The sequence below is a fragment of the Nicotiana tomentosiformis genome, chromosome 7 (genome assembly GCF_000390325.3).
Source record: "Nicotiana tomentosiformis chromosome 7, ASM39032v3, whole genome shotgun sequence".
Taxonomy (NCBI): domain Eukaryota; kingdom Viridiplantae; phylum Streptophyta; class Magnoliopsida; order Solanales; family Solanaceae; genus Nicotiana; species Nicotiana tomentosiformis.
Window position 1 is genome coordinate 83,230,797 of NC_090818.1, and position 72,089 is coordinate 83,302,885.

The following is a 72,089-nucleotide window of genomic DNA, read 5'->3' on the forward strand; positions in this document are numbered from 1 at the left end:
CGCTACCATATTCGCCTTACCCGGATATATGAGATAGTGATATCATAATCCTTCAACAACTCCAACCACCTCCGTTGCCTCAAATTCAAATCATTTTAATTGAACAAATGTTGAAGACTCTAATGATCAGTGTAAACCTCACATAACACGCCATATACATAATGCCTCCAAATCTTAAGCGCGTAGCTAAGTCCAAATCATGTATCGGATAGTACTTCTCATGGGGCTTTAACTGGCACAATGCATAGGCAATCACCCTACCTTCCTGCATCAACACACATCCAAGGCCAACACGTGAAGCATCCCAATAGAGAATATACATCCTCGACCATGAGGGAAATACCAAAATGGGATCTATAACCAAAGTAGCCTTAAGCTTCTGAAAGCTCTCCTTGCACTCGCCAGACCATCTGAATGGAGTTCCCTTATGAGTCAACTTGGTCAATGGAGTTGCAATAGATGAAAACCTTCTACAAAGCGACGATACTCTCCAACAAAACCCAAGAAACTCCTGATATCTATAGCAATAGAAGGTCTAGTCCAACCTTGAACTGCCTCATTATTTCTTCAGATCCACCTTGATCATATCACTCCCGTGACATAAGCATGCCACTTATTCCAACTAAAACTTGCACATGGAGAACTTATAAATCTTCTTCTCCTTTAGTATCCGAAGCAAAATCCTCAAATATTGTTCGTGCTCCTCAGCCCTGCAGGAATACACCAAGATATCATCAATGAACACAATAATAAAAGAATCAAAATAAGACTGGCATGAAAGCCATTATGGCATTAGTCAAACCCAAAGATATCATCAAAAGCTCATAATTCCATAACGAGTCTTGAAAGTTGTCTTAGGGATGTCAGAAGCCCTAATCTTCAACTGGTGATAACCCGATCTCAAGTCATATTTGAGAACACCCTGGCACCCTGAAGCTTATCAAACAAATCATCAATACAAGGAAATGGATACTTATTCTTGATAGCAACCTTGTTTAACTGCTTATAATCAATGCATATCCTAATGGAACCATCCTTCTTCTTCATAAACAACACTGGTGTACCCCAAAGAGACACACTCTGCTTGATGAATCCCTTATCCCACAACTCCTGCAACTGCTCCTTTAACTCTTCAACTCAGCTAGATCCATGCGATATGGTGGAATAGATATGGGCTGAATGCCCAGCTCCAAATCAATACCAAGATTAATGTCCTTATCGGGTGGCATGCCTGGTAGGTTGCTTGGTTTCACGTAAAGTCTCTCGCTCCTCTCCCTCTTTTTCTTGGTAGGTCTGTAGGAAACACATCTAAAACTCACTCACTATAGGGACGGAATCAACCGTAGGATTATCATCTCTAGCATCTCTAACAAAATCGACATATTCCAATCATCCTTGCTCAACAATTCGTTAAACCTTTAGAAATGAAATCACCTTACTTGAAGTATGACCAAGAGAATCCCTCCATTCCAACCTTGGTAAACCCAGCATAGCCAACGTCACAGTCTTAGCATGATAATGAAGAATAGAATGGTACGGAAATAACCAATCCATACCCGAACTCACCTCAAAATCGACCATATTAAGCAACAGAAGATTAACTCTAGTCTCATAACCCCCAATGGCAACCACATCAGACCAATATACACGATCCACCCTAATAGAATCACCAATAGGTGTAGACATAAGAACAAAAATATCAACAGAACCATAGGCATATCCAAAGAAGAAGAAAAATATGATGACACATATGAATAGGTAGACCCCAGATCCAGCAATACTGAAGCATATCTAACATAGACAGAAACCATCACGTGATCACTGCATCTAAGGCCACTGCCTTGGGTCTACCCAGAAAAGAATAGCAACGGGCCTTATTATCACTAGTCGAGCCTCCACCAACCTGACCTCATTCTATAGGGTGACCTCTAACTGCATGCCCTTCCCCTCTAGCTGACTGGATAGGGGTGACGCAATTGGTGTGGGAATACTGACTTGGGAACTTTTATGAGTTGTGCATCTTCGAAGTTTAGGGCAATACTTCATCATATGGCCGAACTCTCCACACTCATAACAACCCCTAGTTGAACGAGGCTGTGAAACCTGAAACTGCCCCTGATTCCCAGACTGATCATGGTACGAGCTCGCTGGGAGAGTGTTAAAAGATAATGGAATTGGAATGCTGAAAAATGGTCGAGCCATTGCACCACGGGCTCCATTCTGTGTAGAATAAGGTGGCCTGCCATGATGGTCTCTATCAAACTGACCTTTACCTCCGGATGAGATACCACTGAATCTACCAAAACGACAAGGCCTCTTTCCTCACCATGTCCTCTCTCCCTGACTATGAATATACTCGATCCTTTGAGCTATATCTACGGCCTAATGGAAAGTAGTCCCGATCTCTGACTCTCGGGCGATAGCAACTCTGGTATGATAAGTCAAGCCCTCAATAAACTGCCTTACCTTCTCTGCCTTGGTGGGGATCAAAAAAGCTTCATGACGAGACAATTCTATAAATCTTGTCTCATACTTAGTCAATAACATATGATCCTTCTATAGATGCTTGAACTGGCCTCTCAACTCATCCCTCCTGGTGGGAGAATATACCTTTCAAGAAACAAATGTGAAAATTGAGTCTATGTAAGAGGAGATGAACCAGCTGGCATGCCCAACTCATAAGTCTGCCACCATCTCCGAGAAGGTCCTCCCAACTAAAATGTAGTAAAGTCCACCCCGTGAGACTCTACCAAACCCAAATTGAGAAGCACGTGATGACGTCGATCTAGAAAATCCTGAGCATCTTCTAAAGAGTCACCATCAAAGTGAAGAGGTTGTTCTCTATCCTTTTCTGCTCCTCAGCAGACATGGCAGATATATATCAAGCCTAGTTGCTACAGTAGGATGCTCGTCACCAATAAGCAATACCCATGCGGCTGAAACCTCATCGTTGCTTGCTCTAAAGTACAAGTGATAGGGTTTTGAGATCCTCTTCCAGACTGAGATATGGTTGGGGCCACTGGAACCACTCTAGCCTAGGTCAATGCATCAATAAAGCTGACCAACTTGGCAATAACCTCCTAAAATACTAGTGCGGCAACAAAGACCTCTAGATGTTGGGCAAGCACCGGAGCCTCAACATTCTCATCCATGATCTGATCCTCTACCTAATCTGAAGGTAGGTCTGTTGCAACTGCCTTAACATGGCCATGGGCTCCAATGGATGCTCGACCTCTAGATATGGTTGTGCGGCTCCTGGCAGGAGCCTTGGCCCTACCCCAACCCCTACCTCTCTCGGCTATAGCCGGTAGTGCTGCCTCTCTGTCAACTGCTTTTTCTACTGAAGCACGCATTCTCACCATCTATGAGAGAGTAGAAGAGAAGATTTAGACTCAGATAATAATCAGCGCACTATGAGAAGTCAAGAAAGGAAATGTTTTCTAAAGCCCTATAGCCTCTCATAGATAGATAGTGACGTCTCTATATAGATGTACAAGACTCTACTAGGCCTCCCCGTGACTTGTAAGACCCTTAGAACCTAGAGCTCTGAGACCAACTTATCACGACCCAAAATCCCGCATAAGGACATGATGGCACCTAACGCGCTTTCTAGGAAATCCAACACTCGATCAACAATAAAAAAAGTATATTATTAAGCCTTTAACAAATTTATTATAATAATATGAAAGAAAAAATAGTCTCAAAACCAATATCTTTAACACAAATGTCTAACACTCTGTCTGGATCATTGTTACCTATCATTTTATAATGTATTGTACTGTATTGTATTGTACTGTATTGTATTGTACTGTATTATATCATTTTGATGGATACAACATTTGGATAGATTGTATCATTTACTATTGTTAAATAACATCTTTATTGTTTGGTTTGACTATATTGTATTGTATTATACTGGTAAGTTTACTAAAATACCTTCAATTATTTTAAATAGTAAACTTTTAAAGACTTACTCATAAAAATGATTTATTTTATCCATGTCTTCCTCACAAGGAATCACCATTCTACCATAATAGCGAAAGCACCAAACTCGTTTCATAGAAAAAAACAAATAATAATTCACATCCGCATAAAAAATTAGATATAGTTGCAGCACAATAAGGAGAATTAAAATATGTGGTCATTGGGGAAAAAAGTACCTGTAGTTTCGAATGGCAGAAACCTAAGCAAATTATATATGTTAATAAAATCAGCAAAAAGTTTGCAAAGATCATCGATGAGATAAAAATACAGAAAATATGATAGGGAAAACTAACCAAAATAATGCATGGCAGAAGGATGGAGACAAAGTATATAGTTGGATGAAGTACAATGTAAATAATAGGGTAAAGGGTAAAATTAAAATATAGAATAATAATAAGTGGAGTCGTAATTGGAAAGAAAAATACGGAACAATCCCATCACACCGATTTGGTTGTTTCATAAAATGGGGTTTTTCATTGTTCCGGAATAATGGATTTAACAATATAATACAATCAATTTTATATTAACAATCAAAACAAACATTGTACCTGGGTAACAATACAATACAATACGACGGGTAACAACCATCCAAACAATACGTAAGACATGGTCTAAACATGACTACCATTGTTTAACAATGCCCAAAACTCGGTGCCACATTATCATAAGCATCTAACAAGAGTAAATAGTACCATCTGAACAACAACATCTATCTAAAAAAGGGGAAAAGCTAGATAGAAATAGACAGGTAGGGAGGAGGACGTCATGTGCTACGGATCAGATCAAGTAAGATAGCTCACCACAAAGTCTCCAAAATAGAACTCCTACTTTGTTGGATGAATTCCACTAACACCAGCCTCAGAACATGCATAAAAATGAGCAGAAGTGTAGTATGAGTACACGGTACTTAGTAAGTACCAAGTCTAGCATCAAAGAAGTAGTGGCGACTGGTCGACAACGACACTTACTAACAATCCAATAATCAGGTGAAAGTATAAATAAGATACGAAATAAAGCATGGCATCATCAAATGAGTACAAAAGCTCAACACACAGTTCAAACAGAATTTAGGCATACTTTACAGATTAAGGAGATCAAATAAGATATCAACACCTCAATCCTCATATAAAGACATGATACATGTCAAAAACATTTATATAAAATTGTTGCACCAGTCAAAGTATATATATATATGCATGCTCGTGATCCTTTCTCAATACCTCACAACACAAATCCATGTGCCTGACACAAGCCACGTGTTCAAACCAAGCACAAAAAATTCAGGAGCCTATGCTCACAAGGCCCAAAGCAATATGAGTAATCACCTGAGTGCAGAGGCACAGATCCATATCCAGGCGTTGATCATTATCCAATAATCCATATCCACTCATAGTGTTCGTAGTGCGAATATCCTCAACTTTGCACAATAACCGACTCTCTATGCATATGCATATGAAATAATAATTAAGAAGTATTGGGCTTAACAATAAAGATGAGGATAAAAGCTCATATGGCTAAAAGATAGTTATGGCTGGTCATGTAAGTCAATTTATCAGAACGGTTTAATAAGCTATTTCAACATACATAAGCTTAATCATATTATTCATGAGTAAATTAAGCCATATAACCACGAAATCATGAATCAAATAAGGCAAGTTTATGACTACTGATTAATAATAAAGCGCAACACGGGAAAAATAATCCTTTATGCCCAATTCAACAAGTCATAACCTTAAAGATGCTTCTAAATCATAATTATGAATCACCACGTAGCCATGGAATCAATTGAAACATGGATAATAACTTCGCATAATCCAAACAAGGCATAACTCAAGTCGAAACCATAGGATACGGCCATAACCTCGTCACCTCGCATACACGTGGCTCTTAAATCAAGAAACAAGCAGCAAATAGATCACATATGGAGAAAAGTTCCTCTTACAAGGAAAGACAAGAGACTTACCTCCACCCGGTAAGCTTTAATCAATCAACCACTGCCTTTCCTTTCAAATCCAACACCAACCAACTCGAATCTAGTCAAATATAACCCAATAACGTCAAAAATGTTATAGGAATCAATTCTAAATGATAAAGCTTTAACCTTTAATCAAATTCTGAAAAGTCAAAAAAAGTCAACCCGGGCCCACATGGTCAAAACCCGAGTCAAGGGGTTGATCCCGACTGCCCATAACCTTACTAGTCCAAATATATGATTAGATTCCAAATTAGGGTCAAATTTCATAATCAAAAACCCCCCAAAATTACTCCTTAAGTTCATACCAAACCCCCAATTTCTACACTTAAATTTTTTGTTTTAGGGATTACAAATCCATGTAGATTCTTGAAATGTATTCACAAATGATTAGAAATTACTTACCCTCTTTCCTTGTATGAAAGTCTCCTTGCAAAAACTGCCTCTCTCCAAGTCTAGAGTTCAAAATATGAAAGAATGGGTAAAATCTCGAAATAACAACTTAAAATAGTCCTCCCTGGTATACCCTTCGCGATCGCGGTCCAAAGCTTCTTGATCGCGAAGCACACAATGCTGATGCCCAAAAATTACCGTACACATTAACATCTGAAGCCCCGTGATCGCAAAAGCCAAACAGTTCAGCCCCCCATGAATGTGAGCTCCACTTTACGAATGCGATGGCCAACATCCTCCAGCCAGACTCCGCCTCTACGCAAACGATGAACCACCCACGCGAATGCGAAGACAAACCTCTCGTCTAACTCAACACTCTATGATTGATTACCACCTAACGCAAACACAATGAGCAAAATCATACCTACCAGACCCACTTCTCCGGGATCGCGAGACTAAGTTCCGCGATAGCAAAGCACTACCCTGCACCAGCAAATCAGCAGCTACTACACATAGGAAATGGTCCAAAACTACCTTGAATCACACTTGACCCCCTGGGACCTCGTCCAGTCACTTAAAAATTCTAAATACTTCCTAAAAACTTGTCCTAATGCCCAAAACATAAAAAACAATAATAAAACCAAGGATCATATATCAAAATTCTTCTCTTAACTTTCAAATATTCCAACTTCGTCGAACCCGTCCGAATCACACTTAGACATTCTGGCTCACCACCAAAATTTGCACACAAGTTTCAATCAACTAAGTGAACCTATCCAAAGTTTTATAACACCAATCGAAACCCGCTAAAATCAATGTCAACTATCAGTCAAACCTAAGAACTCTTCAATTCTACAAATTGCCAGCTTTCATCAAACATAGCCAAAACCTTCTAGAACCTCTTAATCTAAATTTGAATATATGCCTAATTCCAAAATTACCATACAAAATCTTGAAACCATACAGTTTTGGATTTCGAGGTCGTTTACTCAAAAGTCAAACCTTGGTCAACTCTTACTACTTAACCTTCCAAAATGAGACTAAGTATTCCAAATCACTCCCAAACCTTTCCAAATCGAACCAATCATCTCTGCAAGTCACAAAACAAGAAACAAATGTATAAAAATTACTAAAGAGGGGAACATGGCTCAAATACACAAAACGATCAGTTGGGTCATTACAAAAGGGGGTTGTTACGATGGGTGTAAAGGAAGAGGTAGAGAAAACCAAAGAGGAGGGTTTCTGCTGGTTACAGATCATTTTAAATTAAACAAATCTATAAAAATGCCCTACCGCGCCACAGGGTGCGATGCCTCACGGTAGATTAGAGAGTCACCAAATAATTAGAAATTTTGCTTAGAGTGGCATATGGTTCGACACCCACGAGGCGTGCTAGGACATTCTTTTCATATTTCTACTCTTTTGCTTGCTAGGTTGCTCCCCGACTTTATTTTGCACATTTTACTGTCCAATTGATGCCAATACATGTTCCTACAAACACAAAAAACTCCTATAGTACAGTTAGTCATATTCTATAATCATTTAAGCTACTTTACGAATGCAAGATAAAATGTAAAAAGTTAATCTGAGTTATAGTCATTAGCTTGACTCTGCCACTTAGGCTCATTTGATTACAATAATTGAGAATTTCTTGTCAAATGCTCCGACAAAGTACGCTTTTAACTTGTATTTATTCACTTTAAAACTCTTCATTCTTTCCTTATTATGGATTTCAATCACACCATATGGGGAGACATGTTTCACCACATACGGTCCAGTCCACCTTGACATGAATTTTCCTGCTGACAATCTAAGTCTACTATTATATGAAAGAACTTAGTTCCCTTTATGAAACTCCTTTGGCTTAATCAGACGATCATGCCACCTTTTTGTCTTCTCTTAGAATGGCTGTGCATTTTCATACGCGTCCAATATAAATTACTTCAACTCATTCATCTGCGATGATCTTTTCTCACCTACAAGACTAAGATCAAGGCTAAATAACTTAATTGCCCAATATGGTTTATGTTCAATCCCAATAGGTAGATGACATGATTTCCCATATACTAGCTTGAACGGTAAAGTCTCTATGGTTGTTTTGAATGTAGTTCTGAATGCCTATAATATAATGACCCAGCCAATGTTTAATGTATTTGAGCCTCGTTCCCTAATTGATGTTTCCTATATGTGTGTTTGTTATTTTGTGACTTGCGGTGTTGGTTATCTTGGCTTCGGGAAGATTTGAGAGTGATTGGATACACTTAGTCTCATTTTGGAAACTTAAGTTGTCAAGAGATGACAAAAGTTTGACTTTTGAGTAGACGGTCTAAGAATGGCAATTTGATGGTTCCAATATTTTTGTATTGTAATTTTGGACTTATGCGTATGTCCGGGTTTGGATTTGGAGGGTCATAGTATGTTTTGGCTCTATTTCCTAAGTTGGCAATTTGAACGTTTGGAGAGTTCATAGGTTTGACCAGGAGTTGACTTTAGATTTAAGGGTTTCGATTTTATTCCAGGACTTTGGATAGGTTTTCTTGGTTGATTGGAGTTTGCGTGTGAAGTTTGGTTGGAATCCGGAATATTTATGCATGATTCGGACGTGTTTGTGGAAGTTAGAAAGTTTGGAACTTAAAAGATTGATCTTGATCGTCGATTCTTAGTTTTGATATTATTCGTGGTGCTTTGACCATTTCGATACGTTTGGATTAGGCACTCTGACTTGTTGGTATTATTGAACGGGGTCATGGGAGTCTCGGGTATGTTTCGGATAGGTTCTGGATCATTTTTGGTGTTGAAGGTAGGTTTGGTGCTGGTGTGTCGCACCTACGAGTTTTGGGTGTGTATGTGCGATGTTGCACCTAGAGATAGATAGGCACATATGCGAGCAGTAGCGGGGAGCTGAAGGACTGCCTCTGTGAAGGTTGTTGCGCATAAGCGAAGTGTGGGGCGCACCTGCGAGATTGCAAAAGCAGAGTTTATCTCCATAGATGCGAGGAGTCGGCTGATTGGTGAACCTCGAAGATGCGAAGATTATGTCACAAAAGCGACTAAGTAGGCCGCAAGTGCGAGATGCGTGATAAGAGGTTTTTAAGTTGAGTTTTAGGTCATTTTTCATTATTTGTAGTTTTGGAGCTCGACTACAGTTGATTTTTAGGGAGATTTTCATCACTACTTTATGGGTAAGTATTTATCACTTGGATTTGACTATTTATCTTGAATTCCCATGGATTTATGCACTTTAATCATGAGAGTTTGGAGAGAAAATTGGGGTTTTTAGCATACAACTTAAGAGAACACATTTTGGGGATTTGAGGGTCGATTTGGACTTGGTTTCGGAATTTAATCACATATTTGGACTCGTAGGGTATGGGAAGTTGGGATTTACCCCTTGACTCGGGTTTTGAACGTGTGGGTCCAGGTTGAATTTTATTGACTTTTTGAGAATTGAATAAAGATTGAAGCATTATTGTTAGGAATTGATTCATATGGCTTTATTTGACGTTATTGAGTTATTCTGGCTAGATCCGAGCAGGTTGGAGGTGATTTTCAAGGGGAAGGCGTTCTTGGTGTATTGATTTGGCTCGTTTAAGGTAAATATCTTGGCTAATCTTGTGGAAGAGAATAACCTTAGTATATGACTTTACTTGGCTAATTGAAGTGTGTGAATAAAAATGTATATGCGAGACGACGAGTGTATATACAGGTGCTATGTATGTCTTTGACTGGATTGGACCTTAGGCTTATAGTTTGCTTTGTTTGGACTTTGTATTTCCTGTGGTAGGTATTTGATCATTTGTATGGTTACATGAACTAGTTGAGTCATGTTAAAGAACATGCATAAACTTGATTTCCTGTTTGAGTATGAATCTTGTTATTGTATGGTGTACCCGCCTAATTTGAGTTGTAGTTGTACGCTTTGTACATGAATACACCTTAGCATTTTAGTTTCCTCTTTCCTTTAGTATTTGACTTGATATCTATTGTTCGTATACATGTATTCTAGTTTATGGTTTTCTATGATATGGACTGGTTTAGAGCACGTGAGTTACCCGTGCGGATGTTGTGATTATTGCACATGAGTTGTCAGTGCAATGTATGGATAAGGATCCATCCCCTTAGGGTCTTCCTCTCATGTTTCTCCTTGATAAAGTACACGCAGATTATGGAAACTGATCAGCGTTTGAACTTTGTGTATATTCTCTATATGTAAACTCCTTGGATGTATACATGTTTTTACTGCGTCTCTTTTCTATATGCAGCCTCGGAATGTATATATGCCTTTTATGCATATCTTTCGTATATGTTGATTTAGTTGATGTAATGACTCACGTTACATATTTCTCTATATGTGGACTCTGTGCAACGTGATTTGATATTCTTGCATATCTTCTCTAAATGTCGAGCTCTAAGATCCTTAGGACTCTTTTCTAAGGAGGTGACAATTGGCGATAATGGTGTATTGAGACTCTAGGGTCGAATTTGTGTTCCTAATGTGGATGGCTTGAGGGAGTTGATCTTTAAGAAGTCTCACAGTTTGTGGTATTCTATTCATCTATGTTCTACAAAGATGTACAGTGATTTGAAGCAGCATTACTGGTAGAGAAGGATGAAGGAAATTGTCAGGCATGTTGCACGGTGTTTGAAATATCAGTAGGCCAAGTATGATCATCAGACACTGGGTGGTTCGCTCTAGAAGATTGATATACCGGAATAGAAGTGGAAGCGCATTACAATTGGGTTTGTGGTAAGGTCTCCACAGACTTTGAAGAGTTTCATGCCATTTAGTTCATTGTGGATCGGTTGACCAAGTTGGCGCATTTCATTTCGATTATGACTTCATACATATCAGAGTAGTTGGCTAAGGTCTATATTAGAGGGAGTTTTCTCTTGCATGGTGTACCTTCTATCATCTCAATTCAGGGCACTCAATTTACTTTGCACTTTTGGAGAGCTATTTAATGTGAGTTGGGCACGCGGGTGGAGTTGAGTACTGCATTTCACCCCCGGGCGGATGGGAAGTCTAGGAGGACCATTCAGACCTTGGAGAATATGCTGAGGGCCAGTTTTAATGATTTTGAAGACCAGTGGGATCAGTTTCTACCTTTAACGGAGTTTTACTACAACAACAACTACCAATCTAGTATTCAGATGGCTATGTATGAGGCATTATATGGAGGCGATGTTGTTCTCCAGTTGGTTGGTTTAAGCCTGGTGAAGCTAGGTTATTAGGCAAAGATTTGGTTATTGATGTTTTAGAGAAGGTGGAGTTGATTTAGGAGAGGATTCGCACAGCTCAGTCCAGGCAGAAGAGTTATGTTGATAGGAAGGTTCACAATGTGGCATTTATGGAAGGTGAGAAGGTTTATCTTAGAGTTTTGCCTATGAAGGGCGTGACGAGATTCGGGAGGAAGGGTAAGTTGATTCCTCGGTAAATTGGTCTATTAGAGGTTTTGGAGAGAGTAGGTGAGGTGGCTTACAGGCTAGCTTTGCTACCCATATTATTGGGAGTTCATCCGATGTTTCATGTTTCCATACTTCGAAAGTATCATGAAGATCAATCACATGTGTTGGATTTTAGCTGGGTGCAGTTGGATGAGAATTTGGCTGATGAAGAAGAGCTAGTGTCCATAGGCAGATCCGAAAGATGAGGTCAAAGGATATTGCATTAGTGAAGGTTTAGTGGAGAGGTCAACCGATCGAGAAGGATACTTGGTAGACCGAGTCAAATATGTGGAGCAGATATCCTCATCTTTTTAGCACTTCAGGTGTGATTCTAAACCCGTTCGAGGACGATCATTTGTTTAAGAGGCAGAGAATGTAATGACTAGGCTGGTCATTTTTTTGTATTTGAGCCACATTCCCCTAATTGATGTTTTTGGTATGTGTATTCGTTATTTTGTGACTTGCGTGGTTGGTTATCTTTTCGGGAAGGTTTGAGAGTGATTGGAGACACGCAGTCTCATTTTGGAAACTTAAGTTGTTAAGAGTTGACCAAATTTTGAATTTTGGGTAGACGATCTCGGATTGGTGATTTGAAGGTTCCAATAGGTTTGTAGTTGATTTTGGACTTAGTCGTATGCCCAAATATAGATTTGGAGGTTCCTAGGATGTTCTGGATCTATTTGCCGAAAGTTGGCACTTTGAAGGTTTGGAGAGTTTATAGGTTTGACCGGAAGCTAACTTTGGTATTAAGGGTTTTGATTGGTATTTGGGGACTGTGGATAGGTTTATTTGGTTGATTGGAACTTATGTGCAGAGTTTGGTTTGAATTTGGAATGTTTAGGCATGATTTGGACGTGTTTGTGGAATTCGGGAAGTTCGGAACTTAAGAGATTGATCTTGATAATTGATTATTGGTTTTCATGTTATTCCTGGTATTTTGAGCATTTGGATAGGTTTGGAATAGGCATTCAGACTTGTTGGTGTGATTGGACGGGGTCCCGGTGGCTCCAGTGTGTTTCGGATGGGTTCCGGAACATTTTTGGTATTGAGGGCAGTTCTGGTACTGGTGTGTCGCACCTACGAGGTTTGGGTGCATAGGTACAACATCCCACCTGCAAATGGATAGGCATTGATGGGGGCAGGAGCTGGGATCTGAAGCACCGCTTCTACAAAGGTTATTGCGTAGAAGCATATGCACAGAAATGGAGTGTAGGTTGCACCTGCGAGATCGCAGAAGTGGAGTTTAGCTTTAAAGGTACGAAGGGTTGGCTGATTGGTTAGCCTTGCAGATACGAAGATTATGCCGCAGATGCGACATCACTGAAGCGGGTTACTAGGCCGCAGGTGCGAGATGCCTGACAGGAGGGTTTTAAGTCGAGTTTTATGTCATTTTTCATTATCTGAAGTTTTGGAGCTCGGCTAGTGGCGATATTTGTGGAGATTTACTTCACTACATTATGGGTAATAATTCTCATTTGGATTTGACTATTTATCTTGGAGGAAAATTGAGGTTTTAGCCTACAACTTAAGAGAATTGATTTTGGGGATTTGAGGGTCGATTTGGACTCGATTTTGGAAATCACATATTTGGACACGTAGGGTAATGGATAGTCGAGATCACCCCTTTACTCGGGTTTTGGCCATGTGGGCTCGGGTTGACTTTTGTTGACTTATTGGGAATGGAATAAAGTTTGAAACGTTATTGTTAGGAATTGATTCCTATGTCTTTGTTTGACAATATTGGGTTGTTTTTTGCTAGATCCGAGCCAGTTGGTGTCACGACCCAATTTTCCCTCCGTTTGGGTATCGTGATGGCACCTAGTCTTAGGGACTAGGTAAGCCTAACAATAATTTAAACAACAATATTATTTAAATAGAATCTCTTACAATTCCCAAAATCAACAGTACAAGTCATAAGCTCTACAAAGTGTTCTCTAGAAAACTTCTAAATACAACTGTCCAGAAATAAGAATAAACAGTGCAAAACGAAAACTTGAAGGTGACTCTTAAGCCTGCGAACGTAGCAGCAGGTTTACCTTGAGTCTCCACAGCAATAGTCCACACAGCTAGCTAACGAATAAGTACCTGGATCTGCACAAAAATGTGCAGAAGAGTAGCATGAGCACACCACAGCGGTGCCCAGTAAGTATCAAGACTAACCTCGGTAGAGTAGTGACGAGGAACAGTCAAGACACTCACTGGTCTAATAAACTGAACTGATATAAGTACATGAATAACAGAAGTATAATGTCTACATAAGCACTATGCAATATGACTAACAATACAATAAGGGTATTAAAGCAAGAAACAACAAGTATCAACGGAATATCATGAAAATGACGCAGACAAAGTGAATGGAACACAACTTAAATTCGGAATCACGAATACAGCAAGGACAAGTAATAACTCAGTAACTACAACCACTTTTACATCAGGTTTTAGCCAACAACTCCACGAGGTTCCGAACCTCGGACAAATTCACAACTCACGGGTCTCAATACCTAAACCCTAACACTTGGCATCCTGTGCCCTCATAACACCTCATAACCACACTGACGACTCACGTGCCAATAGAGCCATTCTCCCATAGAAGGCAAGTAAACAAGGGTGAGCATCTATGCTTAACAATATCAAGAACACCTCTTATCCGATAAGAGTGTTTAACTACGTGTATGCTTGTGCAAGTGTCTTAACATAGTCCATACTAGCAAATAAGCATAAGGAAGAAGAAGAACGGACAACACGTAGAATATTTTCTCACGGCTTTCACAAGATAAAGCTCACACAGGTACGTATACCACTACACAAATATCAACAACAAGAATGCCCCTAAGCCATAAATCATCACAAATCAATCCCTGACACAGCCCACCTTGTCTCGCCATGTGTGCAATAGTAACATAAATACCCGCCTTGTCTCGCCGCCACACGTGCATAATAATGTTCCCCCTTGTCTCGCCACATACGCAACCCACATATATATATATCCATATCCCGCCTTGTCATGCCGCATGTGCAAATATAAATGGTAACAATAGCATGGCAGAAACCTCGTGCAACCCCATAATAACAACCGCACGGCAGAAACCTCATGCATCATAATAATAACAACCGCACGGTAGAAACCTCATGCATCACCACAACAAGTACAACAGCAACACTGACAAAAATACAAAGTACGACAAGTAAATCAACTCAAGAATTTTAATTTACAAAGAAACGGTAGAACCAATTCACAAGGAATAACCAAAGTAAAGAATGCTAAACGTAAAGAGAACAGCTCAACAAAGGGAGAACTAATGTGCAGCAACGATCCCACAATATACACTTCAACAACAGGGAAGCTAACACGAATCAAATAATGCCAAATAAAACAAGTCGACTAAGATATAGGATATCTAAACTTCTTTTAAGGTTGAGGAAATTAAAAAGGATATTCAACAATTCAATTAAGGATAAGCAGCAAAAAAATAATCATAACCTCAATTAAGACTGAACAATTATAGGATGAAATAATATAAATTCCAAATAAAGATAAGCAGTTATGAAAAGATAGCATGGCTATAAAAGAGATAACAATTTCAGTTAAGGCACATATGAATTAAGTAACAATAATAGTGGGTCATGAAGCAATTGATTCTAATTAAGCAGGTAGATGTGAATCTAGTAATTAAGATATATAATCATAACAAGAACAACTGCATATTCAATGAATACAAGGACCTAAGAACCCTAAAAGGCCAACTCCCCACAAATAAGTCCGTGCACGCACTCGTCACCTCGTGTACACGGACTACAATCAACATAGAAGACTCAAATCCTAAGGGGAAGTCCCTCACACAAGGTTAGGCAAGATACTTACCTCGAACCAAGCTCAAACAGTCCGTAAGAATGCCCTTTGCTCAATTATCCGACTCCGAATGGTCCAAATCTAACCAAACACAATTGCATATCATGAATACAACGATAATAGACTCATTTAATTAATGAAATCAATATTTTAACAAAAATTACAAAATTTGCCCAAAGAAGCCGACCCGGGCCCACGTCTCGGAATCAGGTAAAAATCATAAAATATCAACACCCATTCACTCACGAGTCCAACCATATAAGAATTACACAAATTCGACCACAAATCCCCTTCCAAAACTCGAAATCTTTATTGAAGAAGTTCTTCCAATTTTTCTCAATTTCAACCCCAAAAATCCGAAACTAAATGGAGAAAACAACTATAGATTAATGGAACACAACCAAAAATGAGTTAGGAATCATTACCCCAAAGCTTTCTCTGAAAATCCCTCGAAAAATCGCCAAATTTGGAGCTCTCAAGTCCAAAAACGAAGAAAGAAACCAAACCCTCGAATTTCTCTTTTCTGCCTAGGCGTGACTGCACCTGCGACATAATTAGCCGCATCTGCGCGACCTCTCGCTTCTGCGTGCCAAAATCCGCTTCGCGGAGCCGCTGATGCGCACAAATTCTCTGCACCTGCGGAGACTGTCAAGTCCATCTTTTCTCGCACCTGCGCCTCAACCTTCGCATCTGCTCCTCGACCTTCGCATCTGCGGGCAACGCAGATGCGGAATTTTCCTCGCACCTGCAACCCCTGGCACTCCTCCACTTTTCCGCTTATGTGCTTGCCTCTCCGTACGTGCGCTCCCGCACCTGTGGTCTCTTCACCGCAGGTGCGAAAATACCAGAAGCCTGAAGACTTAGCAGTAACACAAATCAAACTTTTAATCCATTAAGCACCTGAAACTCACCCGAGACCCCCGGGACCTCAACCAAATATACCAACCAATCCTAAAACACCATACGAACTTAGTCAAGCCCTCAAATTACATCAACTAACGTTAAAACTACGCATCGCACCATGAATCAAACTTATAAATTTTTAAATCTTTCAACTTATAAAACTCGTGCTGAAACCTATCAAATCAACCCAGAATGATGTCAAATTTTACAGGCAAGTCCCAAATAATATAACGGAACTGTTCCAACTCTCAGAATTGCATTCTGACCCCGATATCAAAAAGTCCACTTCCGGTCCAAATCTCCAAAAATTCGACTTTCACCATTTCAAGCATAAATTAGCTACAAACCTCGGATTTACAGTCCGGACACGCTCTTAAGTCCAAAATCACCCAACAGAGCTAATAGAACCGACAGTACTCCATTCCGGAGTCATCTTCATATTGTTTTGACTACAGCCAAAATCCTAAGACTTAAGCTTAAGTGTCCCAAATCACTCCGAATCACTCAGTAATTGAATTCAACTACGCACACAAGTCGAGTCACATAATACGAAGTTGCTCGGGGCCTTATGCCACTAGACGGGATTTAAATTCTCAAAATGACCGGCCGGGTCGTTACAGTTGGAGGTTATTTCCAAGGGGAAGGCATTCTTGGAGTATTGATTTGGCTCGTTTGAGGTAAGTATCTTTCCTAATATTGTGTGATGGAATACCCTTTGGGATGTGACTTTATTTGCTAATTGGAGTGTGTGAAAAGTGACATATATGCGAGGTAACGAGTGTATATGCAGATGTTATGTTTGACATTGACTGGATCGGACCTTAGGATTCTAGCATGCTTTGTTTGGATTGTATACTTCCTGCGCTACCTACTTGATCATTTTTATAGTTACGTGAACAATTTGAGTCATGTTAAAGTCCATGTATAAGCTTGATATCGTGTTTGAGTATGAATCTTGATTTTTTATGGCGTACCCGCCTAATATGAGTTGTAGTTTTACACTTCGCACATACATACACCTTAGCATGTCATTTTCCTCAGTCCTTGATTATGTGACTTGATATTTGTTGTTCGTATACATGTATTCTTGTATATGTTTTTCTGTGATATGGACTGGTAGAAAGCACGTGAGTTGTTTGTGCGGATGTTGTGATTATTGTACGTGAGTTGTCTGTGCAGCGTATGGATAAGGATTCATCCCCTTAGGGACTTCATCTCATGTTCTCCTTGATGAAGTGTTTTGACTTTGTGTATCTTCTCTATATGCAAACTCCTTGGATGTATACATGTTTTTACTGTTTATCTTCTCTATATGCTAGCCTCGAAATATATACATGTCTTTTATGCATATTTTCTCTATATGCTGATTTAGTTAATGTAATGACTCACGTTACATATATTTTCTATATGTCGACTCTATGCAACTTGATTTGCTATTCTTATATATCTTCTCTATATGCTGAATTGTTAGACTGATTACCATGCTTAGATTCGGGTACTGTTGTTGTGTACATATATATCCATGAACTGTACAGGTTGATTAATGAGTATCATTGACCATTCTCGCCACTAACTTATCGAGGTTAGTCACGATACTTACTCAGTACATAGGGTCGATTGTGCTTATACCGCACTCTACACTTAATTATGTATATCCCAGAGTTAGACCCAGCTGAGCATTGGAATTTGTGGCTATTTTTGTGGAGACTTGAGGTAGAGTTGCACCCTAATTGTTGTCCTTGGAGTCTCCTTCTGTAAGGCCCCGTGAAAATTTTCCTAAAAATCGGGGTTCTATGATGCCGGGGCAGGCGTAGAGGTTAATAATAGTGAGCTGGGGAGTTGAAAAATATGTTGGGCAGAAGTAGGCATTTCCGCGGCCTATTCTGCGACCGTAGAACCATTCTGCGGACCGCAAAATGGTCGCAGAATGGGTCAATTTTCTGGATCATTTTGATGTCAATTGCGCGGCCATTATGCGACCGCATAATCACTTCGCGGGCCGCACTCTTGTCGCATATCCCGCTTTGGGATTTTTCGGAGGGAGGTTCTATGGTGCACTATAAGACCGCAGAACAGGTCTGTGGGCCGCATAGTGACCGTAGACCTGGTCAGTTCCTTTCTAGTTTTGGCACCCAAATTTCGCGGTCATTTCACGGACCGCATATTCATTATACGGTCGCATATGCGACCGTAGAACTTGTTCTGGAGCTTCATTTTTGGGGTTTTTAAAACCCGACCCTACTTCGTTAAAATAGATATAAGGGGCCATTTTTTTAGCAAAACCTGATACTTTAGAGTGAGAAAGAGTTCTTAGAGTGGGGGAGTAACTTTCAACCTATTATCCATCAATTCTTTCTCAATCATTGAGGATTAACAAAGGAAGTCTTCATCCCAGTATTTTGAGGTATAGCCGGGGCCTTGTTGTCAGCATTTCCATATTACTCTTCTATTGTACTTAGAGGCTCCGTAGACAGGTTGTGGGTTGTGGTTGATGTTGGATATTGAACTAGAAATATTGATATTTGGAAATCATGTTTTTCATTAATTCTATAAACTCGTAATATTTTAGAAATTATGAATGAAGCTGCTAATGGGAATGAATTGGAAGTTGTTAATAAAATCTTTTCAGCATTTGATTAATGGAGTACATCTCCTATTTATTCATGGATGAGTTTGGGTAGAAAAAAATCTAACAGGCTTTCTCGGTCGGGTTCTCTCGGTTAAGCGCCGATCGCGCTCCCCGAGTTTGGGGCGTGACACCTTCTCTCAGTTTACTATTGTATTCGATTCAGATAGTGTATTATATTATCAAGCTTGTATTAATATGTTAAAGTTCATGACTCAGTGTTACTAGTTTCTGAGGGATTATTGTATTTGTTTAATATTATTTATGCTATTAGACCTTTAGTCTCTTTTATTTCTATATTGTTATTGTTCTTCTGCTACTGTTTTATGGTTGTTTTGCCTTGCAAGTGGTTTAGGCACCATCACCACCGGTGGGGGTTTGGGGTCGTGACATATAAAGCTTCATCTAACTTTACAAACCAATTCTTACGAGAAGAACTAATCATTTTCTTAAGAATTCATTTAAGCACCTAGTTAAACACTTCAACTTGTCTTCTAGTTTGTACATGGTACGAGGTTCCTATTTTATAAGTCACCCTATACTTAGATAAAAGTGCAGCAAACTGCTTATTCACAAAATGCGGCCCATTACCACTACTGATCACTCGAGGTGTCCCAAAGCAACTAAAGATATTCTTTTATAAAAATTCACATATCACGTGAGCATCATTAATCCAAGTAGGGGTTGTCTCGACCCATTTAGAGGCGTAGTCAATGGCTACTAGGATATACTCATATGAATGGGGCGATGGGAACGACCCCATAAAGTCAATATCGCAAACATAAAAAATTTCACATACCAAAATCGATTTCAAAGGCATCTTGTCCCTTTTGCTAATATTACATGCCCTTTGACATTTATCACATGTAGCCACATATGCCTGTGCGCCTATACAGATGGACAATAGAAATCGGCATTCATGACCTTTACCATAGTACGATTTTCATCATAGTGCCCTTCAGCTGCTCTATCATGGGAATGAGACAGAATACTTGCCATCTCTTTTTCTGGTGCATATTTACGAATCATGCCATCTACACGTAATTTAAACAAGAAAGGGTCATTCCAAAAGTAACGTTTTACCTCACCTTGCAATTTTCTCTTTTGACCGTAGGAGAGATCTCGAGCAACCATCCGCTAGCTAAATATTTGGTTATATCAACATACCATGGTGTTCTTTCAGAGACAGCAGCAATGGAGAAAATCTGCTTTTCAGGGGACTCTTCCATTATTTCCACAGTCTCTACAGGTGGTGTTTCAAGTCGAGATAGATGATTCATGAATTGATTTTCAATACCCTTCCTATCCTTGATCTCAAGATCAAAATCTTGCAACAACAATACCTACCACATCAGACACGGTTTGGACTCCTTCTTACTCAGCAAGTATTTCAAGGTTGAGCAGTCTATATGCACTATTACTTTACTCCCCACAAGATATGATCTGAACTTGTCAAAAGAAATGACCACTACATAGAAATCTCTCTATGTAGTAGCATAATTCAACTGGGCATCATTCAGAGTTCAACTTATATAGTAAATGGGCCTGAATATTTTATCTTTTCTCTACCCTAAAATTGTTCCCACAGCTACATCGCTTACATCACACATTATCTCGAAAGTAAAGCTCCAATTTGATGTCACTAGAATAGGAGCACTAATGAATTTCTCCTTGACCAATTCAAATGCCCGTAGGCACTCCACAGTAAACACAAACGTCACCTCCTTAGCTAGCAATGTTGTCAATGGCTTGGTAATGCTTGAAATATTTTTGACGAACCTTCAATAAAATCTATCATGTCCTAAGAAGCTCTTAATTCTCTTCACTAAAGTCGGTGATGGAAGTCTAGAAATAATATCAACATTTTCTCCATCAACATCAATACCATTTGTAGTCACCTTTTGGCCCAGAACAATTCTCTCTTTAACCACGAAGTAACACTTTTCCCATTTGAGTAACAGGTGAGTGGTTTCACAATGTTTAAGCACAAGTTCCAAGTTTTTCAGACAATCATCAAATACATCACCAAACAAAGAGAAATCATATATAAATACCTCTAAACACTTCCTATTCAGATCTGAGAAGATAAACATCATGCACCTCTTAAAAGTGGATAATATGTTACACAACCAAAATGGCATCCTACGGTAAGCAAAATTCTAGCCGAACAAGTGAAAATGGTCTTCTTAATATCTTCATGGGCAATGGGTATCTTATTGTAGCTTGAATGTCCATCTAAAAAGCAGTATTATCTATGACCGGCCACATTTTCATGTATTTGATCAATGAATTGAAGTGAAAAGTGATCTTCCTTGTTGCATTATTCAACCTCCTATAATACAATACACATTGTACCTCACGACTATTCTTGTAGGAATCAACTCATTGCCCTTGTTCTTTACCACTTTCTTGCTCTCTTTCTCTGGTACAACTGCATAGGGATAAACTATATGCTATTAGAGATGGCAAAAATCACTCCCTCATCAATCAATTTGACTATCTCTTTTTGAACCACCTCCTTCAAACTTTTATTCAGCTTGCATTAGGGTTGCACTACTAGATTGTTATTTTCTTCCAGTAAAATTTTATGTATGCAAATGGCTGGGTTGATTCCCTGATTATCAGCTATGTTCCAACCAATTGCCTTTTTGTACTTCTTCAGTAGCTCACCTAGCTTCTATTCCTTTTCACTGTCAAGTAAGCAGAAATAATCATAGAAAAATTGTTAGTTTCAAGAAAATCATATTTCAAGTGATTAGGGAGCACTTTTAATTCCACACTAGGCTTAGACGCCTCCTTTTTTACTTCCTCCTTGTCTACTACTTGATTTTTAAACTCAAGAGCTTCTGCCTCTTTCTTGATTTCAGGATCTTCATCCTTCACTGTGCTAGATTGAGTGATACATCTTTCTAGAGAATCATCTACAAGCTTGTCAAACTTATACTTCTCAGCCAACTCACCAACAACATCCACCTTGAAGCAAGAATAGGTAGTCGACCCATCAATAGGGTACTTCATCATCCTTTTCATATGGAAAACTATATTTTTATTCCCCATGATCATGAGCTTCCCCTCATTTATTCTCCATGACATTTTTAAAGGTTAAGAATTGCCTTGTTGTGTAGAGGAATGGTCTCCCAAGATCAGAGGGACCTCCTTGTTCACCTCAATATCTGCCACAAAAAAATCTATAGGAACACAAACTTATCAACCCGCACCACAATATCTTCAATTATCCCTTCCAGTATGATGGTGATATGGTTAGACAGTTGCAAGGACACTGTATTGATTTGATCGCTCCAAGCTCGCCTTCTATTTTTCTGAAAATAGACAAATCCATTAGATTTATAGATGCTCTTGAGTCACACAAGGCCTTTTGAAACTCTCACTCCCAAAAGAGCATGGTATGGTGAATCTTCCAAGATTCTCATATTTCTAAGGGATCTTATTTTTCAAGATAGCACTGCAGTGGGTATTAAGTTTGACCACTATTGTCTTTTCCAACTATCATTTATTGGACAAGATATCCTTCAAAAGTTAGCATAGGCAGTTATCTGAGTGAGTACCTCTATAAACGAAATATTCACATATAATTACTTGAGCATCTCCTAGAATCTCCCAAAACACTTGTCTAGTTTTTCTCTCTTTATCTTTTGCGGAAACTATAATGCATGCATGTGTTTTCTTTCCTCAACTTCATGATTCTTTTTGTGCTTACCCTCCTCCTTTTTAGTAGCATTGTTCTCACCATATAGTTTACCATTTTTTAGCTCTCTACTATTTCAGTCTTCTTACTCACAACCTTAACTTTTGTTTTCATAACAGGGCCTGCTAATGTTTTGGCATTCCTCAGATACACAAATTTTATTGTCTCTTTTAGATTCTTCTCTGTATCAGCAGGAAGGGTTCCAGGAGCTCTCTCAGATAATATATTGGCAATTTGTCGTATCTGTCTCTCTAAGTTCTGGATAGCAGTACCGTGGGTGTCAAATCTCCCATCTGACTTGTTGATAAAAGCCTTCATTGAATCTTTCATACTAGACTGATTGGATTGTTGAAGCTGATATTGCTGCCACTGTTGGTTTTGAAACCTAGATGTCCTTGACCCTTGGGTCTAGGATTATTCTGCTGCCACTAGTTTAGACTACTATTTGGAGAGCTCCATGAAAAACTCGGATGTATATGACCTATAGTATTAAAATTGTTGCCTCATTGGTAGTTCCCTCTATTGAAATTCTCCACAACATTTACTTCTTCATCTGCGGTTATGGCCTGATATTCATATGTTGGGTGCCCCGTTTCACAAAAATCACAAGCCATTTGTGGCTCACTCTGACTTAGCTATGGTCAACTTCCGGATTTCTTTTGCCATAGAGTCAATTTGAGATTACATAGTAGTGTTGCAATCCCTTTGATGTATTCCAACTGCCTTTCTCCTCTCGTTTGCCTCTGCAGACCACTAATTTGCATCTTTAGATGACCTTCGACTACATTACTTAGAGTTGGCCTGGAGTTAGGTATCAGTCCATCCAAAAAAATCTTAAATTTGCATCCACAATTCAATTCCATTATGCTGATATTTTCTAACTATCTCCTTGAACCTTTCACATGCCTCAAAAACTATTTTCGTGTCCCTCTGGCAGAAGTTATGGATTTCCTTTCTAAATTTCTTGTTTTTGCAGAAGAGAAATATTTATCAAGAAATTTGTTAATCATATCTTCCCATGTCCTAATTTATTTCGTTGGCGAACTCTGCAACCAGTGCTTGGCATTATATTCCAGTTAAAAGGGAAATGCTCTTAAATAGACAGCATCCTTCGATACCCCGTTGTACTGGAACATATCCATGATTTCATCAAAATCCATTACGCGAGTATTTGAATCGTCATTGAATTTGTCTCGGAAAATACAATTATTCTAAATCGGTCTGGAGCATCCCCTGCTTCAATTCAAAGTTATTTGCTGTAATAGGTAATGTAACGACCCGATAGGTCATTTTGAGTATTAGCTTCCTTTTCATTATTTCAAAACTTTTCTTGGCTCAATTTGATAATTTATGACTTGCGTGAGTGGTCCGTGTCGATTTCTGGAAAGTTTATATGTGAAATTATAAAGAAAATGTGATTTTTGACTTTAATATGGCTAGAGTTGACCACGACCAACATTTTTGGTAAATGACCTCGGATCGGTATTTTGACAATTCTGGTAGGTTCGTATGATGATTTTGAACTTGTACACATATTTAGTTAGGGTCCTAGGGTGATCGAGGCTATTTCGGAGCATCATGTGAAAGGTTGGATAAAATGAATTTTGAACTTGAAAATATTGAGATTTAATGACTGATTCTTGAATTTTGATGTTATTTAGATGATTTAAGCTAGCGAGCGAGTTTGTATGATATTATTATACTTGTGTGGATGTTCGTATTGGATTCTGAGGGGCTCGGATATGTTTTGGATAGTTTTGGATAACTGATGCAGCAGCTAGTGTGATGTCAGGCTCGCAATTGTGAAGTGGGACTGGGAGTTGGGGTTTCGCTTTTGCGAAGAACAAGTCACATTTGCGACCATGAGGGACCTCGCATTTGCAACACTCATAGACTAGGCACAGGTTCGCTTTTTTACGAAGCATGGTCCGCATTTGCAATGAAGGGGGCCTTCGCAAATGCGAAGGGAGAGTCGCATTTGCGCCAAGTGTGGAGCTGAGACGTTGATCGCATTTGCGATTAGTGGTTTGCATTTGCGAACATCGCAATTGCGAACAAGGTTTTGTAATTGCGATATCTGCAGCTGGGTAAAATATGAAAATTTCAAGACTTAGCTCATTTTACACCATTTTAAAATAGTAGACTCCATAGAGGTGACTTTAACTTATTTTTCAATCAATTTCAATTACTTTTTAATGAATTTCATCATCAAATCCAAGAATTTCAAAGTAAAAATTGGGGATTTTGGGTAGAATTTAGGGATTGTGAAATTGAGATTTAGACCTCGAATTGAGGTCGGATTTCGAAACAAATGATATATCTGTGATCGGGGGTGAATGGGTAATCGAGATTTGGTCTTAATTTTGGATTTCGACCAAGTGGGTCCGGTTGACATTTTGGTTGACTTGTTCAATTATGTTAAAGATTGAACCTTTTTCATTCGAGGTAGTTTCTAATGATTTTTTTGAATGGTTTGATTGGTTTGGAGGCTTGGTCTTAAAGGAAAAGTCATGTTGGATTGCTGATTGTGTTTCGAAAAGAGGTAAGTGTCTTGGTTAACCTTGATTTGAGGGAAATAGGGTAGAATTGAGTCTATTTGCTATGTGAACTATGTGTTGGGGGCGGCATATATGCAGGGTTATGGGTGTATATGCGTTGGCCATGGGATAAGCATAATTAGCCTTAATTGTGCCATGTTATTTGTGTATTATGTCTTCCATGCTTTAGGTAGATTGCTTAAATCTTTAATTTCTCGTATTCATGTTATTTTCTATGATTGAGGATATTGAGATATTGGTGTTGAGATCATTTAATTGCTGATCGGTTGTTGGTGCCATTTTGTTGGAATATTCTCATATAAAGAGTTGTGTTAAAATACTATTGTTGATGTTGAATTTTCTTCTCACCTTGCTGGTAATGTGCGGTATGTGATTGCTTGGTGAGGAAGAGTGAAATGCACGAAGGGTGATGTCATGCCTTATTTAAGTATTAATATTATGGCTTGAGTGAACATGAGGATATGCATGAAGTGTGTTTCCGTGCTTGTTATTATTTTATAATGTGAGAAAGTGAAAGCACGAAGGGTGATGTCATGCCATTATTTTACATTATCAAGTGAGGATGAGAGTAAAAGCACGAACGGTGATGTCATCCAATTGTTTTTACATTATCATGTGAGGATCAAAGTAAAAGCACGAAGGATGATGTCATGCAACGTTGTTAATTTCATGCTCCTACTTTGATATTTGGAATGTGGGCTTGGATTTGTGGCTTCACTATTTACTTTTGAAAGAGGCTTACTCGGTAACACTTTAATTTATGTTTCCATTTTATGCTCCCTTACCTGTGTACTTGTTATCTCATTCACCTATCATTATTCCGCTATTATATTTGATACTCTATCTGTTATTTTGTTTCTTCTGATATATAACTACACATGTTTTATGTAGGTGTCTTGTCTTAACCTAGTCACTACCTCGTCGAGGTTAGGGTAGATACTTACTAAGTACATTAGGTCGGTTGTACTCATACTACACATCTACACATCTTGTGCAAATCCGGATATTGGTACCGGCGGAGTTCTGAGAGGTGCTTAGCAGAAACCGGGCACGTGATTCGAGGTAGATCTACATCTCATTCGTAGGCCTTGAGTCATCTTCTTATCTTTTCTCCATTTAGTTTCGGACAGTGCTGTATTTCTTTCAGAACAGTGTATGTAGAAAACTCTAGAAGCTCATGTACTTGTGACTCCACATCTTTGGAAAGGTTGAACGTTAGTATGGATTTTAGACTTATCTGGTTCACTTGCGAGTTGCTTTTACTTTTTCTTGTTATCTTGTTGATTAGTCATTTATTGCAATTCTTTCATAATTTTTTATTGTGTGCTAGCTTGCCGAGCAAGCGGTATTGGGCTCCATCACGAACCCGATTGGTTGGGATTTCAGGTCGTGAAAAGTTGGTAATAGAGAACTAGGTTGCATAGGTCTCACGAGTTAGTAGAGTCTTTAGAATCGGTACGGAGACGTCTGTACTTATCTTCTAGAGGCTATAAGGCTTTAGGAAACTTCACTTTCTTTCTTTCATTCTCTATCGTGCAACTTTGTTTTATCATTAAGTTTGAATCATTCTTCCCTTATTCTCTCACATATGGTGAGGAGGCTTACGTCATCTGCAGCTGATCAGGAGCCGGAGCCCTAGATAGTAGCCACTACTAGGGGTAGGGGCCGGGGCCGAGGCAGATTTAGAGGTATAAGCATAGCTCAGCGTAGATCGCACACAGCGCCACCCATTGTCAAGCCTGAGATAGAGTAGGATGAGGAGATCCTAGCCAGTAGCACCTGCTTATGTCCGAGATGGGTTCATTGCTACCCTAGTGCTTTAGGATGCCTTAATTCGCATGGTTGGTCTTATGGAGAGTATGGCTGATGCCGGTGTGTTTCTTGTAGCACCAGTTGTTTCTCAGGCCAGGGGAGGAGCCCAGACAACTGCTACTCACACTCCAGAACAAATGGCTTATGGTTATCAGACCCCAATAGTTCTACCAGTTGAGGCGGTTCAGCCTATTATTTCTACACAACCCAAGGACATACCCGCAATGTCGGCTGATGAGCTAAAGATTTTGGACAAGTTCACCAAGTTGTGTTCCCCTCACTTTAGTAGTACAGCTTATGAGGACCTTTGCCAAAAGATCTTGCGCAACGTGGGTATAGTGGAGTCCAATGGATTATATTTCACAATATTCCAGATGCATGGTTCTGCCAAGAGGTGGTGGCAGGTGCATCTGCATGACAGGCCTGCGGGATCACCTCCTCTCACATGCGCTCAGTTCTCACATTTGTTCTTAGAGAAGTTCATTCCCTTCACTTAGAGAGAGGAGTTGCGTAGTCTGTTAGAGCGCCTTCTGTAGGGTAGCATGACCATTTCTCAGTATGAGACTAGATTTGTGGATTTGTCGCGCCATGCAGCTATCCTGATCCTACTGAGAGGTAGAAGGTGCGGAGATTCATAGATGGTCTTACCTAGGGAATTAGACTTTAGATGGCCAGAGAGACAGAGTCTGATATTTCTTTCACTCGGGTAGTGGAGATTGCTAGGAGGATCGAGTGCATCAGAGGCCAGGATAGGGAGACGACCTAAAATAAAAGGCCCGTCATTTTTGAGGATTTAGTGGTGCCTCGTCTGGATGCAGGGCATACTTTGGTAGAGGCCACCTATCAGGTCGGTTCAGTTAGCTCTACAGGCCACCCATGGTGCTTAAGGCAGCCACAATGCTAATAGACATTGTCCTGAGCAGCAAGCATATAGTGCACCTCCAGCTCCGGTTAGTGCACCTCCAATACAGATTTACCAGGGTGGTTATTCAGGTTGACAGGGAGAGTTTCAGGGTCAGTAGTCACGTCAGCCGAGGGCTTATTATACATGTGGAGATCTGAGGAACATCATAAAGTTTTGCCTTAGGTCACAAAGAAGTATGCCACGGCAGGTTACTCGTGCCATGGTTCCGGCATTGATGGCTCCACCACCCGCACAATTAGCTAGAGGCGGAGTTGTGGCAGCCCGAGGTTGAGGCTAGTTTAGATAGAAGTGGAGGTCAGTCAGTTAGAGGTCATCCCAGAGGTGGAGAACAGGTTGGTAGGGCTCAGCCCCGTTGTTATGCATTTCCAATTAGACCTGAGGCGGAGTCGTCTGATGCAGTTATTACAGGTATTATCTCAGTCTATCATAGAGATGCTTTCGTGTTGTTTAATTCGAGTTCTACATATTCTTATGTGTTGGCATATTTTGCTTTGCATTTGAGTATGCCTCGTGATTCTCTTGCTGTTCTTATTTCTGTGTCTATACCGGTTGGAGATTCCGTTGTGGTTGATCAGGTATATAGGTCTTGTATGAATACTATTAATGGATTTGATACGGTAGTTGATCTTTTGTTGTTGAATATGGTGGATTTTGAGGTCATTCTTGGTATGGATTGATTGTCTCCGTGTCATACTATCTTGGATTGTCATGTCAAAACTCTGACTTTAGCCATGTCAGGGTTGCCTAGATTAGAGCGGAGAGGGACCCTTAATCACTCCACTAGCAGGGTGGTTTCATATTTGAAGGCTCAGCATATGGTTGAGATGTATTGTTTGGCGTACTTGGACTATATCCGATATTCTAGTACGGAGCTTCCTTCTATGGATTTGGTACTGGTTGTGAGGGAGTTTCCTGAGGTGTTTCCTACATATTTGTCGGGTATTCCACCCGACAGGGATATCGACTTTTGCATTGATTTGGTCACGGGCAATCAGCCTATTTCTATTCCACTGTACCGTATGGCTTCAGCTGAGTTGAAAGAATTGAAGGATCAGTTGCAAGATTTTCTTGACAAGGGATTCATTAGACCGAGCATTTCACCTTAGGTGCGTCGGTGTTGTTTGTTAAGAAGAAGGACAGATCGATGAGGATGTGCATAGATTATCGGCTATTGAATAAGGTCACTATCAAAACAAGTATACGGTTCATAGGATTGATTAATTGTTTGATTAACTTCAGGGTGCCAAGGTGTTTTTCAAGATTGATTTGAGATATGGCTACCATCAGGTGAAGATTAGGGCATCGGATAACCCTAATATAGCTTTTAGGACTCGTTATGGTCATTACGTGTTTTTGGTAATGTCGTTTGGCTTGACTAATGCTCCAGCAGCATTCATGGATTTGATGAACCAAATGTTCAAGCCTTATTTAGATTCCTTCATGATTGTCTTCATTGATGATATTCTTGTTTATTCTCACAGTAGAGAGGAGCAGGAGTTACACCTGAGGATTGTACTTCAGGCTTTGAAGGATCATTAGTTATATGCCATGTGTTTGAAGTGTGAATTCTAGTTAGACTCGGTTGCCTTTTTGTGTCATGTTGTGTCTTCTGAGGGTATCAAGGTGGATCATAAGAAGATTGAAGCAGTTCATAACTGGCCTAGAACTACTTCATCTACAGAGATTCGAAGCTTCTTGGATTTGGCGTGCTATTATCGTCGGTTCTTGGAGGGGTTTTCATCTATTTCAGCCCTATTGACCAAGTTGATCCAGAAGGGTGCACTTTTCAAATGGTCCGACGAGTGTGAGGAGAGCTTTCAGAAGCTCAAGACTAATTTAACTATAGCCCTTGTATTGGTAGTGTTGCCCACAGGTTTGGGATCTTACATTGTCTATTGGACTTGGCACGGTATTAATACAGGACGATAGGGTGATTGCCTACGCATCTTGTTAGCGTAAGTTTCATGAGAAGAATGAACTTGTGCATGATTTGAAGTTAGCAGCCATTGTTCACGCGCTCATGATTTGGAGGCACTATCATCACGACATTCCATGCGAGGTCTATACTGACCATCGGAGTCTCCATCATCTATTCAAGCAGAGGCAACTTAATTTGAGGTAGTGGAAATAGTTAGAGTTACTGAAATACTATGATATCACCATATTATATCATCCCGTGAAGGCCAATGTAGTGGCCTATGCCTTGAGTATGAAGGCGGAGAGCATGGGTAGTTTGGCATTTTTACAGAAAGTGGAGAGGCCAATAGCTATAGATGTTTGGGCTTTGGCTAACCAGTTCGTGAGGTTGGATGTTTTGAAACCTAGTAGGGTTCTTGCTTGTGTTGTGGCACAATATCGTTGTTGAGCGCATCAAGGCTCGCCAGTTTGATGATCCTTGCTTGTTGGTGTTGAAATGCACAGTGCATCGGGGTGGTGCCAAGGATGTCATGATTGGAGATGATGGTGTTATGCAGATTCAAGGCCGGATTTGTGTTTCGAATGTTGATGCGTTGAGAGATTTGATCCTTGAGGAGGCTCCAAGTTCACGGTATTCCATTCACCCAAGTGTCACGAACATGTATCGTGACTTGAAGCAGCACTATTGGTGGCTGAAGATGAAGAATGACAATGTTAGACATATCTCTCGGTGTTTGAATTGTCAACTAGTGAAGTATGACATCAGAAATCGGGTGGGTTGACTCAGAAGTTAGTAATACCGGAGTGGAAATGGGAATGCATCACTATGGACTTTGTTGTAGTCTTACCAAGAACCTTGAGGAAGTATGACACAGTATGGGTTATTATGGACCAGTTGACTAAGTCTGCATACTTCATTCTTGTAATGACATCCTATTCTTCATAGAGATTGGCTCATATTTACATTCAGGAGATTATCCGCATGCACGGTGTGCCCATTTCTATCATTTCAAACAGGGGCACACAGTTCACTTCACACTTTTGGAGAGTTGTGGAGTGTGAGTTGGGCACGCGGGTCGAGCTGAGTACCATATTTTATCCTCAGATAGACGAACATTCTGACCGTACTAATCAGATTTTGGAGGATATGTTGTGGGCATGCTCTATGGATTTCAGGGGTCAGTGGGGCTAGTTTCTACCTCTACCAGAGTTTTCTTACAACAACAGCTATCAGTCGAGCATCCAGATGGCTCCATACGAGGCCTTATTTTGGACATGATGTCATTCTCCGGTTGGTTGGTTTGAGCACTGTCAGGCTAGATTGTTGGGCACGGACTTGGTTCATGATGCTTTGGAGAAGGTGAAGGTGATTTAGGAGCGGCTCCATACAACAAATTCCAGGAAAAAGAGTGATGAGGACCGAAAGGTCCGGGATGTGGCTTATATGGAAGGTGAAAAGGTTCTTCTCTGAGTGTCGCCTATGAAAGGCTTGATGCAAGTTGAGCCCGAAGTTTATTAACTAGTTTGAGATCTTGGAGAGAGTTGGGGAGGTTGCTTATAGACTAGAATTGCCTCCTAGCTTAGCATGGGTACATTCGGTACCATGAAGATCAGTCACATGTTTTAGACTTCAGCACGGTGCAGCTTCATGAGAATTTGACCTATGAGGAAGAGCCGATGGCTATTCTAGACCGGCAGGTTCGGACGTTGAGATCTAAAGATATTCCTTCTATGAAAGTGCATTGGAGAGGTCAGCTGATTGAGGAGGATACTTGGGAGTCTGAGTGCCGACATGAGGAGTAGATACCCGCACCTTTTTGCCAGTCCAGGTACATTTCTAGGATCATTCGAGGACGAACGTTTCTTTTAGATGTGGAGAATGTAAAGACCCAGCAGGTCGTTTTGAGCATTAGCTTCCTTTTCAGTGTTTCGAGATTTTCATAGCTCAATTTGATGATTTATGACCTGTGCGTGTGGTCCGTGTCGATTTTTTGGAAATTTTATATGTAAAATTGTAAAGAAAATGTGATTTTTAAGTTTAAATGTGGCTACAGTTGACCACGGTCAATATTTTTGGTAAAAGATTTCAGATCGGTGTTTTGACGATTCTGGGTAGGTTCTTATGATGATTTTGGACTTGTACGCATGTTTGGTTGGGGTCACGGGGGACCCGAGGCTATTTTGGAACATTATGTGAAAAGTTGGAAAAAATGAGTTTTGAACTTGAAAATCTTGAGTTTTAATGATCAATTCTTGAATTTTGATGTTATTTTGATAATTTGAGCTAGCAAGTGAGTTTGTATGATTTTACTACACTTGATTGGATGTTAGGATTGGAGCCTGAGGGGCTCGGGTGAGTCTCGAATAGTTTTGGATAGCTGATGCAGCAGCTGGTGTGCACGATCTGAAGAACTCGTAACACCTTGCGCACAGATCTTAGAGTAGAAATTGGGGGCTTTGGGTAAAATCTAGGAATTTTGTGAAATTGAAATTAGACCTCGAAATGAGGTCGGATTTCGAAATAAATTACATATCTAGGCTCGGGGGTGAATGCGTAATTGGAATTTGGTCTTAATTTGAGATTTCAACCATGTGGGCCTGGGTTGACTTTTTGTTGACTTTTTCAATTATGTTAAATATTTAACCTTTTTCATTTTAGGGTAATTTCTAAAGCTTTTTTTGAATTGTTTGAACGATATTTAACTAGATTTAATTGGTTTGGAGGCTTGTTCTAAAGGAAAAGTGGTTTGGAGGCTTGTTCTAAAGGAAAAGCCGTGTTGAATTGTTGATTGTGTTCCGGAAAGAGGTAAGTGTCTTGGTTAAACTTGATTTGAGGAAAATAGGATAGAATCGAATCTATTTGCTATGTGAACTATGTGTTGGGGGCGACATATATGTAAGGTCACAGGTGTATATACGTTGGCCATAGAATAAGTATGCAGGCAGAATTAGCCTTAATTGTGCCATTTATTTGTGTAATATGTCTTCCATGCTTTAGATAGATTGTTTAATTCTTTAGTTTCTCGTATTCATGTTATTTTCTATGATTGAGGATATTGAGATATTGGTGTTGAGATCATTGAAATCTTGATGGGTTGTTGGTGCCATTTTGTTGGAATATTCTCATATGATGAGTTGTGTTCAAATACTATTATGGATGTTGAATTTTTTCTTCTCACCTTGCTTGGTAATGTGTGGTATGTGATTTCTTGGTGAGGAAGAGTGAAATGCACGAAGGGTGTTGTCGTGCCTTATTTATATATTAATATTATTGCTTGAGTGAACGTGAGAATATGTTTGAAGGGTGTTTCCATGCTTGTTATTATTTTATAATGTGAGGATGAGAGTAAAAAATCTCAAAGGGTGATGCCATGCCATTTTTTTTACATTATCAGGTGAGGATGAGAGTGAAAGCACAAAGAGTGATGCCGTCCAATTGTGTAACGATCTGACCAGTCGTTTTGTATAATTGCGCCCCTTTGTTTTTGCAAGCTTGTAGATGAAATTGAAAGCTGCTCGACGACTGCCTCACCCTTTTCTCACGACCCAATTTCACCTATAGGTCGTATGACGCCCAACACTATAGCTAGGCAAGCCAACAAATAAATTAAACCTATATCAATTATTTTCAGAATAATTTTTTAAGTAATTTTATTCTTTTACTAGCAATATTAAAGAGAATAGAAAAGATATCGGTTAATTTAAATTCAAGAAAATAATACCAATTTCAAATTCTACCAACGTGTGTGCCAAGACCTGGTGTCACAAGTATATGAGCATCTAGTAGATTATGCAAAACTCCAAATACCGTCTGAAATAAAAATAGATAGAATAAAATGCAAGAAGAGGTACTGGTTGCTGCAGAATGGCTCAGAAAGGCAGCTCACCACTACGCCTCTGGATAACGTGGATGTAGGATGATAGGTCCTCCACTAGTGAATGTCTCAGATCCTGTACAAAAAGTGCAGCAAGTGTAGTATGAGTACGTAAACAACGTATACCCATTAAGTATCAAGCCTAATCTCGAAGTGGTAGAGACAAGATGGTCGACTTTGACACTCACTAAGGATCAACAATATTAAATAGAATAAAATAGAATTTATTTAACCCAGCATGATTCACAAAGTCAACAATAATTTTATTTAATCAGCAGAAATAATTAAACCCTCAAATGCAACAATTCTCAATATATTAATTAAATTCTTTCAATTTCAATAAATTTTAAATTTATCAATTAGCTTTACAAGCTGCAATAAAAATTCAAGTATCGTGTAATTATTATTATTATGCACGATTTTCTTCCGAGGTCGTACGACCCGATCCAGAGTGTCGTGTACACTACCGAGTGACGTGAGGCGCGATCCATAGATGCATCTATCCTGTCGAGGCGTTCGGCCCGCTCCACAAGAAAGGAGGACATTTTCTTATGTACCTCCGGAATGAGAATATATTTATTATAAGATAATTTCGGGAGAAAGAACAATTTCTCTTAATAATTAATTAATTTAAACAGAAAATCAAGTATATGAAATTTTCATCCTTTAATATTTTTATCTAACAATTCACAATATATATATATATATATATATATATTAATTAAACAAAGAATACAATTTACACAAGTAATTCATGCTTTGAGTCCTAAACTATCCGGACTTTAGCATTAATAGTAGCTACGCACGGACTCTCGTCACCTCGTGCGTACGGAGCCCCCACAATTAGCACTAATTATTACTTTAATTACCTATGGGGTAATTTTTCCCTCACAAGATTAGACAAGAAACTAACCTCATCTTGCTCCAATTTAATCCACTAGTAGGCCTTTTCCTCGATTATCCAACTTTGATTGGCTCGAATCTAACCAAAAATAATTCGATACAGTCACCAAAAATTATAGAATCAATTTCATACGAAAATACTACATTTTCAATAAAAATTCCGAAATTATTTAAAAACTCGTCTGTGGGGCCCACGTCTCGAAATCCGGCAAAAGTTACGAAATCCGACAACTCATTCAATTACGAGTCCAACCATACCAGTTTCACTCAAATCCGACTCCGAATCGATACCGAAATCTCAAAAATTCGTTTCTATGAGATTTCAAAAATTTTCCAAATTTCAATCTCAAAACACTAATTAAATAGTGAAAACAATGATATATTCGTGTATATTGACCAATCCTCGGCCTCAATCTATAATTCCTCCTTTATAATTCTGCCCAGGCAGCCCTCGATGATGACCTCAATCCTCGGCCTCGATCGTGGTTCGATCATGGCCCTCAATCATGGCCTCAATCCTTGGCCTTGATCGTGGCTTCGATCATGGCCTCGATCCTCGACCTCGATCATGGCTTGATCATGGCCTCGATCCTCGGCCTCGATCGTGGCTTCGGTCATGGCCCTCGAGCCTTTGCCTTCGATCATGACCCTCGAGCCCTGCCTTCGATCATGACCCACGATCTTGGCCCAGAATTTCCAGCAGAAGAGAAAATTGCAGCAGATGTTTTAAGTCCAACTTTTGATCTGTTAACCATCTGAACTCACCCGAGGCCCTCGGAACCTCAACCAAATATACCAACAAGTCCTAAAACATCATACGAACTTATTTGAAACCTCAAATCACATAAAACGACGCTAAAACCATGAATCACGCTCCAATTCAAGCTTAATAAAACTTAAAATTTTCAACTTCTACATTCGATGTCGAAACCTATCAAATCAAGTCTGATTGACCTCAAATTTTGTACACAAGTCATAAATGACATAACGGAGTTATGAAAATTTTTAGAACTGGATTCCGACTCCGATATCAAAAAGTCAACTCCCCGGTCAAACTTCCAAACTTAAATTCCTATTTTAGCCATTTCAAGCCTAATTAAACTACGGACTTCCAAATAAAATTTCGAACACGCTCCTATGTCCAAAATCACCACGCGGAGCTGTTGGAATCATCAAAATTCTATTCCGAGGTCGTTTTCTCAAAATGTTGACCAAAGTCAAACTTGGCCTTTTAAAGCCAACTTAAGGAACCAAGTGTTCCGATTTCAACCCAAACACTTCCAAATCCCGAACCAACCATCCCTGCAAGTCATAAATCATTAAAAGCACATACGGGAAGTTTTATTTTAGGAAACGGAGTTCTAAAAGTCAAAATGACCGATTGGTCATTACACCTTTGCTCCAAAATATTTCTGCCCAGCATCGTCACCTGAGCATTGGGTTGCTTCATCAGTTATATCTTGATAGCTATCTCCACAATCTTCTTCTTCCTCCTCTTCAACTTGCTCAGCCCAACTCTTGCGATTAACCGCAATTGCACTCGTCGCAACTTGTTGTTTCTTAGAACTAGTCTTCTCATTTGTAGAATTTGATTGTGTAGGTGATGCCCTACCTTTCTCCACATGTTGATTGTTACCTGTAGAGAGTAACGGATATCCTGAATCATCTGTTTGCTCACCAACAACCGTCTGTGAAGGAACCTCATGAACCGAGGTATTCAAAGTAACCAATGTAGCGTTGGTCTTTGGATTTGTGTTTATGAACATCGCTGCCTGAGCATCCTTTACCATTTTGGCAAGATCTGGATTGCTAAAATGTAAAGTTGGTGAGGCTGCATTAGACACTTGGAATGCCCCAGACTTTTGGTCGTCAACAGGAACAAGATCTTTTAAGCCTTTTGTTCGAGCCTCTACATTCTTCATGGACTGCTAGTGTTTCCCACTGCCTGGTGACTTAGAAACCGTAGATGTTGAAGCTAATTCCTGATCAACCTGATTATTTGATGTAGTAGACTGTGTTCTATTAATTGGAGCTTTATGTTTAGGAGCTGGAGCATTCTTCTTGTTTGGTGATCGATTCACTACTGCCCATTCCCTTTCATTTGATTTTTGCATTGCTTGGACATCTGACTTTTGAGAAGTTACTGTCTGTAAGGGAGCTGTAACAGAATTGCCATAAAAAACATCTCCTGTTTTGCCCGGAGATAGTAGCTGCCCAGCTTGCACAGCAGTTGATACAAGGGCTGTTGGTTTTCCTAATGTAGCAGTACTTTTAATAACTCCAGCAGTAGCTAGACAAGCTGCTGCCTTCCTCTCTAATTTATCATCACTAAACTCATCATTAATACCAACGTATCGAGCTGCTGTGGAACCAGATTTGTCTTGAGTTTCATGCACCTTCCCAGCTATGTCTTCGATCCCAAACACCCGTCCATTTTTTGCTTCTTCTCCTCTACCCAAAACATCAACATCTTCAAATTCTTTCCCTTCAGCTTGCACTGGAGTTGCTATTAAATCTGCTGGTGTTTTAGCTAGATACACGTGCAGGTGTAGTTCTAACATCCCCAGCAGTAGGTCTTGAACCAGCTCCATTCACTGCAACATTTGCCACCACATGTGAGACTGCTGGAACTGGTCATTTTCCAGCTTTGTCAAATTGTCCTAACACTGCATCTGCTGCATTATTCTTAGCATAGATTGCTCGAATAGCTGCAGCTAATGCACTATCATCCATCATCTGTTGAAGATGTCCAGGTTCAATAGCTGAACCTTTAGAAGCTCCAGCTATACCTCGATTAACCACTGTATTTTCTGCAGATTTCAAGTCCTGAGCAACTCTAGCAAGGGCTTCAGCAACTGGAACAACTGCACCAGAAACAGGACATCGGCCATTAGGTGCATTCCCTGTAACATTTGCCTCCAGTTTTGAACCTACAGCAGCTGGTTCAATGCAAGGTTTTTCAAACACTGCTGCTGCTGCATTCTTCTTAGCATTGGTTGGTCGATCATCCCCAGCTATTGTACTGTCGATCACCTTGTGTTGAATAATTCTAGGTTCATAAACTGAGCCCTTAGCACCTCCAGCTGCAACTTGATGACTCACAGACTCGTTGGAGACCTTCAATTCCTGAGAAACAACTTCTGCAAGTTGAAACATTTCCTTTCCATTTGCATTCCTCTTCTCAGGCATACGAGCACCACCATTAGCGGTAGACAACACATCAACAGCCTTCTTCTTTTCATCCAACAAATTCCTTAGATCACCTTGATACTTCTCAAAGTTTTGGCCTTCATACAAAGGATTTTCTCTTTCATTAAAAACATTCTTTTGTTTTAGCAAACGGCAGCTATTTTCCCCGTGTCCTTGATGTTTACAATACGAACAAAATTGAGGCAAATTATCATATACAACTTCCCGATATAGTTCAATAATCTGCCCAATATTTTCGTCTACATAATGAATCCTTACTCTGTTTGGTTTCTTATCCAGAAGATCAAGTTAGACTTTAATTCTCGCTGTGCTAGGCCTCGATTTTTCTTGTGTGGCTTTATCAACTGCTATAGGTTTACCAACAGCTGAAGCAATTGAAAGTATAGATCGCTTGGCAAATAACATCGGAGGCAGATTAGGTAGTGATATCCAAACAAAGGCCCTAGATGTTTCTTCCTTAGGATTAAAACCAAGAGTCCAAGGGAACACTCGAAACTGATGGTTCTCACCATTAACGAGCATATAGTTAACAGATTTAGAAGCTGCTAAAACATAATCTTCATACAAATCAAACCTGATAAGTATGTGATTTCTCTCCAACCATCCGATCAAGTTGCGTCCTTTAGTTACAAACAGTTTCGGCAGAAGCTTTCGAAGTTCTTGCATGTCCCGTCGTTCAAAGGAGAATTTTAAAACTAGGGCCTGGTGTAAACCTTCCTCGATAGTAAACTGCCTAAGTTCTTCCATAGTAAATGTGATAGAAGGCTCACCATGTATTAGCTCAATAGATTTAAGCGTCGTTTTTGATGGATTTTGAGCAGTTTGATGCGCGAGTAGTCTTGTAGTGTATGTAGTGGATGGATTAGTGTTTGCTTTTGTGTCTCCCAACTCCATGGGAATTTCTGGATTTTGGTTAGCCATGACTTTGTCATTTCGTCGAGTATCTTGTGTCTCAGTTAGATTTGTGAGCTTAGAGGATAATTGATGATACCCATGGCTAATTGACGGTTTGGTTGTGTTCTCCACTTCAATAGGAAGCGAATTATATTGAGTTTGATGCAATTTAACACCTGAAACTCCATTCCCAACCAGTGCTGATTCCCTATCAATTTTCAGATCAGAGGAGGCGATTCCCATGGTGGAGTTCTCTGAAATTTTGTCATGATGTGCGCCTGATGACGGGGAACATTCTCCATGACCTGGAATTTTAGAGTTCGTCCCAGAAACGGCCTGTGAAATTGTTGACGCTCTTAAGCGATGAACTGCTACAGTAGTCGCACTATTGTGTAGCAGATTTGTAGCAATTTGGATTTGTTTTGGGATGATGTTTGGATGGTTGTGTGCGCCTTTAGTAAGCGCTACTTTTGACCTTGATCCGGTGGTTTTTCATGGCTGGACGGTGATTGTGGGGCCATTTCGGCGCTGCAGTGTCATTGTTCATCTCTGTCTCATCTCTAGGGAGAATCTGGAAAAGGTTTGGTTGATTGGCCCTTGATTCTAGACTTAAATTTTTAATTTGAAAATATTGATCAAATTTTGACTTTTGTGGAAACGATCCCAAAACTGTATTTTTATGACTCTAATAGCTTCGTATCATGATTTCGGACTTGGACGTATGCCCGGAATTGATTTTGGACGTCCGTAGGTTGATTTGTGTTGATTTGCCGAAATTTGGCAATTTTAAGTTGAAAAGTTTGAATGTAGATTGACTTTAAGCTATTGAGCTCGGAATTCAATTTTGGTACTTGGAATAGGTCAGTTATGGCATTTAGAAACTGTCTGCAAAATTTGGCGTCGTTCGGAGTTGATTTGATAGGATTTAGACACTTAGTTAAATTTTTAGAAGTTCTTGAAAATCTCTTTGAAAATCATGCGTTTTAGAGTTCAATTCATAGTTTTAGATGTTATTTTTGTATTTTGATCGCATGAGCGAGTTTGTATGATGTTTTTTGACTTGTGTGGATATTTGGTTTGGAGTCCCGAGGGCTCGGGTCAGTTTCGGACGCTTAGCAGAGTGTTATTGGAAATCAAAGTTTGCTGGTCATTCTGCAGGCCTCTGATCTCGCATTTGCAAGATTTTGGTTCGCAATTGCGAAAACATGCCAAGTCTGTTGGGTTTCCATTTGCGAACCCAGTGTTCGCATTTACGAAGTATGCTGGGATGGTCTAGGATCGCAATTGCGATGATTTTTGTCGCAATTGCGAGGGCAACAGTGGTTGCAATTGCGATCCAACCTTCGCATTTGCGAAAAGTATCTTAAGTATTCAGTGCCGCAATTGCGAGGATTTATTCGCAATTGTGAGAGTTCGCAATTGCGAACCCATGTTGCAATTGCGATATATGCAACTGATCAAATAGTTGGGAGATGGGATTTTGTTGTTCATTCTCTCATTTTTGAACCCTAGGCTCGGTAGGAGACGATTTGGGGAGGGGAGTTTTACCTACAAACCTTGGGTAAGTGATTCTAATCTATTTCTAATCATATTCCATCAACATATCTTAGATTTTAACATCAAAATCATGTGAATCGAAGTAGAAATTTATGAAATTTTGTCATATTTTTGAAAAATAAGAAATTGAGTTTTGAGAGTCGATTTGGACTCGAATTTTGAAACTAATCACATATATGAACTTGTGGGGTCATGGGTAGACAGAATCTACCATTAGACTCGGGTTTTGAAAGGGGCGGGTCCCAGGTTGACTTTTATTGACTTTTTGCGAAAAGTGTAAAAATCTTAAACTTTATCTATTGCAATTGAATTCTCGAGCATTGTTTGATGATATTGAGTCGATTTTGGTTAGATTTGATCCATGTGGAGGTAGATTTTAAGGGAAAAGCTATTTTCGAGTGTTGAATTAGCCTAGTCGAGGTAAGTGTCTTGCCTAACTTCGTGTGGGGAACTACCCCTTAGGATTGGTATTGTTGGATTCAATTGTGCTAAGTGAAATTTGTGTACGCAAGGTGACGAGTGGGTACACGAGTTGTACATAGTATTGACCGGTTTAGGCTACTTAGATTATTTCCATGCTTTAGTTGAAATGCCATATTATGTTCTAAATTCTCATAGTCAAATCATCCTTAATTGTGTTAGATTATCCTGAAACGCCTTAGTTGACTTGTTTAGTATTTGTTCTACATCCTACTTGCTAAATTACTCCCATGCTTTAGTTGAACCTGTTGCCCCTTATTGTTACATGTTATCTCTTCATTGCTAATTATCATTGTTTGAATTAATTGTTCATGTTGCCCCCCTTTACTTGTTGACTCTCATTATTTGAGATTCATTGTTGAAGATTATTTCCTCTATTGTGAGCTAATCTTATCTAATATCGTGGTTATATATTATTTTCTCATTGTTGAGTTATTTGGTGTTGAATTTGTGAAAGTCGTTAATACGTTGATGCGATGTTGGTTATTGTTGAAACATATATCTTATTGAGCATTTTCCATCCATTATTGTTGTTGGTATTCTTGCATATGTTGTGGTGGAGCCATGGGCTATTGTTGTGAAAGTATTGATATTTTTGTTGTTGGCAAGTTATGATATGTGGGCACTTGTGGTGCGAGTTATTATTTTGACATGATATTGATGTGCATGCGGCAGTATATAGATTGGGTTGATGTGCATGAGGCGGTATAAGGTGGGACTTATGTGCGTGTTGCTTGTAGGGAAACTCGTGAAGCCACGCGGCTTCATAAGTTGGGCTAAAGTGCGTGTAGCTATTTCAGGAAAACTGTTCTCGAAACCTATTTTCAAATGTAAGGGTCACGCGGAGGTATAAGGACAGATTGTTATTGAAATTGAGTAATGTGAGTATGAGACAGTACCTCTGTTTGATTTCATTATACACGAGGCAGTACCTCGTTGTGTTCCTGCTATTTATTTCATGTTGCAAAGTGTTGTGGAAGGAATATTTCTTGTTGCTTCACTCTTTATCATTCTAGTAGTTGTAGTCCGTACATGATCTTTGTATCACTTTAGTTGTTTCTTTTATGCTTCTTCTATTGTTAACTTCCGGTACTAGTTCTTGCTATTATCTTATTCCGTTTCAGTTATTCTTTATTTTCCGTTACTTATCTGTATTACACTTTTATACTGTTTATTTCATATCCTAGTAGGTGTCTTGACCTGGCCTCGTCACTACTCTACTGAGGTTAGGCTCGATACTTATTGGGTACCGTTATGGTGTACTCATACTATACTTCTGCACATTGTTTTGTGCAGATCCAGGTACGTCTGCTCGTTCCGGTAGTTAGAGAATTCCTGCTAGCTGGTATTACCGGAGACTTCAAGGTATGTCTGTTCGGCGTCCGCATGCCTCGGAGTCACCTTCCCTTATTTTTATTACTATTGTATTTCCTTTCGAACAGTGATGTAGTAGTACTCTAGTTGCATTCTATAGAACTTATGACTCAGTTCCACTGGTTTTAGGGTATGAAATTGTGGGATTTTATTTATAGATGGTTTTATCTATTATTCAGCCGCTTTTAGTAACTTGTATTTATATATTTGTCCAGTGGTTGCTATCTGTTAGTCTTACCTAGTCATAGAGACTAGGTTCCATTACGACATCCTTCGGATAGAATTGGGGGTCGTGACAAATTGGTATCAAAGCTCTAGGTTCATAGGTGTTACAAGTCAAAAGAAGTTATAGTAGAGTCTTGCAGATTGGTACGGAGACGTCTGTACTTATCTTCGAGAGGCGACAAAACTATTAGGAAAACTTCACTTCTTTGATTCTTTATCGTGCGAATTGGTTGATTTCGAAAACTAAATCTTTGACTTTCTATTCTCTCACAGATGGTGAGAATATACACCGCAGGATCCGACAATCAGACACTCGCGCCCCCAGCTAGATCCGTGAAGGCCGGGGCCGGGGCAGAAGCCGAGGACGGGCACGGGGTGCAGCCAGAGCACCTGTCCGAGCTGCTACGGAGGAGCCACCAGTAGCTACAGTCGGGGGTCAGACACCCGAGGCATCTATTTCCACCCCAGCACTTCAGGAGAACCTCGCACAGTTCCTGAGCATGTTCAGTACCTTAGCTCAGGCGGGGTTGATCCCACTTGCACCAGCCACATCTCAAGCTGGGGGAGGAGCACGGACTCCTGTGGCCCGTACCCTAGAGCAGCGAGTCCAGGTTGATCAGGTCCCAGAGGTTATACTGGTACAGCCTCTTGCTCCAGCTTAGCCCGTGGTTAGGGCAGGAGTATCTAAGGATGAGTAGCTTAGGCTCTAGAGGTTCAAGAAGTACCACCCTCCTACTTTCAGTGGTTTGGCATCCGAGGATGCACATGGTTTTCTTGAGGAGTGTCACTGTATTCTCTGCACTATGGGCATTGTGGAGACGAGTGGGTTGCTTTTACTACGTTCTATCTGAAGGGAGCAGCATATCAGTGGTGGTGGGCGTACGTGGTGGGTAGCCCGGCCGAGGCAGCTTCACTTATATGGGATCGGTTTTTAGAGTTTTTCTTGAGAGAGTTTGTTCCTCAGACCCTTCTGGATATATGGCGCACGGAGTTTGAGCGGCTGCGCCATAGTACTATGTCAGTGTCGGAGTATGCTATCCGATTGAGTGATTTGTCCAGGCATGCACCAGCCTTGGTTGCTATGGTTAGAGGGCTAGTCCGTCGATTCATCAAGGGGCTCAACTGGAGTATTAAATTCAGTATGTCTAGGGAGTTAGAGTCAGACACTCTGTATCAATAGGTGGTTGAGATTTCACAGAGGTTGGAGGGTATGCGAGACTGTGATAAAGAGGATAGGGAGGCCAAGAGGCCTCGTGGGATAGGGGGATTTAGTGGTGGTCATGTTGCAGCTTCAGCCCATCATGGTAGAGGTTATGTGAGCCATCTAGTTCATTTCGCACTTCCAACTTCTAGTGGTGCTCCGGTTGTATCAAGGTCCCAGGTTGCACACTTTGCTCAGCCACTTCTTAGTGTGCCTCCTGCACGGGGTGCCTTCCGCGGTCAGTCCAGTTGACCCGGATCGAGCCAGTTCCAGCCGTCACACCCACCAAGAGCTTGTTTTGAGTGTGGTGATACCCGCCACATGGTCAGAGACTTCCCAAGACTCAGTAGGGGGCACCTTCCCAGATTACTCAAGCTTCACGGATTCAGTCAGGTCCGCAAATTTCTCAAGCCATGATTTCTGCTCCAGTTGCCACTCCACCCGCTCACCTAGTTAGGGGTGGGGAATGGGCAGGTAGAGGTCGCCCTAGAGGGGGAGGTCAGGACAGATTCTACGCTCTTCCGATTAGGACAGAGGCAGTTGCTTCAGACTCAGTCATTACAGGTATGGTTCTAGTTTTCCATAGAGATGCATCAGTCTTATTTGATCCGAGATCCACTTATTCATATGTGTCATCTTACTCTGCTCTATATTTAGATATATCGCGTGATTCCTTGAGTTCTCATGTTTATATGTCTACGCCTGTGGGAGATTCTATTGTTGTGGACCATGTGTATCGGTCGTGTTTAGTTGTTATTGGTGGGTTTGAGACCAGAATTGATCTGTTGTTACTTAGTATGGTAGACTTTGATGTTATATTGGGCATGGATTGGCTGTCATCCTATTGTAACACCACGAAAAATTTCGAAGTACTTAAGTGTAAAGCCTAGTAAATTTTGCAAAGAAAATAATATTTTATGGTGTCGTACTAGGCTTATGTGTTTGAGGATTGTAGAAATTCTTCGCGGCTCGTAAGCTCACCACGGCTCGGACCTTTTGGGTTGAACAATGCACCGGAAAGTAAAGGAAAATTTTTGACAGAAAAGCGCGTTTATGCAGTTTATTATGCGACCGCATAATCACTCTGCGGGCCGCATAATGGCCACATAAGTGAGCAGGAGAGGCCATTCTGGAAGCAGTTATGCGGTCGACTATGCGACCGCATAGTGACCGCATATACAGATAGATTGTTGATCATTTTTTCATAAATTATGCGACCGATATGCGGTCCGCATATCCATTCTGCGGACGCATATGCGACTGCAGAACCGTTCCGGAGCTCCATTTTTGAGTTTTTAAAACCCAACCCTATTTCGTTAAATACACTCTTTGGGCCATTTTTGAGCTATAATCTGATATTTTAGTGTGAAAGAGAGTGCCCTAGAGTGAGAAGGTATTCTTCAATAATTGTTCTTCAATTCTTGCCCAAGTTTTGGAAGATTAAGAAGGGAAACTCACTGGGTCTTCATCCTAGAGGTAAGATTCTACACCCTAACCCTCACTTTCGAATTTTATGTAGAAATGGACAATTAGCAAGATAATTTCTAGGCATGAGGGTTGTTTATTTACATGCATGTGTTATAAAAGGGTGTAGAAAGATTGTAGAGCTAAAAATGGTAAAGATTGGGTTGTGGGATGATGGAATTCTCCATAAAAGGACCTTGGAACCTTAATGCACACTTAGTGTTTGACAAAATGCTCAAATGAGCTAGAACCATGAACATCTTCCTAATTTTGATTCAATTTGTTATATTTATACAATAGATTGAAGTTGCTAAGAATTCTGGAATATTTTAGAGTTTAAGGAAGCTCAATTGAGGTATGTTGGCTATACTCTTCTCTTAGAATTGGATCCCACGATATCCATGTGAATTATGTAAGTCCCGAGTGGATCATTATATGATTGGTTGTTCCGAGTAAGATTGGGTTGAAAGATATATGTTCAACAAGTATTCCAAATGCTCCATTTATGTTATGTTATCAATTGAGGATGTGTTAAGAATATGGGCTGTGTATTAGAAATGTTCGACTTCAAGTTAAATTCAAACGAAGACTATTATGCCAAATTATGTGAAATATCTCTATGTGCCTTAGACTCTTAATTGCTCACATGTGTACTACATGCCTTGATTTGAATTGTTGTTGTTATTGTTGATGATGTTGATGTTAGAAAGTGAAAATATGAGTATGAAATACAAAATATGGCCAATGTGCCAAGAATGATCTTATAAAAATGGCCATTAGTGCCAATGAAATGAAATGATGTAAAATTAATATGAAGTGCGATGATTAATATAAAAAGGTTGATGTCTCGAATAAGACAGCCTAGCCGGTCAGGTCGTGATCGGACACCATGCCGCACACATGGTAGTGATTGTGCTGGAAATTGTAACTGAAATTGTGATTGTGGTCGATGTCCCTAATAGATAGCCTGGCCTATCGCGTCGTGATCGGACTCCGTGTTAAAGACGGTGGTACTGATACTGAAAGTAATTGTGGTTGATGTCTCTAATATGATAGCCTAGCCGATCGGGTCGTGATCGGACTCCGTGCTGAGAGTACGGTGGTATTGGTAATGTGAATAATGGTATTGTGGATAATGGTATATCGATACTAAAACTCTCCCAATGTAAGATATGGAAATTAATTTGAACACTGTCTTGATCCTAAATTGAGGTTTAATGTTGATTAAGGCTTTCATTGATATTATGATAATCGTTTTTGTATTATTTGTCATTCTATTGAGAGGGTGTTTAGTTATACATACTAGTGTTATTCGACTGTACTAACATCCCTTTTGCCGGGAATCTTTTCGGATGAACTCCCCGAGATCCCATCAGACAGGGAGATTGATTTTGGGATTGATGTGATGCTAGACACACCTTCTATATCTATTTCACCCTACAGAATAGCACTGGCAGAATTGAAGGAGCTAAAGGAACAATTAAGAGATTTGTTAGAAAAGGGTTTCATCCGGCCGAGTGTGTCGCCTTGGAGCACACCGGTCCTTTTTGTAAGAAAGAAAGATGGGTCACTGAGAATGTGCATTGACTATCGGCAGCTTAATAAGGTCACAATCATGAATAAGTACCCACTGCCAAGGATAAATGACTTGTTTGATCAATTGCAAGGCGCCATGTACTTCTCCAAGATTGATTTAAGATCCGGGTATCACCAATTGAAGATTAGGGAGCAGGATATTCCGAAAACAGCTTTCAGAACCCGATATGGGCACTTTGAATTTTTGGTGATGCCTTTTGGGCTAACAAATACCCCAACAGCCTTCATGGATCTTATGAATCAATATTTTAAGTCGTTCCTCAACTCTTTTGTGATAGTGTTTATTGATGATATTTTTGTATATACACGAAGTCGAGAAGACCATGCCGATCATCTCAGGGTAGTTATGCAAACCCTACTTCAGTACCAGTTATATGCAAAGTTTTCAAAGTGTGAATTTTGGCTTGAATCAGTCATATTCTTGGGTCATGTAGTTTCTAGTAAGGGAATTAAGGTTGATCCGCAGAAAATTTCAGCTGTGAAAAATTGGCCGAGGCCTATAACTCCAATAGAGATTCGCAGTTTCTTAGGCTTAGCTGGATATTACATAAAGTTTGTGGAGGGGTTTTCTACTCTTGCCTCCCCATTGACTCAATTGACAAAGAAGGCGATTAATTTCCAATGGTCAGATGCTTGTGAAAGGAGTTTCCAGAAATTGAAAGCAAGATTGATTACGGCACCGGTGTTGACTCTACCAGATGGTATAGATGGATTTGTGGTATATTGTGATGTTTCAAGAATAAGGATTGGATGTGTATTAATGCAACATGGAAAGGTGATAACTTATGCTTCTAGGCAACTAAAGAATCATGAAAAGAACTATCCAACACGTGATTTAGAACTTGTAGCGGTGGTATTTGCATTGAAAATTTGGCGTCATTATTTATATGGGGTCCATGTGGATATATTCACGGACCATAAGAGCATTCAATATATTTTCAAACAGAAGGAATTGAATCTAAGGGAGAGAAGATGGCTTGAATTACTTAAGGATTATGACATTGATATTCTATATCATCCGGGAAAGGCCAATGTTGTCGCAGATACTCTTAACCGGATATTTATGGGCAGTTTGGCTAACTTGGAGGCATATCAAAGGTCATTGGCCAAGGAAGTTCACCGATTGGGTAGTTTGGGAGTTCATCTTATGGACTCTAGTGAAGGAGGGATAATTGTGCAAAATAGGGCTGAATCAGCACTTGTTGTGGAAGTCAAGGAGAAGCAATACAACGATCCATTGTTGGCACATTTGAAAGAGGGGATTCATAAACATAAGACCATGACTTTTTCTCTTAGCATGGGTGATGGTACACTAAGGTACCAAGGGCGTCTATGTGTTCCAAATATAGATGATCTCCGGGAAAGAATCATGACTGAAGCTCACACTTCTAGGTATTCCGTGCACCCAGGTTCTACAAAAATGTATCATGATCTTAAGGAAGTCTATTAGTAGAATGATATGAAGATGAATGTGGCGGACTTTGTAGCAAGATGTCCGAACTGTCAACAAGTGAAGGCCGAACACCAATGGCCCGATGGGTTGGCATAGAACATAGAAATTCCAATATGGAAATGGAAAATGATTAATATGGAATTTGTGATGGGATTACCGTGCACTCCACGCAAGTTTAAATTGATTTGGATGATTGTGGATCGACTCATGAAGTCAGCACACTTTTTGCCGGTTAAGTCTACCGATATAGCAGAACAATATGCTCAGTTGTATATCAAAGAAATAGCCATCTTGCATGGCACCCCAGTTTCCATCATTTCTGATTGGGGAGAACAATTCATTGCTAAATTTTGGAAGAAGTTTCAGCAAGGTTTGTGTACTCAGGTCAATCTTAGTACACCCTTTCACCCGCAAACTGACGGGCAGGCAGAGCAGACTATTCAGACGCTTGAGGATATGTTACGTGCTTGTGTGCTAGACTTCAAAGGTATCTAGGATGATCATTTACCACTTATAGAATTTGCATACAACAATAGGTATCATTCTAGCATTCAGATGGCACCATTCGAGGCTTTATATGGTAGGAGATGTAGATCTCCCATTGGGTGGTTAAAAATTTGGGAAGCAGAACTTGATAGGGCCAGACCTCGTGCATCAGGCTATGGAAAAAGTTAAAATTATTAAGGAGCGGTTGAAGACTGCTCAGAGTCGTCAGAAATCTAATTCGGATGTTCGTTGTAGGGATTTTGAGTTCAAAGAAGATGATTGGGTTTTCTAGAAAGTTTCCCCCATGAAGGGTGTAATGCGATTTGGTAAGAAAGGGAAATTGAGTCCGAGGTATGTCGGACCGTACAAAATCATTCAGAGGATCGGTGAGGTAGTATACAATCTTGAGCTACAACCCAAGATGTCATTAGTATACCCGGTGTTTCATGTGTCTATGTTGAAGAAAGTAGTTGGAGATCTGACACTCATTGTTCCGGTTGAGACCATTGAGGTAAATGAGAAATTGACTTACGAAGAGATTCTGGTTTCTATTATTGATCGCTAAGTCCGGAAATTGAGAAATAAAGAAATTACCTCCGTGAAAGTGTTGAGAAATAAAGAGATTCCGGTTTCAATTCTTGCCCAAGTTTTGGAAGATTAAGAAGGGAAACTCACTAGGTCTTCATCTTAGAGGTAAGATTCTACACCCTAACCCTCACTTTCTAATTTTATGTAGAAATGGACAATTAGCAAGATAATTTCTGGGCAGGAGGGTTGTTTATTTACATGCATGTTTTATAAAAGGGTGTAGGAAGATTGTTGAGCTAAAAATGGTAAAGATTGGGTTGTGGGATGATGGAATTCTCCATAAAAGGACCTTGGAACCTTAATGCACACTTAGTGTTTGATAAAATGCTCAAATGAGCTAGAACCATGATCATCTTCCTAATTTTGATTCAATTTGTTATATTTCTACAATAAATTGAAGTTGCCAAGAATTCCGGAACATTTTAGAGTTTAAGGAAGCTCAATTGAGGTATGTTGGCTAAACTCTTCTCTTAGAATTGGATCCCACGATATCCATGTGAATTATGTAAGTCCCGAGTGGATCATTATAAGATTGGTTGTTCCGAGTAAGATTAGGTTGAAAGATATATGTTCAACAAGTATTCCAAATGCTTCATTTATGTTATGGTATCAATTGAGGATGTTTTAAAAATATGGGTTGTGTATTAGAAACGTTCGACTTCAAGTTAAATTAAAACGAAGGCTATTATGCCAAATTTTGTAAAATATCTCTATGTGCCTTAGACTCTCTTAGACTCTTAATTGCTCACATGTGTACTACATGCCTTGATTTGAATTGTTATTGTTATTTTGTTGATGATGATGATGTTGCTGTTAGAAAGTGAAAACGTGAGTATGAAATACTAAATATGGTCATTGTGCCAAGAATGATCTTATAAAAATGGCCATTAGTGCCAATGAAATGAAATGATGTGAAAGTAATATGAAGTGTGAGGATTGTTATAAAAAGGTTGATGTCTCGAATAAGACAGCCTAGTCGGTCGGGTCGTGATCGGACACTATACCGCACATATGGTGGTGATTGTGCTGAAAATTGTAACTGAAATTGTGATTGTGGTCGATGTCCCTAATGGATAGCCTAGCCGATCGGGTCGTGATCGGACTCCGTGTTAAAGACGGTGGTACTGATACTGAAAGTAATTATGGTTGATGTCTCTAATGATATAGCCTAGCCGATCGGGTTATGATCGGACTCCGTGCTAGGAGTACGGTGGTATTGGTAATGTGAATAATGGTATTGTGGACAATGGTATATCGATACTAAAACTCTCCCAATGTGAGATATGGAAATTAATTTGAACACTGTTTTGATCCTAAATTGAGGTTTGATGTTATTTATGGCTTTCATTGATATTATGATAATCTTTTTTATATTATTTATCATTCTATTAAAAGGGTGTTTAGTTATACATACTAGTGCTATTCAACTGTACTAACGTCCCTTTTGCCAGGAGCGCTGCATCTTTAAATGGATGCAGGTGGTTCCACAGCAGGAAATATTGATCAGTGATAGCAGTACACCTTCTTCCCATCTGTGTTGGTGAGCCCCACTTCATCTCGGTGTCATGTATCTTTTGTTCTTTATGTATTATGGTTGAGGTATAGCCGGGGCCTTGTTGCCGGCATTATCATTGTACTCTTCTTTATCTGTAGAGGCTCCATAGACATAGTTTGGGTTGTGTATTGGTGCTGGGGAAGACAAAATATATTATGTTGTCGTTGTATTACTTGTCCATTTAAGACTTTAAAAATGATGAAGCTATTGGAAATGAATTAGTATTGAAGACGTGAATACCATTTTGTCTAATTAATGAAAATATATATTATCTCTATTCGTGGATGAGTTTGGGTATAATGAATTCTAACAGGCTTGCTCGGTCGGGTTCACTCGGTTGACCGCCGGTCGCGCTCCTTGATTTTGGGGCGTGACAAACTTGGTATCAGAGCCTAAGGTTTTAAAGTGTCCTAGGATGTCTCGGAGCCGTGTCTAGTAAAGTCCTTATTATCGGTGTGTTATCGATCACATCTATAATTAGGATGCTACATGGACATTTAGGAATAATACCCTTCTTTCATGTTCTTGATTGTGCGATAAAGCTGGTTGTAAGATTGTTCCTCATTTAACTCTTGAGTTGCTCTAATTTTCAGTACATGGCACCTAAGAAGAAGGCAAGAACTGGCCAAAGAGCCAATGTCACCCCAGGAGTGACAATTGATCGTATAATTGATGATGCGGGTGAGCACCCAAGGAGTAAGGATATTCCTCCAGTTACTACACTGCCTGACTCTACTACAACTGATCAGACGAAACCTGTCCCTACACCTACTGAAGGTGCAACAGTTCCTCCAACTGATATACCAGTTCCACCTTCAGTTCTAGCTTCCGATTCTGGTGTTTCTGATGTTGATCTTAGGGGAGCCATACAGATGTTGGCTCAAATAGTGGCTTCCCATACCCAGAGGTCAAATGTTGCACCCACTTCTTGCAGTCAGCCAGGGGATTCTATTGGTTCCAAGGTGAGCAGGTTTCTCCAGTTGGATCCTCCAGTGTTCACTGGTACTAACCCAGAGGAAGATCCCCAGGATTTCATTGATGAGATGCACAAGACTCTCAGAGTTATGCATGCTACTTAAAATAGAGGCAGTGGAATTGGCCTCCTACCGCCTGAAAGAGGTGGCATATTCTTGGTTTGAACTATGGGAGGAGTCCCGTAAAGAAGGAAGCCCTCCGGCGAGGTGGGGTGAGTTTACCGATGCCTTCATTGATCATTTCTTACTTGCCAAGACTAAGGCAGTCCGTGCTGCGATGTTTGAGAACTTGAGGCAAGGTAGCCTGAGTGTGTGGGATTACCATATGAGATTCGCATACCTGTCTAAATATGCTATTTACATGTTGCCCACTATGGAGGCTAGAGTGCGCTGCTTTGTGCAGAGCTTTAGTCCCTTGGTAATTAATGAGGCTGATACAGTTGCCTTGAATTCTGATATACACTATGGAAAGATGGTGGCATTCGCTCAATCCACAGAGACCCGCAAATTAAGGAACAGATTGGAGCGAGAGGGTAATAAGGCCCGGTCTACAGACAACTTTGGTGGTTCTTCGGGTGGTGGCAAATCAACATTCAGAGGAGGGTCGTTAGGGCCATCACAGTCTTTTGCTCAGTCTTCGGCTAGTGCCCTGCCATCAGGGCCTAGTCAGCAGCAATAGTGGATCCGTTTCAGGCCCAGTCAGGGCAACAGAGGCTCATATCAGCAGGGTCGTCATGGTGGAAGATTCCAGCAGCAGAGGAGCCCCCCATGTCCTTGTTATGGGAAGATGCACCTAGGAATATGCTACATGGACTTACCCATATGCTACGGATGCAGATTGAGGGGTCACATTCAAAAGGATTATCGTTCATCCCGCCAGGGTGCGGGCAGGGGCATGGCACATCCAGCCAATTCTGCAGCTACTACATCCGTAACACCTTCTCCAACTCGAGGCACTCCAACACCCGCAGGGCATGGTGCAGCTAGGGGTGGAGCACAGAGTTCGGGGGGATCCGGCCGTTTCTATGCTATGAGAGGTCGCCAGAATTTAGAGGCTTCTCCAGATGTTGTCACAGGTATATTGACTGTCCAATCTCATGATGTATATGCTCTTATTGATCCCGGTTCCACTTTGTCATATGTCACATCTTATGTTGCTATGGAATTTGGGATAGAACCAGAACAGCTTTATGAGTCGTTCTCTGTATCTACTCCGGTTGGTGAGTCTATTTTAGCCACGCGGGTTTATAGGGATTGTGTTGTCACGTTGCGTGGTCGGGACACCGTAGCCGATCTTATTTAATTGAGGATGGTCCATTTTGATGTGATAATGGGGATGGATTGGCTTTATTCTTGTTTTACCAATCTTGATTGCCGAACTAGGACTGTTAGGTTCGAATTTCCAAACGAGCCAGTTATTGAGTGGAAGGGTGATGATGTAGTGCCAAAAGGTAGGTTTATTTCTTACCTTAAGCCCACGAAAATGATCAATAAGAGATGTTTTTACCCTTTGGTCTGGGTTACGGACACCGATGCTGAGGCACCTGCACTTGAGTCTGTTCCTGTTGTGAATGAATTTCCGGGAATCTTTTCGGATGAACTCCCTGGGATCCCACCAGAAAGGGAGATTGATTTTGGGATTGATGTGATGCCAGACACACCTTCTATATCTATTCCACCCTACAGAATGGCACCGGCAGAAGTGAAGGAGCTAAAGGAACAATTAAGAGATTTGTTAGAAAAGGGTTTCATCCGGCCGAGTGTGTCGTCTTGGGGTGCACTGGTCCTTTTTGTAAGAAAGAAAGATGGGTCACAGAGAATGTGCATTGACTATCGGCAACTTAATAAGGTCACAATCAAGAATAAGTACCCACTTCCAAGGATAAATGACTTGTTTGATCAATTTCAAGGCGCCAAGTACTTCTCCAAGATAGATTTAAGATCCGAGTATCACCAATTGAAGATCAGGGAGTAGGATATTCAGAAAATACATTTTAGAACCCGATATGGGCACTTTGAATTTTTGGTGATGTCTTTTGGGATAACAAATGCCCCAACAACCTTCATGGATCTTATGAATTGAGTTTTTAAGTCGTTCCTCGACTCTTTGGTGATAGTGTTTATTGACGATATTCTTGTATACTCACGAAGTCGAGAAGACCATGCCGATCTTCTCAGGATAGTTCTGCAAACCCTACATCAGCACCAGTTATATGCAAAGTTTTCAAAGTGTGAATTTTGGCTTGAATCAGTCATATTCTTGGGTCATGTAGTTTCTAGTAAGGGAATTAAGGTTGATCCTCAGAACATTTCAGCTGTGAAAAATTGGCCGAGGCCTACAACTCCAACAGAGATTCGCAGTTTCATAGGCTTAGTTGGATATTACAGAAAGTTTGTGGAGGGGTTTTCTACTCTTGCCTCCCCATTGACTAAATTGACGCAGAAGTCGATTAAGTTCCAATGGTCAAATGCTTGTGAAAAGAGTTTCCAAGAATTGAAAGCAAGATTTACTACGGCACCAGTATTGACTCTACCAGAGGGTATAGATGGATTTGTGGTATATCGTGATGCTTCAAGAATCGGGTTTGGATGTGTATTAATACAACATGGAAAGGTGATAGTTTATGCTTCTAGGCAACTAAAGAATCATGAAAAGAACTATCCAACACATGATTTAGAACTTGCGACGGTGGTATTTGCATTGAAAATTTGGCGTCATTATTTTATGGGGTCCATGTGGATATATTCACGGACCATAAGAGCATTCAATATATTTTCAAACAGAAGGAATTGAATCTGAGGGAAAGAAGATGGCTTGAATTACTTAAGGATTACGATATTAATATTCTATATCATCCGGGAAAGGCCAATGTTGTCGCAGATGCTCTTAGCCAAAAATCTATGGGTAGTTTGGCTCACTTGGAGACATATCAAAGGCCATTAGCTAAGGAAGTTCACCGATTGGCTAGTTTGGGAGTTCGTCTTACGGACTCTAGTGAAGGAGGGGTAATTGTGCAAAATAGGGCTGAATCAGCACTTGTTGTGGAAGTCAAGGAGAAGCAATACAACGATCCATTGTTGGCACATTTGAAAGAGGGGATTCATAAACATAAGACCATGACTTTTTCTCTTAGCGTGGGTGATGGTAAACTAAGGTACAAAGGGCGTCTATGTGTTCCAAATGTAGATGATCTCCAGGAAAGAATCATGACTGAAGCTCACACTTCTAGGTATTCCGTGCACCCAGGTTCTACAAAAATGTATCATGATCTTAAGGAAGTCTATTAGTAGAATGATATGAAGATGAATGTGGCGGACTTTGTAGCAAGATGTTCGAACTGTCAGCAAGTGAAGGCCGAACACCAATGGCCCGATGGGTTGGTATAGAACATAGAAATTCCAATGTGGAAATGGGAAATGATTAATATGGAATTTGTGATGGGATTACCGCGCACTCCACGCAAGTTTAAATTGATTTGGGTGATTGTGGATCGACTTACGAAGTCAGCACACGTTTTGCCGGTTAAGTCTACCGACATAGTAGAACAATATGCTCAGTTGTATATCAAAAAAATAACAAGGTTGCATGGCACCCCAGTTTCCATCATTTTTGATCGGGGAGCACAATTCACTTCTAAATTTTGGAAGAAATTTCAGCAAGGTTTGGGTACTCAGATGAACCTTAGTACAGCCTTTCACCCGCAGACTGATGGCCAGGCAGAGCGGACTATTTAGACGCTTGAGGATATGTTGCGTGCTTGTGTGCTAGACTTCAAAGGTAGCTGGGATGATCATTTACCACTTATGCAATTTGCATACAACAGTATCTATCATGCTAGCATTCAGATGGCACCATTCGAGGCTTTATATTGTAGGAGATATAGATCTCCCATTGGGTGGTTCGAAATTAGGGAAGCAGAGTTGATAGGGCCAGACCTCGCGCATCAGGCTATGGAAAAAGTTAAAATCATTAAGGAGCGGTTGAAGACTGCTCAGAGTCGTCAGAAATCTTATTCGAATGTTCGTTGTAGGGATTTGGAGTTCAAAGAAGATGATTGGGTTTTCTTGAAAGTTTCCCCCATGAAGGGTGTAATGCGATTTGGTAAGAAAGGGAAATTGAGTCCGAGGTAGATCGGACCGTACAAAATCATTCAGAGGATCGGTGAGGTAGTATACAATCTTGAGCTACAACCCAAGATGTCATTAGTATACCCGGTGTTTCATGTGTCTATGTTGAAGAAAGTAGTTGGAGATCTGACACTCATTGTTCCGGTTGAGACTATTGAGGTAAATGAGAAATTGACTTACGAAGAGATTCTGGTTTATATTATTAATCGCCAAGTCCAAAAATTGAGAAATAAAGAAATTGCCTCCGTGAAAGTGTTGAGAAATAAAGAGATTCCGGTTTCAATTCTTGCCCAAGTTTTGGAAGATTAAGAAGGAAAACTCACTAGGTCTTCATCCTAGAGGTATGATTCTACACCCTAACCCTCACTTTCTAATTTTATGTAGAAATGGACAATTAGCAAGATAATTTCTGGGCAGGAGGGTTGTTTATTTATATGCATGTGTTATAAAAGGGTGTAGGAAGATTGTTGAGCTAAAAATGGTAAAGATTGGGTTGTGGGATGATGGAATTCTCCATAAAAGGACCTTGGAACCTTAATGCACACTTAGTGTTTGATAAAATGCTCAAATGAGCTAGAAGATCATCTTCCTAATTTTGATTCAATTTGTTATATTTCTACAATAGATTGAAGTTGCTAAGAATTCCGAAATATTTTAGAGTTTAAGAAAGTTCAGTTGAGGTATGTTGGCTAAACTCTTCTCTTAGAATTGGATCCCACGATATCCATGTGAATTATGTAAGTCCCAAGTGGATCATTATATGATTGGTTGTTCCGAGTAAGATTGGGTTGAAAGATATATGTTCAACAAGTATTCCAAATGCTTCATTTATGTTATGTTATCAATTAAGGATGTGTTAAAAATATGGGCTGGGTATTAGAAATGTTCGACTTCAAGTTAAATTCAAACGAAGTCTATTATGCCAAATTTTGTGAAATATCTCCATGTGCCTTAGACTCTTAATTGCTCACATGTATACTACATGCCTTGGTTTGAATTGTTGTTGTTATTGTTGATGATGTTGATGTTAGAAAGTGAAAAGGTGAGTATGAAATACTAAATATGGCCAATGTGCCAAGAATGATCTTATAAAAATGGCCATTATTGCGAATGAAATGAAATGATGTGAAAGTAATATAAACTGCGATGATTGATATAAAAAGGTTGATGTCTCGAATAAGACAGCCTAGCCAGTCGTTTCGTGATCGGACACCATATCGCACACATGGTGGTAATTGTGCTGGAAATTATAACTAAAATTGTGTTTGTGGTCGATGTCCCTAATGGATTGCCTAGCCGATCGGGTCATGATTGGACTCCGTATTAAAGACGGCGGTACTGATACTGAAAGTAATTATGGTTGATTTCTCTAATGAGATAGCCTAGCTGATCGGATCGTGATCGGACTCCGTGTTGAGAGTACGGTGGTATTGGTAATGTGAATAATGGTGTTGTGGACAATGGTATATCGATACTAAAAATCTCCCAATGTGAGATATGGAAATTTATTTGAACACTGTCTTGATCCTAAATTGAGGTTTGATGTTGATTAAGGCTTTCATTGATATTATGATAATCTTGTTTGTATTATTTGTCATTCTATTGAGAGGGTGTTTAGTTATACATACTAGTGCTATTCGACTGTACTAACGTCCCTTTTGCCGGGGGCGTTGCATCTTTAAATGGATGCAGGTGGTTCTACAACAGGAGATATTGATCAGTGATAGCAGTACACCTTCTTCCCAGCTGACTTGGTGAGCCCCACTTCATCCCGGAGTCATGTATCTTTTGTTCTTTATGTATTATGGTTGAGGTATAGCCGGGGCCTTATTGCCGGCATTATCATTGTACTCTTCTTTATCTATAGAGGCTTTGTAGACATAGTGTGGGTTGTGTATTGGTGCTGGGGAAGACAAAATATGTTATGTTTTGGTTGTATTACTTGTCCATTTAAGACTTTAAAAATGATGAAGCTATTGGAAATGAATAAGTATTGTAGACGTGAATACCATTTTGTCTAATTAATGAAAATATGTATTATCTCCATTCGTGGATGAGTTTGGGTAGAATAAAATCTAACAGGCTTGCTCAGTCGGGTTTACTCCGTTGAGTGCCGGTCGTGCTCTTCGATTTTGGGGCATGACACCTATCATGCTATTCTTGATTGGCACGCCAAGACTATGATGCTGTCTATGCCATATTTACCACGGTTAGAGTGGAGGAGTGCATTAGATTATGTTCCTAGCAGGGTTATATCATTTCTAAAGGCTCAACGGATGGTTTCGAAGGGGTGTAATGCTTATCTAGCCTTTGTGTGGGATGTCAGTGTTGACACTCCTACCGTTGAGTCAATTTTGTTAGCAAGAGACTTGTTGAGTCTCTTCCAGGCATACCGCCCGACAGATATATCAATTTCGGTATTGACTTGTTGTCGGGCACTTAGCCCATTTTATTCCACCATACTCTGGAAGACTGCCTTTAGGACTTATTTGATCAGCTTCATCAGTTGAAGATTCGGGATCCGGATATTTCGAAGACTGCCTTTAGGACTCGGTATGGTCACTACGAGTTCCTTGTGATGTCATTTGGGCTGACCAATGCCCCAGCAGCATTTATGCATCTGATGAACAGTGTATTCCAGCCTTATCTCGATTCTTTCGTCATTGTGTTTATTGATGACATCTTGGTATACTCCCGCAGTCAGGAAGATCACGATCAGCATTTGAGGATCGTGCTCCAGACCTTGAGAGAGAAGAAGTTATATGCAAAGTTCTCAAAGTGTGAATTCTGGCTTGATTCGGTGGCGTTTTTGGGACATGTGGTGTTGAATGAGGGGATCAAGGTAGATCTGAAGAAGATTGAGGCAGTGCATAGTTGGCCCAGACCGTCTTCAACTATTGAGATCCGGAGTTTCCTTGGCTTGGCCGGGTATTATCGTCATTTCGTAGAGGGATTCTCATCTATTGCTGTACCTATGACCAAATTGACCCAGAAGGGTGCTCCTTTCAGATGAACCGAGGAGTGTGAGGAGAGGTTTAAAAAGCTCAAGATTACTTTGACTACAGCCCCAGTATTGGTGTTGCCTATGGGCCCGGGGTCTTATACTGTGTATTGTGATGCGTCATGTGTTGGCCTTGGCGCAATGTTGAAGCAAGATGGTAGGGTGATTTTCTACGCGTCTTGATAGCTGAAGACTCATGAGAAGAATAATCCAGTCCATGATTTGGAGTTGGCAGCCATTCACGAGCTTGAAACACACACTTAAATTATGCTCGCTAGTCAAATATAGTATAGTATAATATCGTATTCACAGGTATTGGGTTTAAACAGTATTCTTGTAGTTTCTAGTTTGACTGCTATCCAAGATGATCAACAATTGAAATTTCTAAGATTTCTAACTACAATTAACTAAGAATCTAAAGCTATTAACTAATGACAATCGCAACAAAGGTAAGCAAGGAAGTTATCAATGGGAGAAAGTAGGGGTTGATAGGATAAGTGCAAGATAATTGTTTGGGATCTAACTCTAGATAATTCACTTCTAATATTTTGAGTGAGTCTCTTGAATTCACTCAATTATTAGTTCAAACGTTTAGCAAAAACTCATCTCTCGATTAAGTCTTAACCTCGCAAGATGAACCAATTTAAGCACATGAAGATATGCAAGAATGCGTAGTGGATTGGTCCTTATAAGAAACTCTTTTGATTATTCTCCTAACTAGGTTTAATCAATGATTCAACTAGCCTCTTTTGATTACTAAGAAGTATTAATGAACTCAACCAACAATATAATGTAGAGATATCACAAGTTATGCCTCTCTCGATTACATGAACACGTGAATATAAATGCAACGATTAAATAATCGAAAAACGATTCAATACATCAAAATAGAATTATAATCCATAAACATTCATCAAAACACCAAATCCATCAAACCCTAAATTGAACTACTCCATAGATATGGAGAAATTCATCACAAATAAAGTTAAAGTATAAGAAAACATAAATTCTATCCAAACTCGGATCTTGAGTGAGGAAGGAATGATGAAATCCTTGTGCTTGTGATCTTCCAACTCCTCCTTAGCCTCCTTTGGTTGAATATGTGTCCAAAAGTCCTAAAAATAACGTTTTTCCATATATTTATACCAAGTAGGGTCGGACCCAGATGAAACCACCTTCTCCTAGCCGAAATAGGATTTTCACTCTGTAAAATTTGTACAGGCATGCCACACGGGGCGACGCGCCATGCGGGACATTAGTGGGGAAATCCAAAGAGCTAAGTTCTGACAGACAACAGGATTTTGGGTAGCCACGGCACCCCACGCGCCGCAGCAGTAGAGAATTCTCAAAGTACAGACCAACTTCGATTATTGATGTCCAGACTTGGTCCTCGACCCCCGAGCACGACCCCGGCTTGATCCTTTGGGATTTTACGCAGACTTCAAAGCTCTAAATAGCTCAAATTCATTCCATAACATATACATAGCTCAGAATCACTCCTACAAGGCATAAAACACACAATAAGTGCAAAACACTAACAATTAAATCTCAACACAAGTAAAGTACAGTGAATTAGAGTTCTTTAAGCGACTAAAATACGCAATTATATCCAACCATCAACACTCCACACTTAAACCATTACTCGTCCTCGAGCAATCAAACTACACTTCATATAGACGCGACATTTTTCAACAACTCTCATAACTCATCACACCAAGAATATTTAAAATAGACTAAGCATAATACCATAACATCCTAGCCTCAAGATTTGACTCAAAAGCACCACGCATTTTTCACAACTCGCTCACTTACTCTAACACAGAGGTCAACGGCATTATCTTTCCTTTATGAATCAAGTACCCTCACACAACAATATAGAGTAGTTCCACACACAATAAAATTTAAGAACAATCAGGAACTCAAGATAGAAAGAATTCACTCACTCTCAGAAACAACCTTCATATGCCACAAAAGACGTACCATAGGCTTGCCCGTAGTGTACTACTCTACTAATTGAGCTCATTCAATCAAGGATCAAATAGGACTTTAATTGGTTGTAATGTAGGCTGTGAGATGGGTAGGATACATTTGGATATAGAGTGACTACACCCCCCTAAGCACTTTAATACATACAATTAACCGTTCAAAACCCCACACTTATGTCAAACCAAAACTCCACCTTCACATCAATATACATCAACTCCCTACTTCTTTAAGCACAAGTACATCAAGAGTTACCACTGCCAAGGAATATTTTTTCCACAACAATACAACTATTGCTTTTTCTTCTTTTTTCAATTCAAGTGGCCCTTATTTTTTCAAAACAGTGCACCCTTCTTCTTATTTCAATAGTTCCACTCAAAAGCCAAACTAACCACCCCACACTTCAACTTTTACAAAGTTCATAAAAAGTTCAAGTGCTCACGAGAGGTATAAGGTTCAAATAGATGGTCAATTCAAATAAATGGGTACGGCTTGTAATGTGGTTGCCAAAGAAACAGGATTACAGGATCAATGGGGTTAACTACGATACGTAACAATTAGGTGGGTAAAAGCATATAACTGGCTAAACAAAGAAACACCTATATCACTTCCAAGACTGAATAAACTACTATTTTGCTTTGCAAACACACGAGGCAAGTTCTAGACATCAAATGCAATGCACAGAATAACATAAAATCTCACACACACATGGCACATAACTTACTCACGATCAGACTATCAGGACACTCTAGTCAAAGCAGTTAAGCAAAGTTAAGATCATACAATTTAAGGTACTTATACAAGAGTCAAAAACTGAGCCTAAGCGTCACAACTAAAGTAATCACTATTTTCAAGGTATAATAAAGTCAAGAGATATTTCTTTCACTTCAAATCATAGCACAAGGTTTCCTACTACTTAAATAAAAACTAACTACATCTGGTTCAAACAAAACCCTTGAAAAAGAACCGCGGCACAAAGAAAAACCAAGGGGGAATTATTACACTACCTACAAAAGAAAATCTTTTTGTCTTTTTCCTTCGACTTTAATCCCTCAAGAAACCTATCGATGATATCCATCGGCGGGAAAAATCAAAAATTTTAAAAAAAATCATGTTTTTTTCAATTTTTTAAAATTTCAAGTACTACAACTAACAACAAGAAAACTAATATACATACATACATACAAAATATCCCCCACCCCACACTTTAAGTTGTGGCATGTCCCCATGACACACAAAGCACAAGATAAAGGAAACTTCCTTGAACATCTAGTCGGGGTCTGAGTCAAAGTAGGGCTCCATTCCCCGCCTTCGAACTAATGCACACATCCATGCAGACAGCTTGTTCTCAGCCTTTTTGGGATACACCCCGCACTTATCTTTCTCGCTCACTGCAGCCTTCTCTTTTGAGCCCTTAACTTTCCACTCAACACTTACAGCTGGTTTTTCTGTTTGTGCCCCCTTTGCTACATTCATATCAAAAGTCAGTCCAACTTCGTACCTTTCCGGCATAAACCGTAACCGTCTCCTCACCCACTCTAAGAATGAGATTTCTCTCGTGTATATCTAATATAGCTCTACCCGTTTCTAAAAATGGTCTTCCTAGGATAGGGGGAACTCCTTGTTCTCCTCCATATTCACCACTCTAAAGTCTATAGGAAATACAAACTTATCCACCCGAACTAACACATCTTCCACTATCCCCTCGGGTATTAAAGTTGTTTGGTACGCCAGCTGCAAAGATATTGGCACTGACCTTATCTTTCCAATCTCTTTCTCCAGTTTTCTATAAATAGATAGAGGCATTAGATTAATTGAGGCACCAGAATCACACAATGATTTATCAAATTTGATAGTTCCTAATGAACAAGGTATAGTAAAACTCTTTGGATCTCCACACTTATGTGGGAGTTTGTTTTGCAATATCACGCTGCAATGCTATGTGAGCTTGACCACTGAGGTCTCCTCTATCTTCCTCCTCTTTGTAAGGATCTCCTTCAAGAATTTGGCATAAGCAGGTATTTATGAGAGCATTTCTGTAAATGGTAAGTTTACATGAACCTGTTTCAGCACATCCAGAAATCTCCCAAATGTTTCGTCCAGCTTTTCTATACATAGCTTCTGAGGGAAAGGGAAAGTAGGCATATCTCGCTCTCATCATGTTCCTCCCTTCTCAATTTTTCTTCCTTCTTCTTTTTCTCTACTTTCATAGGGCCTTTCTTCTTTTTATCAACATCATTCTTCAGCTGCTCCCTACTTCCTTTTTCAAGTTTCACATCATTTTGGTTATGGGTGAGAACTTTTAACACTTTCCCACTTCTCAGAGTTACAACATTCACTCTTTCTTAAAGATTTCTCTAAGTATCAGTGGGGAGAGTTCTTGGAGCCCTCTCGGATAATATGGTTGCAATTTGTGATATTTGTCTTTCCAGGTTTCGAAAAGATGTGCCCAACACTTTGATAGCTGCTCCATGAGCGTCTAGCCTCTCATCTGTCTTGATAATGAAGGCCTTCATTAGATCCTCTAGACCAGGTTGAATAGGCTGTTGAGGCTGAAATTACTGCCTCTGCTAATTTTGGTATGTTGGAGCTCCTTGTCCCTGGGGTCTAGAGTTATTTTGTTGCCAAGCATTCGCAGTACCTCCAGGTGAACACCATGAAAAACTAGGGTGTCTCTGAACCATTGCATTATAATTTTCCATAGCATTCACTTCCTCCGTTGAGGATTGACACTCATGGGTAGGGTATCCTCTTCCACATATATCACAAGCTGCATGAGGCTCACTTTGTATCAAGGCTAAGGTCAGCTTCCTTATTTCTTTAGCCATAGTATCAAGTTGAACCTGCACAGATATATTAGCATCAACTAGGTGAACACCAATTGATCTTCTTCTTTCAGCACTCTCAGAGGGCCACTGATTAGCATCTTCAGATAACTCATCAAGAATTGTAACTATCTCCTCTGGAGTCTTCTTCATCAAAGGGCCTCCAACTGCATTGCTCAATGTTCTACGTGAGGCCGGTATCAATCCTTCCCAAAAATCCTTGAGTTGCATCCAGAGTTCAATTCCGCTATGTCGAACAATCTCCTTAAACCTTTCCCACGCTTCAAAAACACTTTCAGTCTCTTTCTGGCAGAAGTTATGGATTTATCTTCTAATCTTGCCCGTCTTAGCTGAGGAGAAATATTTATCAGGGAATTTTCTGGTCATCTCCTCCCAGGTTCTAATCGAGCCACTGGGAAAGCTTCGAAGCCACTCTTTAGCACCATCTTTAAGTGAAAAGGGGAATGCCATTAAGTACACTTCATCTTGTGACACCCCATTGTATTGAAAGATGTTCATAATCTCCTCGAAGTCCATTAGATGAGTGTTTGGATTTTTGTTTGGCTTCCCTTTGAAGACACAACAATTCTGAAGGGTTTGAAGCAACCCTTGCTTCAACTCGAAATTGTTTGCTGCAATTGGAGGTGGTCTAACACTTGATAAACCTTGATTGTTGACCGGTCTAGCATAATCGCCAAGTAGTCTCCCAGGCCCGGGAGATATATTTCTGAACTGATCTGCATCCAAGGGTTGATTTTGAGCAATTCTCTGACCCCTCTCTTATTCGTAGATAATCTGTGCATATCTGATAATTGCTTCCTCAACATCCTGTGCAGCTTGTTCTCTTTGTTGAGTTGCTTCTCTCGCATCCAAATTTACATTATCCTCACCGTTTTCCAGCCATAGTTTCTTGGATTGAGGATTGCCCAACCTTTTCTAGCTTCTCGGTGAGATATTTTTCCTTCCTCAGTTGTCGTAGTTTTGTTTCTAACTCTGGCTCGTATGGTAGCACTACTTTCACAGTAGCTCGAGTCATGCACCACTCTAAACCTGTAACCTGTGCACAGTCAAAGAACACCATACGTAAAAAGAGAAAAATAAAAATAAAAATCCTGAATTAGCACTACAAACTATTTCAAACACTATTGATTGCCAATCCCCGTAAACGGCCAAAATTTGACGAACTCGAAACACACACTTAAATTATGCTCGCTAGTCAAATATAGTACTCCCTTCGTTTCAATTTGTGTGAACCCATTTCCTTTTTAGTTCGTGCCAAAAAGAAGGACCGATTTCCCTATTTGGAAACAATTCACCTTTATGCAATGATTTATAGCCACACAAAATATATGTGACACATTTTACACCACAAGTTTAAAAGTCTTCTCTTTTTTCTTAAACTCTATGCCCAGTCAAATGGGTTCACATAAATTAAAACGGATGGAATATAGTATAACATCGTATCCACAAGGATTGGATTAAAACAGTATTCTTGTAGTTTCTAGCTTGACTGCTATCCAAGATGATCAACAATTGAGATTTCTAACTACAATTAACTAAGAATCTAAAGCTATTGACAAGTGACAATCGCAACAAAGGTAAGCAAGGAAGTTATCAATGGGAGAAAGTATGGGCTGATAGGATAGGTGCAAGATAATTGTTTGGGATCTAACTCTAGATAATTCAATTCTAATGTTTTGAGTGAGTCTCTCGAATTCACTCAATTATTAGTTCAAACATTCAGCAAAAACTCCAATCTCGATTAGGTCTTAACCTGACAAGATGAACCAATTTAAGCACGTAAAGATATGCAAGAATGCGTAGTGGATTGGTCCTTAGGAGAACCTCTTTCGATTATTCTCCTAGCTAGGTTTAACCAATGATCCAACTAGCCTCTTTTGATTACTAAGAAGAATTAATAAACTCAACCAACAATATAATGCAAATATATCACAAGTCATGCCTCTCTCGATTACATGAATAAGTGAATATAGATGCCACGATTAAATCATCCAAAAATAATTCAATACATAAAACTAGAGTTATAATCCACAAAAAATCATCAAAACACCAAATCCATCAAACCCTAAAGAGAACTACTCCATAGATATGGAGCAATTCATCACAAATAAAGTTAAAGTATAGGAAAACATAAATTCAATCAAAACTCAGGTCTTAAGTGAGGAAGGAATGATGAAATCCTTTTGCTTGTGTTATTCTGTCACGACCCAACTGGAGGGTCATGACTAGCACCCGGGCCATACTTGCCGAGCACCAACGTACATTTTATCTAACCTTCCTTATTATCTTTAAGGGCTGACAAGATCAATATAAATAATAGACATGGATCATGAACATCCAACAATGAAAGATAATGTCATGAACATACATAACATGGGACGACAAGACTGTCAAGAAACTAAATATAAGGTACGAGCTATCATGATGCCATGAAAGACTATATAACAAAAATCAGCCGAAAAGGCATTCTAAACCATACATAAGTCGACACCTGTCTATGAGCCTCTAAAGGAACATAAGTGCTACAACATTGCCGGAACAGGGCCCCGACATACCCATAATGTCTATAACAAAAATGCATACCAAGACCACGGCAAGTCCGGAGAAGGGATCTCGCCAATAACCGCTGAACTGGACAGCCTACTGTGGTGGGGGAGCTACGTCTACCTGTCTATCAGGACCTGCAGCACGACATGCAGCGTCCACAAATAAAAAGGACGTCAGTACGAATAAAGTACTGAGTATGTGAGGCAAGAAAGCATAAGTAAGAACAGTAATGTAAACAGGGATAGAGAATATACAACCTGTGACATCTGGGTACCTCTGAGGGCTACTGACATGAAATACATGATACATACATATATATACATAAACTTTTAAAACATACGCCTTTGTGGGCATCATCATCATCATATCGTACCCGGCCGTAATAGGCTCGGTAAAACATACCCGGCCATCATAGGGCTCGGTAGAATCGTACCCGGCCACGTGGAGCTCGGTAAAACCCAACTGATCAGTGGTTGCACAATAGGTGCCGTACCCGGCCGACTATAGCACGGCTCGGTAGAGTAAAATAGATACATATATATGATGCATGTTGGACTCATTGGAATCACATTTTGAACCTTTCGGAGTGACATAAGGTCGGTATCCTTCGTACATATTATTAGGATTAACTCTTCATCAAGAATCTTATAAGAATCAGGAACTACCAACAACATTGATAATATAAGAATAAGAGAAGTAACATCAATATCAATCGTTTCATAAGAAGGGCAGCAATGTAAGTACTGCTAGCTTCTAAGAGTAGAGTATCTTTGGGAGCTCGTTCATTACATTATGTACAATCGGAGTCGTGCAAAAGAATGAAGGGGATAGCCTCACATACCTTGTATATACTGCCCAACCTCAAGCTATGCAAATGTCACGACTCCTTAGTCTACAATAAGAGAAATGACACTATCATTATCGTTTAAGCGTCGTAACTATTATGTATCGACCGCAACCTATTTTACGATGAAACGGACAGCACCTCCCCTATTTATATGACTTCCCACAAGTCAATACAATCACCAAACAGCCCAAACAACATCATTAATAATCATATTGAGCCTCCAAAACAGTCCACCAACCAACAACATTACTACCAAGCCTTTCGATATATATTTCACAAGTTCTAGCTTCAACGACTTAGCCGCAACTTGGATAATCTTAAATATATATAGAGTAAGAGGTTCCTTACCTTTAAACAGAAAGAAAAACTCCAATTTGACCTTAATTTTCCACGAAATATCCCTTCAATTCTGCCACAAGAACAAGGAAGCGAAACTAGCAATTAATTCGGGTTTTTCGGCACTAGAATTACTTTAGAAGACTTGAAATCACCTAGGGTTGATATTAAAAACTTGAAGGTGTATTTACAGGACATAAAACACTTAAAACAACCTCCCACACGAGCTGGAACAACACAAAAATCAGCAACAACAAGAAGAACAAGAAACTCACTAGCGCCACGGGATTTCCGACATTTGATTTGTGTTGTTTGCCCTTTGTTTGGGTCTTGGATCATGAGAGAACCTTGAGAGACTGTTTTTAGGGTTATAAGGTCTGAATATACTGAAAAATAATGACTTAAAACGGGGTTGAGGTATCTTATATATGTCCATATGTCTTAAACCGCCTTTGTGGGCCCCATAGAGAGCAGCTTGGCGCACTCTCGCGAAAACGCGAATATCTCTCTATTCCGAGATCGTATCGACGAACGGTTTAGTGCGTTGGAAACTAGACTCATAGATCTTCAATTTGATAGGTAGATCACCCCATATTTCCAAGCACATTGGGAGAAAAATGCAGTAACATTTGACCTAAAGTTTAAGTAAAATTATAAACCTAAGTTGCAACAACTTTTATCGACTTTTGTTTCATAACTCGCTTGACTTCAAGACTTATGATGCGGATATTATATGATTCAAATACATTAAAACAAGACCTCTTGGGACAATTAATCACCTCTAGTGTTACCCGAAAATACGGGCTACAACATCCTTGATTCGTTTAACTTCAAATACTTGTTAACCACTCTTATACACCCTTGTATCGTTTAAGACCAATAGGATTAACTTATTATCATCTCAAAGATAATCTCTTCTTGGATTTACGTCGACTACCTTACGGCGTGATCTATGATATGCGAATTTGGGTTGTAACATCCTCTCCCCCTTAGGAACATTCGTCCTCGAATGTAAGGGTTTATGGGGTGTCTAACTCATCGTGGATTCCGACGGAGATTTCCGGCTGAGTTTCCCTTATAAAATGGACACTAGCCAAACTTGCAAGCAGTTAAACCCAACCTATGGCCATACAAGACTATACAAAGCATTATGGATATGTACATTATCTGCATATCACCATTTTGTATTAAAAAAAGAGTATTCACAAGCTATTGCTTACCTCATAGAGCCGTTTCACCTTATAATACGTCCTTCTTTCCCCCGGCATCCTCGTTATCTTCACTCTGGAATAGGTAAGGGTATTTAGACTTCATCTCCTCTTCTGCTTCCCATGTCATTTCTTCTATATTCTTGTTCCTCCATAATACTTTCACGGAAGCTACATCCTTTGTTCTCAGCTTGCGGACTTGTCGATCTAATATAGCCACTGGCACTTCATCATATGATAGATCCTTTGTAACTTGTACATCTTTGATAGGGACGACCCGAGAAGGGTCTCCAATACATTTCCTCAACATAGATACATGGAATACCGGGTGGACAAATTCCAATTCAGATGGCAATTCTAACTCGTAAGCAACCTGTCCAATTCGTCGAAGAATTTTGTACGGCCCAATATATCGCAGACTCAACTTACCCTTCTTCCCAAAATGCATAACACCCTTCATTGGCGAGATCTTCAGGAAAACCCAATCACCAATCTCAAATTCCAGATCACGACGTCAGAATAAGACTTTTGCCTGCTTTGTGTCGTCCTCAGTCGCTCTTGTATCACTTTCACCTTCTCAATGGCTTGGTGAATCAAATCTGGCCCATATAATTCTGTCTCACCGACTTCAAACCATCCAACTGGTGATCTACATCTCCTCTCGTACAGTGCCTCATACGGGGCCATTTTAATACTGGAATGGTAGCTATTATTGTAGGAAAATTCTATAAGTGCCAGATGGTCATCCCAATTCCCCTTGAAATCTAGAACACATGCTCGTAGCATATCTTCAAGCATCTGGATGGTACGTTCAGCCTGTCCGTCAGTCTGCGGATGGAATGCAGTGCTGAGATTTACTTGTGTGCCTAAACCCTTCTGAAAAGACCTCCAAAAGTTTAGCTATAAATTGAGCTCCTCGGTCTGATATAATAGATACCGGCACACCATGAAGCCTAACAATCTCCTTGATATACAATTTCGCATAATCTTCAGCCGTGTAAGTTGTCTTAACTGGCAGAAAATGGGCAGATTTTGTAAGTCGATCAATTATCACCCAGATGGAGTCAAACTTATGATAAGAGCGAGGTAATCCAATAATGAAGTCCATATTAATCACCTCCCATTTCCAGGTCGGAATCTCTATATTCTGAATCAATCCACTAGGTTTCTGATGCTCGATCTTTACTTGTTGACAATTAGGACACTGGGCTACAAATTCTGCAATAGACTTCTTCATGTTATCCCACCAATACTGCTCCTTAACATCATGATACATCTTTGTCGAGCCAGGATGGATAGAATATCGGGACTGGTGAATCTCAATCATAATCTTCTCTCGCAACCCTGCCACACTAGGTACACATAATCGGCCCTGGTATCTCAGTGTCCCATCTCCTCCGATCTTGAAAGCTGTAATCTTACACTGCTGAATTCCCTCTCTCAATCTTACTAAGGTAGGATCTTCATATTGCCGTGCTTTTACCTCGGCTACCAAAGATGATTCTGCTGTATTCTGTACAGTAACACCTCCGTCATCAGAGTCCAACAATCTGATTCTCATATTGGCCAGCTGGTGAAGTTCTTTGGTCAACCCTTGTCTACCTGCCTCAATATGTATTAAGCTTCCCATTGACTTACGGCTGAGAGCGTCTGCCACAACATTAGCTTTACCGGGATGGTACAATATCTCGACATCGTAGTCTTTCAGTAATTCAAGCCACCTACGCTGCCTCAAATTCAACTCCTTCTGCTTGAAGATGTATTGTAAACTCTTGTGATCTGTGTAGATGTCAACATGGACACCGTATAAGTAGTGCCGCCATATCTTCAAAGCATATATTACTGCAGCCAATTCCAAATCATGAGTCAGGTAATTCTTTTCATGCTTCTTCAATTGTCTTGATGCATAAGCAATCACCTTCCCACGTTGCATCAATACGCACCCCAAACCTATACCTGAGGCATCACAATATACCACATAACCTTCTGTTCCTTCTGGAAGAGTGAGCACTGGCGCGGATGTCAATCGATTCTTTAGCTCCTGAAAACTATGTTCACAAGCATCAGACCACTGGAACTTGGTAGCTTTCTGTGTTAACTTAGTCAATGGTGCTGATATAGTGGAACACCTTTCTACAAACCGCCTATAATATCCTGCTAGCCCCAGGAAGCTGCGGACTTCTGACGGTGTTGTAGGTCTCGGCCAATTCTTCACTGCATCGATCTTTTGAGTGTCGACACTAATACCCTCATCAGATATCACATGGCCAAGGAATGCTACTGAGTTCAGCCAGAATTCACATTTAGAGAGCTTAGCATATAACTTATGATGCTGAAGGGTCTGTAATACTATCTGCAAGTGGCCCGCATGTTCCGCCTCCGAACGAGAATACACCAGAATGTCATCAATGAATACGATCACGAACATATCAAGATAGGGCCTGAATACACTATTCATGAGATCCATAAAAGCTGCTGGGGCATTTGTTAGCCCGAACGACATCACCAAGAACTCAAAATGCCCATATCTTGTCCGGAAGGCCGTCTTTGGAATATCCTTCTCCTTAACCCTCACCTGATGATACCCTGAACGCAAGTCAATCTTGGAGAAATACTTGGCACCCTGGAGTTGGTCAAACAGGTCATCAATTCTTGGAAGTGGATACTTGTTCTTTATTGTAAACTTATTCAACTGTCGATAATCGATACACATCCTTAACGACCCATCTTTCTTCCGCACGAACAAGACTGGCGCACCCCAAGGTGAAGTGCTAGGCCTAATGAAACCCTTATCCAGCAAGTCCTTCAACTGTGCCTTCAACTCTCGCAACTCTGCCGGGGCCATCCTGTATGGAGGGATAGAGATCGGTTGAGTGTCAGGCAATGCATCAATGCTAAACTCAATCTCCCTTTCAGGAGGAAGGCCTGGGAGTTCATCTGGGAAAACATCTGGAAATTCATTGACCACGGGGATTAATTGTAGAGTAGGCGGCTTCGCCTCCGCATCCCTAACGCGAACAAGATGATAAATGTAACCTTTTGAGATCATCTTCCTTGCCTTAAGATAGGAAATAAACCTACCTTTCGGCGTAGCAATGTTCCCCTTCCATTCAATGGCGGGTTCACAAGGAAACTGAAACCTAACCATCTTCGTACGACAGTCAACATTTGCATAGCATGAGGCCAACCAGTCCATTCCCATTATCACATCGAAATCAACCATTTCTAACTCAAATAAATTTGCCGAGGTTTGACGACTACAAATCA

General features: G+C 40.0%; 1 protein-coding gene across 3 annotated transcripts; it reads right to left on the reverse strand.

The window, feature by feature from the left end:
• Nucleotides 1-15,348: 15,348 nt before the first annotated feature.
• LOC138896525 (uncharacterized) lies at nucleotides 15,349-39,567 on the reverse strand. 3 transcript variants are annotated; one of them, XR_011409848.1, is made up of 3 exons: nucleotides 34,880-39,567; nucleotides 33,979-34,042; nucleotides 15,349-15,725 (listed from the first exon to the last, which is right to left on the reverse strand). XR_011409848.1 is itself a non-coding variant. In XM_070181686.1 (2 exons), the coding sequence occupies exon 1, from the start codon at nucleotides 37,458-37,460 to the stop codon at nucleotides 36,798-36,800; it is 663 nt and encodes a 220-aa protein (XP_070037787.1). In that variant the 5' UTR covers nucleotides 37,461-39,567; the 3' UTR covers nucleotides 33,714-34,042; nucleotides 34,880-36,797. The 3 variants fall into 2 exon arrangements, 2 of the variants coding, with proteins under 2 accessions (XP_070037787.1, XP_070037788.1); XM_070181686.1 differs by lacking the exon at nucleotides 15,349-15,725 and having other exon boundaries at nucleotides 33,714-34,042.
• Nucleotides 39,568-72,089: the final 32,522 nt, after the last annotated feature.

What these genes read in the sequence shown, in the direction of transcription:
- LOC138896525 (XM_070181686.1), bottom strand. Translation starts at nt 37,460, where the DNA reads ATGGAGCTGGTTCAAGACCTACTGCTGGGGATGTTAGAACTACACCTG.